Consider the following 72,089-nt stretch of genomic DNA (forward strand, 5'->3'; position numbering starts at 1 on the left):
GTGCGCTGATATGAAACTGTGTGCCCGACCGAGACTCGAACTCGAGTTCGAGTCTCGGTCGGGGCACACAGTTTTAATCTGCCAGGAAGTTTCAGGTACATGTGAAGTTCTCAGAGGCTGTTGATACTACGATAATGAAGAGCACACCATACACTTCAGTTGAAGAGGAATGGACATCCCTAAAAAGTATAGCCACAGACGTCGGAGAGAAAAACGCAAGAAAGCTCAAGATATAGATTGGAATAGGAAAAGAATGACATGGAAGGTTGGGCCCACAATTCTTGCATCATTTGTTCTTTGAATGATCACATATATTTACAGTGGAGATGATAGCACCAAATAAAATACAGTAATCCCAAATACCTCTGAGCATAAGAGAATGTTAAATGAAAAGAACCCTCGTTATATTTTAACCACAGATTAACATTTCTAAACTTTAAGTTCTCGCTACCCTAAGGGATTAGTGCCAGCAACAAATTAAAAAATTAATCATAGTAAAACCTCTCGTAAACAATAAGTAAGGTCGAGGTAACTCTTCCAAAATCTTGAACCGCCACTGTTAATAAGTTAAGAACCGGTAATTTAGAATAAACGCCCAAGCATGGCAAAACTGAAAAATTTTCTTACATCCATAGAACGGATACTATGATACATTAAGCTCAAACCAAGATAGTGAGTTACAATAAAAATGGATATCTGAGGAGATGGCAATCAAAACGGAAATTGCAATAAAATTTTCCTCAGGATACCAAGTACATTCGCAATTATTTGAACAGGAAAAGGAACTACTTCAAATTTTAACTGTACCATCGTTCACATACAGGTCTTTGGGCAGAATAATTTTTCAGAAGTTAAAGTGAGCGCATAAGAGGCTTAAGAAGGGAAACGCGAAATTTAACTTAAAGAAGGCAAGCCACCAATGTTGACAGTTCCAATGTAGCAATAGCGGACATGCCTCAAACACAGCCGGAAGGTACGTGCAGGGGCAACAGGCCCTCGAGGTCGTCAGACCACGAAATGTCGGGCTCGCGATTCACAACGCTAAGACATGCTGCTAACAAACACCTCATAGCGGACATACAAGCTACAAAAATACAAATGACACGAACAACAATCGCCAGCTTCGTAAGAAATCACGGCTATAATCCCAAAAACCTCATAAAATAAGGTAGAAAATGTAACTCCCAAAAGAGCTGCCTCAAGGAAATAGATCTTAAATCACTCGTAAAGGAGTATAAAAATATTATAATTAACGGAGGTTGCAGAGGTTTCTCGGAGATGAAGAGACATGCACAGGACAAAGTAGCATGGAGAGCTGCATCAAACCAGTCTCTGGACTGAAGACCACAACAACAACATCATGTTTGGTTGTTATATTGGCCTTAATTATTACATTATTCCTGTGATGTCGCCACATAACAGCTTCATTACTGAACTGCATGAAAAGGCCTGTTGAATGTGAGGGCAGAGTGTGTTTCCCTCTCCTCCTCTCCACAGCCTTTGCATGTGGCCAGCTGCGATGATGAAGATGGTAGCGAAGTATAACAATCATAATTACATGAGCATGGTAGGATTCCCAGAATGATAAGGATTTACTGAGGATGATGTCAGCGACGGATAACATGCTCAACTGCGTGAGCGTGCTAGGATTCTGGGTACTCTGTGGTAGCCGAACGCGCTGTCGAATTCTCCGTCTGCACATTCCACTTGTACTGGTAGTGGATCACTACTGGCAACCTCTATTGTTTCTACTTTTCCCATTTCTGCTGAACCGTGTTGAAGTTTCTTAATTTGAATACGGCTTCATTTCCGTGTTTTCATACGGAAATTTCTATTTTGTTTCATTGCCTTCAGACGTCTGTATCCAAAGTTAGGCCCAGTAACCCTTTCTATACAACCATTTTAGTGTGTTAGATTGCAATACATAAAGGGCTGTTATTAGTTATAAAATAATTATATTAATGTGATATTTTTTAAAAAAGGGATTCCCAATTGGTTTTTCCATGTATTTAGTTGTAATCCTTTGCTCTTTCTTCAGTCTGCACTGAATACCCTTGTCCCAGACCTGCATACTTTTACCCCACTGCATGAGGTAACAATATGGAAATTTGTTTTTTTAGGAAAACTGTTATTACTTCTTTTGTAATAACTAAATGACAATGAAACTTGTACAAGATGTCAGTCTAAGTTTTTCTTGCACAACTGAAAGAATATTGTTATAATTTTTCTTAAAATACGTACTGAAACCTATTATGTGCACTTTTACCCTCACCTGTCTTAATCGCCGTAACTGTTAATACATTTATCAAAATGCGGACAATGCCTTCACGGAAAGATGTTTGCGGTGGCCTGTGGAACAATGTTCGTACCCAGTCGTGTACCTCTTCGTCTGAAGCAGATCGGAACCACAAACGTCTTTCTCTTAGAGCTCTAAATATGTGGCAGTCGCATGGCATGAGATCTGAACTGTACGGAGGACGTGTAAGGTCTTCCCAGCGAAACTTCCGTAGCGTACTCGAAACAGCTTTGGAAACGTATGGGCGGGCGTTATCATGCAACTGAATGATGCGGTCCGTTAACATTCCAGGGCGTCTGGACTTAATGGTGTGCTTCAATTTTCGCAAAGTGCCCGCGTACCGTTGTGCGTTAATTGTGGCGCCGTGTTCCAGAAAGTCAATGAGCAGCGGCCCCTCTAAGTCAAAGAAAACGGTCATCATGACTCTGCCGCAGTTTTCGTGTTTGTTTTCTCGACTACGGTTCAGAAGTTCCGCTAGGACGCCTTTACACGTCCTCGATACAGTCCTGATGTCTCCGAATGCGATTACCATATTTTTGGACAGCTGAAGAGACACACTCGTGACCGTCGATTTCCTTTGGACGAAGAGATGTGCATGTATCGGTATAATCCTGGTTCTGTAGGAAGTCGCAAACATTTTTTCCACGAAAAGTTTGACCTCCTTGTCTACACAAGGGATATATCTATTAACAGTTATGGTAATTACATTTGAAATGAACCGTTTATCTAATTTTTTTCATATGTCCCGTTCTTATTTTACGACCCCTTATATCTGAAACATACAGCAAGTTGTAAGATAAATCGATGGAAAATTTGTGACACAACTAAATCAGGCATGCGAACCAGTTTATGTACCTCGAATACTGCGCACTGTGGAAGAAACTGAGCACGTATACCGTAGGACAGGCAAAATCTAATACTGTTTTCCAAGTCTTTAAGGACGGAGTAAACGACATTTTCTTAACAGCATTTAGATGCGATGTTATAACGTCTGGACATACGCGTTTTTCTTGAAACATGTTCCTACACAGATGGCATGGAAAGATATCATACGAAACTCTTCTAAGACAGATTGGTAATAGCTTCACAAATTTTCCAGGCTCTCTATTATAAGTGCTATATAATGCGTTAAGTGGAAATAAATCTTAAGTTAACCGATATCCAAGAATTATAATCGACAATCACCAGCCGTTAATTAGCTGGGCAGTATATTATCCGTAGTATCAAAAGCTTTGGAGTACATACTTTACGGATAGCTGATGCATAACCTTAAAATTTACAACCACGTCGTGTATGAATGAGGCTTTCAAACACGCCATATCCTCTAAACCGCATTAAAGTGGCTGGCAACACCAAACATGACACTGGAAGATGTGAAGCGACGATTTTAACGCTGCTTGATTTCAGCAAGGCCATTGACACTGTTGATTTCGATATATAACTTATTAAAATGAAGTAACTGAATTTCTCATTTAATTAAATATTGTGATTCGATAGCTAAATCAAAAACAAATGTCATCGAGTGGTTTGTGGATCATATGCAGTACCGCTCAAAAGTGTTATGTAGTTGAACCAATACGTTGGTAGGTGTGTTTATCTGTACTCTGACTACAAATTAAAAGATTGTTCAAACAGAAGACTGCTTGAGCTCGCAGCTCTTACGTGTATTGTTCCCTGAGTTCAGGGAAGCAAGGACTTCATCAGTAAACGGTATTTCCAAAGTGTGCGTAAGTATTTCGTATAATGGGAAGACTGCAGCCAACCTAAGTACTTAAAGGAAATCTAATTGTAATATTTTTATTTACTTATAGCAATGCCTAAAATTAACATTCAGCAGATTTCAGACGAGCTATCTTAACAGCACTGAGTCACCCGAAATATCCATCGTTGTGAAAATCTCACAACAGCCTGTGAGTGTCTGTGCCCCGTTTCAGGAAAAAGGATGGTCGGCCCCGAAAAAGCACCCCAAAGAGTCAGCACAGTCAATACGTAATGATCCACACGTAAAAGATGGATGCCTTGATAGTCAGCCGGCCGGTGTGGCCGAGCGGTTCTAGGCGCTACAGTCTGGAACCGCGCGACCGCTATGGTGGCAGGTTCGAATCCTGCCTCGGGCATGGATGTGTGTGATGTCCTTAGGTTAGTTAGGTTTAAGTAGCTCTAAGTCTAGAGGACTGATGACCTCAGAAGTTAAGTCCCATAGTGCTCAGAGCCATTTGAACCATTCTGATAGTCAAATGTCGCTTAGCAGCTAAATACCTGTTTGGTCGGTGACCTTCTCGAACACCTATGATAAGTGTGAAAAATAGAAGGCCAGACTACAGCCTACTAAGAAGTAAGCGTCATGGACCACTGAAGACTGGCCCAAAATTTTATAGTGTGCTGAAAGCAAATTTAATCTCTTCTCTTCAGACGGGATGGAGTACGTTCGAAGGCCGAAACACAGGAGGAATGACAGAAAGTACCTAGAGCCCACCATGACGCACGGGGGACGAAGTACCATAGCGTGGGACTGTTCCTTACGATGCGATTTAGAACCGATCGTCGAAATCCGCGGGGTAACGAGTGGTCTGAAGTATGCTGGAACACTTACAGACGATATGATACCTCACGGAAGCCGGAACATGCCTTGTAATTGGCAACTACAGCACGACAACGATCCGTAGCACACTTAGATCCGTGAAGACAATTATGAGACAGCAAAAACTAAAGGTATTGGAATGGACAAGCCGAAGTCCAGACTTAAGCCCCGTAGAACATCTTTGGGACGAGCTGAATCGACGTGTCCGCCAACAAAACTGCACCAACAAGGAGGCTTTTTACAAAGAATAGTGTGAGTAATGGAAGAAGAATCCTCAGGCGCGATTGGTCATACTCGTGGATTCTGTGCCATCCAGGTGTGCTGCAGTACTACAGGCATAGGGGTATGCAATCTAGTTGAGCCATTGAGGCTCTCTGGTCATCGATTCTTCAAGTAAGTGCCGGGTGTGTCCACGACGGCGTGGTAGACGGGTGTTGGCGCGGTCTGGCGGCGACTGAGGAGGAACTAAATGTTAGGCCCCTTCACAATGAGGAAGGGAGTTTGCAGTCGGCAGGGAGGGTAAGCGGATAGCTCCATGTTTGAGATAGAGAGGGAGCTGCTTGTTTGTCTTGAGTCCAGCAGGGTGGCCTGTGCGGTTGTCACAGTACGTAACTGAAGGACTGCTGCAAATTGCAATAAGATTGCTACATGTGGTGCCGCTGTCATACTGTTAGGTGATGGTGACTACTTCTGTTTCTAGTGACATATGTTCTCACCTCGAGCTTTTACAAGCGCAGTAGACTTGTTTCTAACATTATCGCAATGTTTTGTGACGTTAGCCTGTTCCCGAGCAGTGAAGCCAAGTCATTAGTACAACTATTAAATTTCTGATTGTCATATGCAGTCATTTACGTGTTATATTTCACGAATTCGTTTGTTAAAGTGTTTCTTCCTAAAGGCCTGATTTGATCTGTTGCAGTCCACCCCCGGTAGCTGAGTGATCAGCGCGACCGACTGTCGGTCCTAAGGGCCCGGTTTCGATTTCCGGCTGGGTCGGAGACATTTTCCGCTCAGGGACTGGGTGTTGTGTTGTCCTAATCATCAACATCTCATCCCCATCGACATGCAAGTCGCCGCAGTGGCGTCAAATGGAAAGACTTTCACCCGGCGAACGGTCTACTCGACGGGAGGCCCTAGTCACAAGACATTTACATTTATTTATCTGTCTGTTGCAGACTATTTCGTGTAACGGGAAGCAGGTGATATACTTGTTAATCTGTTTCTCCTGCTCAGAAGCTTAAAATATTTGACTATAGTCTCTCCTCTTGTCGACAATTATCATATGTAATGTTTAATATAACAGTTTAGATGCTGTATGTATTCAATTACTCCAAGTTCATAAATCTTGGCATCTGTGTGGCTCTGCAATAAGTCAGGATAATACTCAAAGCTGGTCATTTAAGTCTTTTCAAAGTTTAGTTTTAAATGTATAATTGTATTTTTAAATGGCTGATAATTTTTAGTACACTAGGTTAAGTAGTCCCACTTTGGGTTATTTTTAATGTTTTATTCCGTTAGCCTTAGCGCACAAGTAGACCTTGTTATTAATTATACAGGGTGATTCAAAAAGAATACCACAACTTTAAAAATGTGTATTTAATGAAAGAAACATAATATAACCTTCTGTTATACATCATTACAAAGAGTATTTAAAAAGGTTTTTTTTCACTCAAAAACAAGTTCAGAGATGTTCAATATGGCCCCCTCCAGACACTCGAGCAATATCAACCCGATACTCCAACTCGTTCCACACTCTCTGTAGCATATCAGGCGTAACAGTTTGGATAGCTGCTGTTATTTCTCGTTTCAAATCATCAATGGTGGCTGGGAGAGGTGGCCGAAACACCATATCCTTAACATACCCCCATAAGAAAAAATCACAGGGGGTAAGATCAGGGCTTCTTGGAGGCCAGTGATGAAGTGCTCTGTCACAGGCTGCCTGGCGGCCGATCCATCGCCTCGGGTAGTTGACGTTCAGGTAGACGATAAGGTTTCATAACTAACCTTTTTCGTAGGACTCTCCATACAGTTGATTGTGGAATTTGCAGCTCTCTGCTAGCTCTGCGAGTCGATTTTCCTGGGCTGCGAACAAATGCTTGCTGGATGCGTGCTACATTTTCATCACTCGTTCTCGGCCGTCCAGAACTTTTCCCTTTGCACAAACACCCATCCTCTGTAAACTGATATACACCACCTATCAGGAGGTTTAACACCATACTTCGTTCGAAATGCACGCTGAACAACTGTCGTCGATTCACTTCTGCCGTACTCAATAACACAAAAAGCTTTCTGTTGAGCGGTCGCCATCTTAGCGTCAACTGACGCTGACGCCTAGTCAACAGCGCCTCAAGCGAACAAATGTACAACTAAATGAAACTTTATAGTTCCCTTAATTCGCCGACAGATAGTGCTTAGCTCTGCCTTTTGTCGTTGCAGAGTTTTAAATTCCTAAAGTTGTGGTATTCTTTTTGAATCACCCTGTAGTATGATTCTTGGATGTTCGCGTGTATGCACATATTACTTCTCAGGTTTCGATTTGAATTTGTGATTAGATGCCAGTTGGTCATGGTAGCCGAAAGTGTTGAATCGTATGATAAATTGTCAAGTGGGTTCCTATTTGTTACATCTGATCTTTGCATGCTGTCTTTAACCTTGTTATTTCAATCCACTGATGTGTGGTTTGAATGCCATGTAGTCGCCTCCCGATTACATCAGTTCTAGCCCGGACTGGTGGTTGCACATCGCGTGAGGAGTTTTCTCTATGCATTTTCTTTCCTGTCTGGTCTTTTGTGGCTGTCCGAGCGGAATTTGACTATGGAGCGAACGTACTGTACCCGCGATAGAATTTCCTTGGTCCTGTGTTCGGGTCGTGGAACTAGGGAATTAGCCATGCCATATTGTTCGGCAGTTTCGGGATGGTTACTTCTTGGTCTTTTTCAGATATGAAACTTCCTGGCAGATTAAAACTGTGTGCCCGACCGAGACTCGAACTCGGGACCTTTGCCTTTCGCGGGCAAGTGCTCTACCAACTGAGCTACCGAAGCACGACTCACGGCCGGTACTCACAGCTTTACTTCTGCCAGTACCTCGTCTCCTACCTTCCAAACTTTACAGAAGCTCTCCTGCGAACCTTGCAGAACTAGCACTCCTGAAAGAAAGGATATTGCGGAGACATGGCTTAGCCACAGCCTGGGGGATGTTTCCAGAATGAGATTTTCACTCTGCAGCGGAGTGTGCGCTGATATGAAACTTCCTGGCAGATTAAAACTGTGTGCCCGACCGAGACTCGAACTCGGGACCTTTGCCTTTCGCGGGCAGGTGCTCTACCAACTGAGCTACCGAAGCACGACTCACGGCCGGTACTCACAGCTTTACTTCTGCCAGTACCTCGTCTCCTACCTTCCAAACTTTACAGAAGCTCTCCTGCGATATTTTCAGATATTTTGGCGTTAGCCACTAGAGTCCAAGGACCCCAAGAGTCCACTAGTCCCAATGTGTCAAGAGAGCAAGAGTGTTTATCTCTTTATTGAAGCCACTATTTACCTTGTTCTTCCTGTATGTTAAAATTCATTTTTTGAGAGCTGTACTGGCGATCCTATTATTCTATTCATTAATGGCAATGTAATATTCATGTACATTTGAGTGTTTGTAAGCCGGAAATTGTTCCGCCTCGCTGCTTATGCTATCATAACTTTAGACCAATGGGACTGAAGCCTTAAGTTCTGTTTTTAATGATAAAATTCAGTTCCAGGTTCTTACCGAAGATTAAATTAGTATTATAATCGTAGTTATTCTATTGGGTTTGTTTTCTTTGACATTCAAGTGCCTTCCTTGTTAACTGATTGTTTCCTAACTCACAGCAAGCAAAATCTCTGTTCCTATTAATTAGTACTGTAAAACAGGTGAACATTTTGCCAAAAATATTTAACACTGCGAAAATTGTTAAATTTAATGTTCAGTAAATCTGTGTCATACAAGTGAATGAAGGAATTAGCTCTTAATTTTTTTCTAAATTTACTATATCCACAAAATATTTTGAGCAATAAGGTAAGTCGCCATGGAAACATGTGCCTACTGGAGTACCCCATTGTTCAGTCTTTGGCCCATTGCTTTTCTCGCTGTATGTTACTGATAATTCATCGCAACATTACTCTTGTAATTACCACCAATACGTTGGTGATATCCAGTTGAATGTCAGTACAAGCTCTAAGAACAATGGTATTGCCGTAACAGACATGAAACCTAAGCACTGACAAATCATCCTCGTATCACAGCGAAAGGTGATCGAAAGACATTTCCGTGAAACAGCTCCCCCAGCACTTGTCAGTGGAATTCAGTTAAAGTAAAAGATCTTGGCATAGTAATGGGATGCACTTAAGTGCATTGGTATGCACTTAAATATCTCTCCTGCCTACGTGGATTCCATAGCTTGGAACAAAAGTTCCTCCAAGTAATTAAAAATTAACTGGTCCGTAGACCGTCTAAGTATTTACTACTGAATGTAGTCCAACACTGCAGAGAACTGGTTTGGCCAGAGAGTCAGGGATTATTTACAGAATGCTGTGCTGTGTGTGCTGGTTTGAGGCTTCCTGAGTGATTAGAACTCCTGTATACCTTACAGGTCTAGTACTTCTGGTGGAAAGTGCTCTGAGGAAAATCTCTGTGAAATTTTGAGGGTAGGAGAACGGAACTGGTGGAATCGAAGTTGTGAGGGCAGGTCGTGGGTCGCTCTTGGGGAGCTCAGTCGCCTGATGATTTGCCCACAAAGGCCACAGGTCCAAAGTTAGTCTCTGTCGGGCTCAAAGCTTTGCCTACCAGACTGTTATACAGGAGGTAATTCTTGGCTGCTGCAGTTGGTATATCGTCGAACAACATGTAACTTCAGATAAGGAAATGTTCTAAGCATGATTGTTTATTCACTAAAGATATTAACCTTTCATGAGGTCAAGAAACTTTAACAACCCACGAGATGATAATAAAAACTAATTATGGAGTACTTACTGGCGGCTGAAGGGTCATGCTGTTTCTCGAAGACACTGCAAATATTCCCACAGATCAGGTTCATTGCAGTTCACTCAACGTTTTTGGCTATGACAATTTTTTCCGCTTGCTGGGAGCCGCCATCCGAACGAACGCTCTAGATTGCTGAGGGCTATACTGAAGTTCTTCAATCTTTCGTAGCCCCAAATGAAACATGGGTCAACTACAACCCCAGACGAAGAACTGGTCGAAACAGTGAGTGACAAAAGCTGGCAATACACAAAAAAAGCTAAAGTAGAATTACCTTGTGGTTGCGTAGTGTTCACTAGCTATCTCAAAACGATAGAACCACCGAGGATTTACACTGAGATGACCTCATGGGATAGGGATAGGCACTTATACAAAGGGCGATACTATCCCGTACACAAGATATAAAAGGGCAGTACATTGGCGGACCTGTCATTCGTACTCAGGTGATTCGTGTGAAAAGGTTTCCCACGTGATTTTGGCTGCGCGACGGGAATTAATCCACTTTGAACGCTGAATGGTAGTTGGAGCTAGACGCATCGGCCGTTCCTTTTCGGAAATAGATCCTTAGCGTCAAGAGTATGCAGAAAATACCGAACTTCAGGTATTAGCTCTCGCAATGGACAACGCAGTGGCCTACAGCCTTACCTTAACGACCGAGACAGTGGCGTCCCCGTGTTCTACGGGGTGCTAAAAGACCCGTGCTAAAAGACAAGCAACACTGCGTAAAATAGCCGCAGAAACCAATAAGGGACGTACAACGAACGTATCGGTTAGCATAGTGTGATGAAATTCGTTGTGAATGGTCTATGGTAGCAGACGACCAATGTGAGTACCTTGATGACACACATCGCCTGTACAGCCCCTTGGCTCGTAACCACAGTGGTTGGACCATAGACGACTGAAAAACCGTAGGCTGATAGGATGAGTTCTGATTTTAGTTGATAAGAGCTGGTGATAGATGTCGAGGGTGACGCACACTCCATAAAGCCATGGGCCCAAATTGTCAACAAGACATTGAGCAAGCTGGTGGTGGCCTTATGACGGTGTGGGTTGTGTTTACATGGAAAGGACTGAGTCCTCTGGTCCATCTGAACCTATCACTTACTGGAAATGGTTGCGTTCGGCTATTTGGAAACATTCTGCAGCCATTTATTGACTTCATATTCCCAAACAACGATGTCACAGTGCCAGACTTGTTCACGATTTATTTAAAGAACATTCTGGATAATTCGTACGATTGATTTGGCCACCCAGATCGCCCAACACAAATCCAGTCGCACATTTATAGGACACAATCTAAAGGTCACTTCGTATACACTTTCAAAATTATGAATGTCTATAGACACAGCATAGCTCAATATTCCTGCAGAGCATTTCCAGTGACGTTTTGAGTCCAAGCTGAGTTTCTTCACTACGCCAGGCAAAATGAGGTCCGACACGATAATAGGATCCCATTACTTTTGTCACGTCACTATATACTGAAGCTGATTAACAGAAAGGTAGCTCCACGATGAAGGTCTGAGTACAAAGCGATACCAACTGACCACTGTATCATCCTCAGCATGGCGTCTTTCTTCAAACCATGGAACCGCTGCATCTTATTCAAGCAGCTCCTCAGTTAGCAGTCATGAACTTCAGAGGATTCCATCAACAAAAAATCCGTAGCAATGCAGAGAACTGAGTCCTCCATTGGGAATCAGTGATGCTGACCACTCAGCTACGTAGGTGGACATGTCAAAGTTCGACACCAGATAAACTGAAGAACCCTCTCAGGCTAAACGTCCCTATATATAGCACCAGAATGGCGTAGACATCTCTTGAAAGTCCTTCTAGATACACCGAATGTGATACCCAGTGGCTGCTTGTTTGTGTATCTAAGTGGAAAGAAAACCTTAATTCAGCCAACATTCAAGAATTATAACCTAAAATCACCAGGTGATTATAGGCCACTCATTGTAACATCTGCAGTATCTAACGTACTGGAGGATTCTTTACGAAAAGCTGACGCGTTACCTTAAAACTAACAACATCCATGACGTATATCAATCATATATTCGAAAACACCATAACAGAGTCACTGAAAGCGGCTGGCGACGTCAAACATACGATGGACAGACGTGAAGTGACCTTTTCAATACTCTTTGATTTCAGCAAGGCTTTTAATACTATTGATTTTGATAAACTACTAATTGAAATGAAACAGATGAACTTCTCAGATAATGAAACCTCTGACTCGAAGATTAACTCGAAAACATATGTCAGCGTGACATCTGTGAGTAAAGAAGTCACCAAAGAAACATTTGCTTCCAGAAGTACCCAATCGTTCAGTCCTTTGCAACGTAGTGTAACAAAACACGGCACAACTCGTGAAACCTCAAGACGACTTCAACCTGCTACTAATTTTTACGTAATGTGTGTGCAAAACGATTACTTCAGTCTTACGTATTCTCAGCATACATGGATGCAAACGAATAAGCGAAGTGGTTTTCACATGCTCTGCTTACTTCATCGGTTTAATCGCTCCTCACATGTCAAATTCCCACCATCATTCCACGATCTCATTACCAGTTTAGAAGCGTCCATCGTCTTAACTGTACCTTCGCCTGTCAGTGAAACCTTTCCCTACCTCCTTCTCCATTTGAGCCACGTGACTCAGGAACGAATTATCCCGTAACTTTTTATCTAACCCACTCTACGTTGAAGAGATGATTAAAGCTTTATTTGTTACCAATGGCATAGCTTCACTCCATGCAGATCCACCAGTTTCCTTTCTTACCAAAAGGAAACCAATAAACTGTCTGGGCTTTTCTCATCCACTACCATTTCTGTTTTCTTTTGTTCCACCTCACCAGTTAATTTCAAATACCTGACAAGCACGTATAATTTAATACTAATGTACCCCTACAAGGCGGAAGAATCAGTAATGAGCAAAGGTATGAGTATGCAGAAGGCAATGCAAAGCACTGCATTAAAGAAACATAATATTTACCAACAGAAAGTGTGGCTTGTAATACGAAAAAAATGTCATAACGATGTCTCCAACGGCAAACGACTCCAGTCCAGTCCCCCATTCGATCCTTGGGAGGGAACTGACAAGTGGGAGGTGACCGTGAGAGAAAGGTAGAATTCAAGAAAAGGCTAACGTTCTATGAGCAGGGGGCGTGGCATGGCAGTAGTTTGAACGTGGCAGAGAAGCTAGAAAATCTGAAAAAGGAAATGCAAAAGCTAAATATAAACACAGCAACGGGTCAAGAAACTTCCTTGCAGATTAAAACTGCGTGCCGGACCGAGACTCGAATTCGCGACTTTGACCTTTTGCGGGCAAGTGCTCTTATCATCTGAGCTACCCAAGCACGACTCACGCCCCGTCCTCAAAGCTTTACTTCAGCCCGTACCTCGCCTCCTACCTTCCAAACTTTACAGAAGCTCTCCTGCAAACCTTGCAGAACTAGCATTCCTGAAAGAAAGGATATTGCGAAGACATGGCTTAGCCACAGCTTGGGGGATGTTTCCGGAATGAGATTTTCACTCTTCAGCGGAGTGTGCGCAGATATCAAACTTCCTGGCAGATTAAAACTGTGTGCCGGACCGAGACTCGAACTCGGAACCTTTGCCTTTCGCGGGCAAGTGCTCTACTTTTTTTTCTTTTTTTTTTGCCATCTGAGCTACTGGTACAGGTGAAGCTATGAGGACGGGTCGTGAGTCGTGTTTGAGTAGCTCAGATGGTAGAGCACCTGCCCGCGAAAGGGAAAGGTCCCGAGTTCGAGTCTCGGTCCGGCACACAGTTTTAATGCACCAGGAAGTTTCATATCAGTGCACACTCCGCTGCAGAGTGAAAATCTCATTCTGGGACAGTAAGGGTCAGTGAACTGAAGTGGAAAGAAGACGAAGGTTTCTCGTCAGATGGGTATAGGGTAATATCAACAGCAGTCGAAAATGACATAACGGGAGTAGGATTATATATGAACATCAAGGTAGTGCAGAGAGTAATAGGGTAGTTCTCATCAGAATTGACAGCAAAACAACACCGACAAGAATAGTACAGGTGTACCTGCCGACGCCACAACCAAAAGATGATGATAAAGAATGTATATGAGGATATTTAACGAATATTTCAGTAATTAAAGAGGGATGAAACTCTTAACAGTCATGGGGGATCGGAATGTGATTGTAAGGGAACAGGAAGAAGAAAGAGTTAGAGGTGATTATGGGCTTGGTAGTATCAGTGACAGAGGAGAAAGACTAATTGAGTCCTGCAATAGATTTCAATTAGTAACAGCGAATACTCTTTGCAATCACAAGAGGAGTCAGCATTCTCGGAAGAGACCGAAGGATGCAGGGAGAGTCCAGTTAGATTACATGATGGTCAGAAAGGCGTACGGAGCAGATATAGACTCAGTTCATAATTTAGTGATGACGAAGAGTAGGCTGAAGTTTAAGAGATTAGTCAGCAAGAATCAGAGGGCAAAGAAGTGGGATAGGAACTACTAAGGAATAAAGTAATATGCTTGAAGTTCTCTGAGGCTGTAGAATGAATACCTCATTAGACAGCTCAGTTCGACTTCTTGAAAAGAGGTCATACAACGTACCTAAAGGACCACTGGAAACCGCAAACAAAGAGTGCATTACCTGTGAAACGAGGACCGGTAGAGCATCCGGCATCAGTTTCACAGAACTCCGCCCCGGGCGACACAGCGAAATTATACAGCATTACGGCAGTCGAAATGTTTATTTCGAACAGCCGTTAAAGCACTGTTCGGCGCGAAGCGGATTACCGTAGCGCTAAACTTTGACAGCCGAGCAGGGTTTCCACATTAATCAGTTAATTATTCCCGCGCCGCCCCAAACACGGCGACAGGCACACAAACGTCTGTGACATCGCCGCAGCCATGGACTAGTTTTCCGGCCGGACAAAAGAACGGCGGACCCGGCGCTACGGTGCGCGCTGCCTGTCCCATTAGCAGCTGTGGTAATTGTACTCGGCCGCCGCCGCAGCGGCGCGCTCTTTGCCTCTGGTGCGCCGCGTTTGACCTTTCGCGGCAACTTTATTTCGCTAATTACAGAGCGGCGCGTAATGCGACAGGTGCGGTCCCCTAATTAACAGGGCGCCGGCCGTGTTAATTTCTGCGCGCGTCACGGCGGGAGATTGACCGGCGACGCGTTAGTCCGTCTCAGCAATAATAGATGACGGCTTCCTGCCCTAGCAGGGGCCGCGTCGCTGCCGCCTCAACTCTCCCACCCGCCGACTACACTACAGGAGGCACTCGCCACTTCCTTTGTATTCGAGGTCGTGGCGGCATTTCACTCCGACCATATCAGAAAGCACTTGTACATTTTTTGCTATAGTCGACATAATCGTCCCAAGAGTTTCAGCAACTCTTTAGGTAATTTAGATAATTCTCATTTATTGTTCTCTCTCACTTGCACATGTTTTAAATACAGTACATGTTTCGATCACTGTGGATCAACTTCAGATATTATATATGGTTCTGAGTTGACGAGATGGGTTGCTGATGCAACTACTTAGATCTGAAGATAATCTAGGGCAATGGAAACACTTAATTTGTTCAAAAATATGCAACTGAGATGGAACAATAAATCATAGGTATAATCACTCAGGTTAACAGGAGGGTAGCTGAAAGGACGACCATCGATAAACGAAGCTTGCACTATCGCCCCCGTAATGTTCTACACGAGAACAGCGACTGGCCTTTGTAAAATCAAGAAGTAGCTATCCTCTAGCGTAAAACACTACGTGATAAATATGTGCCAGATACGATATGGAAGTGTGTCACTGTTACAATTGCAGGGTTACTTACAAAAACAGCCTATTTTCAAAATTTACAGAAGTTGAGATACTGACACCATCTATAGATAGGATGATGAACTGCTCGTCTATGGTACAAGCTGCGGGAAAACAAGCCCACGTTACGAAAACCAGATTCTCAAAGAGTTCCGCATTCTGTAAAAAGAGCACCTTCCCGTTCTTTTTCTACAGGAATGACCCTTTTCTAGGGCTCTTTTTGTTTGAAATTTGACTGATCTGTTAAACAAGAAGACTGTCACCGTTTCTCTTGTTATTTATTTCCACTGTTGGCTGTTATTACATTACTCTGTTGTGAATCGTATGTGCCTACACCCTTTTCAATGTGGATAATGAGGTCTATGTTGCAAGATATGTTACGAAGTACGCAGAGAATAAGGGAGAAAGTATTAGAGATGCAAAAGTAAAGGAACAAAGTCACATTAACCACGCTGAGAAGATGGTGAAAGAAAAACCATATGTTCATCTCTGCACGTAATTGTTTGTTTTGCATTTCCTTGTCAAAAGTACGCTATTTTTTAATACAACGTTTCACTATTGTGATTAACTTCACAATTAGCAAATTTCAGTAACTTTAAATAACAAATAATACTAACTTATTTTCCATGGTCCTTTTAGATGCATTCGGTACAATGAAGAAATCTTCCTGTAGTTCTACAAGTTGCCAAACAAAGATGCCCAGGACTCTTATTTAGCTGGTTTTATTATGATGAACGCTGTATAACGCAAGAGGATAATAAAAGAAAACGAAGATACATGATTTAGTCACTAGTCATTGTTCTTCTATGGAATAAGGACAATGCCACATATGAGTAGTAGGATAAAGCAGTTTCTGAGACAGTCTTCTTGGTCGGATTCCATACACTCAGGGACAAACTTGATTGATTAATGACCCCCTCCCCATAACCTATTGTTCTTGTAATTGATTTATGACCCCATGGGGATAATCTGTCCATATGAGAAACCCCATTCCCTACCCCTCCCCTCACTCTCCTCCTCCCTGATACAAGGACACTCTCAGGCCTGAGTTACTCGAATAGCACCCTCACACACCATCAGTTTCATTGACTATTTAAGTCGATAAATTGATTAAACCCTCCCCTCTGATAAGTCCCCCAGCGCTCCCCTCACCTCCGTACCTGGAGATTGGACATTGTGTGATGGAGAGGAAGAATCTCACAATAAAAAATTCATTTACACAGCAAAGGGTGTATTGTTTATCTATAAAATTCAGTTTGCAGGGGTTGGATCTCTGTTTCTCATCATTCTCTGCTGTTTAGCAAGACGCAGGTCCTGTAAAGTACTGAGTGATCAAAAAGTCAGTATAAATTTGAAAACTGAATAAATCACAGAATAATGTAGGTAGAGAGGTACAAACTGACACACATGCTTGGAATGACATGGGGTTTTATTTCAACTAAAAATATACAAAACCTCAAAAATTGACCGACAGATGGCGCTTCATCTGATCAGAATAGCAATAATTAGCATAACAAAGTAAGACAAAGCAAAGATGATGTTCTTTACAGGAAATGCTCAGTATGTCCACCATCATTCCTCAACAACAGCTGTAGTCGAGGAATAATGTTGTGAACAGCACTGTAATGCATGTCCGGAGTTATGGTGAAGCATTGGCGTCGGATGTTGTCTTTCAGCATCCCTAGAGATGTCGGTCGATCACGATACACTTCCGACTTCAGGTAACCCCAAATCCAATAATCGCACATACTGACGTCTGGGGACCTGGGAGGCCAAGCATGACGAAAGTGGCGGCTGAGCACACGATCATCACCAAACGACGCGCAAGAGATCTTTCACGCATTTAGCAATATGCGGTGGAGCGCCATCCTGCATAAACATCGTACGTTCCAGCAGGTGTTTATCAGCGTGGCTGGGGATGATGCGATTCTGTAATATATCAGCGTACCTCTCACCCGTCACGGTAGCAGTTACGAAACCAGAATCACGGATTTCCTCGAAGAAAGATGATCTGGTAAATCCAACCCATACCGTGACTTTCTCGTCGTGCAATGGAGTTTCCACGACAGTTCTTGGATTTTCGGTAGCCCAGATTCTGCAGTTGTGGGCACTGACAGACCCTCGGAGCGTGAAATGAGCTTCGTCGATCGACAACGCGTTACTCAACCAATCGTCATCTTCCGCCATCTTTTGAAACGCCCACACCGGAAATGCCCTCCGCCTCACTAAATCGCCAGGTAATAGTTCATGATGACGATGGATTTTGTACGGATAGTATCGTAGGGTACACCCAAGTGCCAACCAAACAGTAGTGTATGGAATGCCGGTGCGACGTGCGACTGCACGAGCGCTGACTTCCCCGTGCATAGACGAACCCGCTAGAGTCTCCATTTCTTCCTGAACTGTCTCAGCAGCATTAAGCCTTGTGCTCAGACGGCCACTATGGGGTCTATCGTCTGAACAACCTGTGGCTTCGAACTTCGAAATCATTCTCGCCACAGCTGCATTTGTCAACGGAACTTTACCCGTTCGAATCCCCTTCCAATGGCGATAGGATCGTAATGCTGATCTAGCATATTCCTCATTCTGATAATACAGCTTCACTAAAAGCGCCTTTTCAGGTAACGTCAACATCCTGCGACTGCTGGCCCATCTGATTCTCTCTCCCATTACAGCTCCTTTTATACATGATTGTCATGCGCAGTCACTGACGTTTTGCTATCCAGCTCCATCTGTCGGACATTTTGTCATTCCAAGCATATGTGTCAATTTTTACCTCTCTACCTACATTATTCCATGATTTATTAAGTTTTCAAATTTATACTGACTTTTTGATCACCTGGTATATCGAAAAGAAGTAATTACAACGACTGCGTTTATTCCAGTCACCCAAAGAATACCATCACTATAACTTACTACATGTAATTATAGTGTAAACAATCTTTTTTCACTGGTCACAGGGCATTGCACACTCACACCCTGACCACATCATCAGGCGAGCCACCTTCTGTATAACTAACTACACATGCAGACCCTGCCACTGCCGTTGGCTGCTGCACAGCCAGCGGGACTCATGCAGCTTCCAGACTGCGAGTTGCATTTTTCCACGAAAGCCTTCCCTCTGGGATACGAGCGCACCAAAGAATTCCTTCCAAGGCAAATGCCTTGCTGGGAAACTATCCAGAAATACTGCTGGAGTCAATAAATTGATTAACTAATTAATTTTCAGTCACATGATCATGATGTAAGGGACATGAGGCGGATGCAGTAGCCCACCAGTCCCAGTTGCAGTCATTCTCTGGAAGAAGATGAACCATGAAGTGTCAACAGCAGTAGTCAAGATCCATATCTACCTCTGCATCACAGGAGAAACTTAAAAGTAAGGACTCACTACATGTCATTGATACTATAACTGCATGTGGTGGTTAATCTTCCTCCTTTTCTTTCTCTAGTTCCCTTTCTTTGGTCAGCTCCCAGTCATTGTCTGTGAATGCTTATTGTTTCTTCTTTTCCTTCTTTCTTCAATGGCCTCTGGTGTGTCCAGACCAGCAGTGACACTGAGTGCGTCTGTACCAGCAGCAGCCACCATTGGTTTGTTGGGACCTGCAGTGAACTCCAGCTTCTCAGTACCAGCAGCAGTAGCAGCACTGTAGGATCCTGTAGCGCACCTGAGCTCTGGAGGTCGATCCATTTATCTGCAGCACTCCAAGCACTCCACCTATATAAACTTGTTCGGTCTCTGAATGGTGCTATCTCCTGTGCTGGAGAGACTGAACATTGGCCGGTCAGAGTGACGGAGCGGTTCTAGGCGCTACAGTCTGCAACCGTGCGACCGCTATGGTCGCAAGTTCGAATCCTACCTCAGGCATGGATGTGTGTGATGTCCTTAGGTTAGTTAGGTTTAAGTAGTTCTAAGTTCTAGGGGACTGATGACCACAGAAGTTAAGTCCCATAGTGCTCAGAGCCATTTTAACTGAACCTTGGGCTGCCGTAATTTCAAACTGTGTATAAAGACATCCTGAACTATCTCTGTACATATAGCACACACGCAAATGCTTTCGATCAACGCATCAATACAGTATTAAAAGAAGAACCGAAAGAAACACTCATCAGTTTGAGATAAATACATCTGGAATTTACTGCATACAAGAAACAGCTATTCGGGAAATGCTGTAAAAAATTAATCAGTTGTTCTTGTTGTTGATGTAATGCAGTCTATGTGTCATTGATGAAATGCAAATAAAGTATATATAATCGCAAATCTTTTATGTTTTTCTTATTTAACTATCCTGCCATTATATAACGTAACATGTAGCCATTTTATCTCAGTCGTAAGACGGCTGCTCTACAGTGACTACATGTATTACTATTACAAGAATTTATTTTTCTATAACAGCCCTTTGCACACCAAAATTTGAAGTAGCCGGTGTCATGGCCAGGTGGGTGATCCATCAGGACTTCATTGTAAGTGACTGGCCCTGTGGTGGTGTGAAAGAGGACTAGGAGAAGAGGAAAAAATGGGGTACTCCTTATCTGATAACATAAGAGTGATAATTGAAGATCCATCCAACTGTGGCAACAAAAACTTTCTCATGTCACTACTAACACACCCCGATAGAATCCGCTTTGAGCCTATATGTGTATTTTCAAAAATGCTGTTTCAGCCCAAGTACCAGCTACTGCAGAAGATATTGCAGGGTGTTGATGGTGTAATATACACGACATTCAGTCAAAGAAGTCAGATGCCCCCACCAGAAATAGTGAAGCCGGATGCAGTGTTCTTATTTGATGATGCTGCTGTGGAAAACTGAGATCAAATTCTACAATATTTCTGTTTTGGTTGTCATATGGGTATTGACATATTTTATTTGAGTCTGAGGTATTCCAGAATCCAAAGAAAACTGGCGAGGGATTGCAAATCTCATTATAACTTTCAGGTTAGACAATTTGAATCTGAAACACATTTACCGGGCACATGAAGGAACTGACATGTCATCTATTATTTTGAAAAGATATGTACAGATTGCCGGAATCACACGAATTATGGGTTTCTTGCTGTTGATAATCAAGATAATTGAATGATGGTAGGTATAGACGGAACGTTCAGGAGTTTCTATTTGTATAACTATGAAAAATCTTATGAGTATGCTAGTACACATCACACCATGGATAAGTTAGCACATATGTCAGGCACTCAGCCTGAGAGGATAGGTGTGCACAGATAGAGTACCCACCTCTACATAGATGGTTTCTCCAAAGTAAAGCTAAGGAGCCAGAGACGTATGCCCAGACTCTTCTGAGACTGATCAACGAATTAGATGCTAGGGTTAAGAAACTAGAGATGTACACCTGCACCATTCTGAGAAAGAAAGTAGATGACTCATCTGTAAAAAATGATGGAATTGAAAAGAAAGTGCATGACTTACTGTAAAGGTTGGATGAAACGTATTTAAGGTGAAGCTTGTGAAACAGTCTGTTTGGTATATTGGAAGATGTCAACCAAGCATAATGTCATCGTTGCAAGTGAGGCTGTTCGAGAGAAGCTATGGTTGCTGAGGTTAGGACATTTGGATCGAGAACACACACTGCGAGAAACGTTTAAACCAGTTACTGTATTTCTCGATGAACTCTCAGCCAAATTACACAACGATGCCAATGTTGCTATTGCCGGTTTCATTCACCATCACTGTGATGCTAGGACAGATAAAACATTGGTGTCAGTGATGAAAAATCATACATGTTGGGCTTGCAGCCTACAAATTTAAATGAAAAAAAAAAAAGAAACCAATACAGACAGAGAAAAGGGAACTTTATATATCAACAGGTGTACTGAACCTCATTTTCCTAAAACACTCAAAAACAGTAAAATTTTCCCCCAAAGATCTGGAGAAGAATAGCGAAAAATTACAATTGACTGTTGTACACAGGATAGCAGGAAACCAAATCAGTGAGAAATACAGTGATATTATTATTACATGGTTGGTACAGCAGTGGTGATGGCATTGACGTTCAAGATATGACTATGAATGCTCATGGCATCGTCTCCTGTACTACTCGTTCGAATGAGATCGCCTTAATAATTTCAGATATTGGAGAGAGAGTTATAATCGAATGAGTATGGAGACAGTAGAGCTGCAGAAACCAGCATGCAAAACATGCTCTGATAGGCATGTTATTATAAAGGTTTGGATGACTTATGGCAGGCTGATCTTGTAGATACGAGAGAATATTCAAATGAGAATAATGGATTCAAATAAATTTTGATGGTTACTGATAACTACTTCAAATTTGCCTGGGCCCTATCAGTTAAAACAAAAATGGGGAAAAATGTCGTGGATGTGTTTGAGCGTTTGTTGCAGACAGGGTGAATCGATGCCCAGGCCACTTCCTAACCAATCACAGTGAAGAATTTTACGATAGGTATTTCAAGACTGTGATGCAGCGGCGTGTGATACATCACCACTGAACAGCCATCCACCTGAAGACGAGTGTCGTGGAATGTCTCAACAGAAGAATAAAATGTCAAATGTGGATGCATATTAATCATCGCAGCTCATATAAATGGACAGATATCCTCCCAGAAATAGTTGTATGGTATAATTGAACTAAACATACCACAAAAAATGAGACAAAACGATGTTACTGATAACTGTCTCATGTATATGGAGGACTACAGTTGAGTGGTGTACGTAGGAATGCAGTGCGAACTACAAGGATATTATAAAACCGTTATTATTAGATTGTCGGTATAGCAGTGGTGATGATATTGATATTCGGAATGTGACTACAACTACTCATGGCATCAGCTACTGTGGGCCATACCGCTCATTCGAATGAGACAATCTCAAGAATTTCAGAGCTTAGAGAGCTTGATCCATGTTAACAGAGATTTAATGTGGGTACGTATCTGAAAGCAGAAGACAGCATTTGTGATGTCATATCTCTCAAACTGGTCAAGTGAGATATTTATAGTATCCAAAGGGCACAGGACAAATCCAGGAACTTACATCTTAAAGGATAACAGTGGCACTGAAATTTCAGTACGCTCTTACACTGAGGAAATGCACAAGAGCTCAGAACCACATGTGTGTCTCATAGAGCCTGTCTGAAAACGTCGAGGGAATAGAGCAGTAGTTAAATGTCACAGTTACCTGCAACACAAAACAGGTTGACTGATGCTGAAGATTTGTTATACAACGCGATTCACAGAGCACAACCAGCACAGCAGTATACCATGCTTAATAGGAGATACATTATAGGAGGCTGTGGTATTCTCGACAAACTTCCTGTCGAATTGCACATTCAGGGGTATAATTACTGTGAACCTGCTAGAAAGCTTCAAAATTATTTGGTTCGTGGTGATAAAGGGATTAACCTTCTTGACGAAGCGTGTTTGGAAGACGAAATTACATACGCAGAACATAAAGGTTTCCCAAGACGTCACGCTCCTGATCGAATTTTAGGTGACAAAGCCAGGGCAACAAGTGCGAGAAAGGATATTGGTATACGACAGCGGACTGTATCAATTGTGATCGATAAGACTATGCTTGTTAAAATTAAGCTGCGGTTAGGGGTGATGCATTTCAAGAAAGTTATGACTGTTGCACGTCATGCACTGAAGAAGAAGAAGGCGACAACGATCAAGAACAAGAAGGCGTGTTTAAAGAGCTGTATTCTGACAGCGAAGTGCCGTGAAGCATAACGGACCCGTCATAGCACCCTAGGTTCTGCCGGTAACTAAGACATCAGGTGGAATAACTAAAAAAAAGCTCAGCATTCCAAGATGCCGTCTTGGGTTTATGCGGTATAAATTACCAAAGACTATGTGGAATTCAGGAGAATGCATAACTGTGAATTCAGATGTTTCTGGAGGAACAGGAACCCACTGGTTGGCGTATGTTAAGAATAATACAATTAACGTCTACTAATTCGAATTATTTTGAGACTTTGAGCAGCCAGAAGACGTGTTTTCTACAATTTTCATCGCTTCCAAGACTTTAATACACACTTACGCGGGCATCTGTGCATCATATTCCTCCTAATATTTACGAAGAAGCACATATATAGGGAGGCGCATTAGGTTTCTACCCGTCAGTTGAGGATGAGATGTAATGTCCTATACTCTGACTTTAAAAGATCGATCGTCAGTATTACGCAAGAAATACTTCTAAACGACTGATTTAAGCAACGAGGAGTTGAGTACTCCGCTGATTGGACTGAAGACTTACAACAGCATTCCAAATATCACAGAGGCTAACAATAAACTTCATCTGGAAATTAATGGTCGAAAAGAAACTGTGGGACTAGAGCTTGGTACATTCGATATTGACGACTTTAAGGAAATTTTAAAACGGTCTGGAAATGGGACTGGGCTCTGTGCAAATCTGAAATAAAGACAACGACGGCAACGATTGACTTTAACCACAAAGGATCAATAGGGTGGCTACTGGGTTTCATAAAAGGAAAGATTTTGAAGAAGCGTCCTAGTAAATTCTACAGATCCGACGAGTCACTGTATATATTCCCCACGGACAACCCGTGTAGAGTGTCAATTTGTAACAATAGAGTTATTCATGTAACTTATCGATTCTTTCCATCAGTGGGAACTGGTATAAGATCGTTTAGACTCCTACCAACACTATTTACCTCCCATGAACAATTGAGGCTTTGGACTATCAGGAGCTACGAATTGTGGATCAGGGTAATTAACTTACCGATTTTCGCGGCGAGGAAATGATTGTACAGCGATATCTATGGCGGAACCAGCAATTACCGTGACCATGCTGAGCCCCATAAGCGATGGCGACAGCTTTCAACCAGCAGGCGCCAGTTGGAAGCAGAAGCGACGACCTTTAACTTACCGGAACAAAAGCATTGCCGCCAGCTCCAACCAGTCAAGGATCGCAGCAGCCCCATATTGCCTTCGAAGATAGGATCGGTAAAAAATATAAAACCAAAGCGCACAACACGCAGCGTGGCACTTCTAAAAAAAACAGCGAGTGATAACATGTGCAAACTATGAGTTTCTTGAATCAGTTGGTCTGAAGCCGCGCAATGACGAACTGAATTAAGAAACTCATAGTTAGCACCTAGTCCAATGAAATATGAGTAGTGTATTATATGCCAGGAATACTTATCGCCTAAATCTTACGCGTCAATCACATTTACCAAGAGCGGTGAAATTAGGATTGTCATCCAATACCAGAGACTTTAACCGTCCCTTGCAAGAGTTTGATATATTATGATGGATCATTTAGAGAAAAGGGATGACACTGCTACCGTGGTGACGAACCTTACACGTAATGCTTTAGTGTTCCTGTTTCATAAGATACGATATGATGTTAATGGGGTCCACACTGGCCGTACACGAATGTAAGCGGAACATCAACTCTTAAAACATATGTCTCTGCTTCCCCCTCGGATTTGAACGATTTAGAAAATGCTGTATGGTTAACTGAAGAGCCAGTGGAGAGGACAGTGGAAGAGTACAAGAGATTTACTGCATGTATATCTTTAAATTTGCTTAGGGGATACTTTGAGAACATGCAGCGAATTGCTCTGAATGCTAAACAGGAACTTATTCTTGTACAGAGTGCAACGGATAACAACTCATACACTCAAGGAGCTCAAGATCAGAACGAGATCACCATCAACAAAATAATATGGAAGATACCACACTTCACAGTATCGAATGAGTAGCGTTTGAAAATTTTAAAATTACTGTAAAGTTTTCGAGTTCCCAGTGCTATCGATTGCAAGCAGATAAACATGGTCTGTCAAAACCTCCGTTGAGCTGGAGACGCCCAGGTTCATCTACTGGTGTTTCAGACCAATTGAGGAGGGAATATGGCAAATGATGCCACCAAATTTCATAATGGCATGTTAACTAATGCCAGAGTATACCTGAGCTCCAAATTATACCCATATGGTAATTTACACCTACAGTGGGATGAAGATGTATGCAGTCAAGCATAAGAAATGTATGCGAAGTTCCGAGCTTCATACTGTGAAGAGGATAGAAGTCTGTTCAGTCGACGGAAGTTCAAGGATCTGGCGTCAATCATCGTAACAGACTGCTCAAAACAGAACGAGATAGTAAAATCCGGACCTATAGATGTACGAATTGAATTTGAATCTACGGCAGATTTCCCTGAAAACACTGCTGTTTATACTCTAATTTTACACGATCGTATGATTAACTACTGCCCGCTCACTGGTGTTGTGCAACGAGCTGTATAATTGAACAGGTTCTGTGCCATACCTAGAGCATTCCACAATGGTATCTCAAGGTGTGAACATCATTGTAGACACTCAGGTCTTCTACGATGATGTTGCATTCGTAGCGTAGACAGAAGATGCCGGAGTAATGGAGACATTCTCAGCAAACTTGCATCAACGAGATCTCAAGGATATGAAGTGTGCTAATACATGGAAGAGTGAAAGTGGTTAATACATTTCTACTATGGAAGTCACTGGGATGATCCTGGCATAAACTATAATGATACGGTGGTATCACTTCCAGTATTCGACCACATACATACCATTGTCTACGTGAAGGGGAAGAAGAAGGTACCATGGATGCATCGATTCTTCAAGTTTGCTGCTATTCAAGACCTGGAGTTCTGCAGGTGTCCTCCTCTGCATCGACTCAAGAAGAAGACGTGTGAAAATAGTGTTGCTGTATCTGCTTATAAAAATTTAAAACTTTGAAGTTGAATGAGAAACAAATTAACTTTTCGCTTCACAACCTGTTTATGATTTCAACCGGTTCCCAAGTTGACAGTTCTGTCAAGATACCATGTCTGAAGGTTTTCTTCGAACGTAGGAGATATAATATTAGACATGTTTGCTACATGTCTTTGGAAGTGAACGTGGTCATGTGCCTCCTGCTCCCACAAGCCAATTCGTGTTGCACGATAGCTGTAATCCCACGCAACCTTTCTATATGTTTTGTTATCTTCCATCTCAAACGTCACCTCCTTGATAGCACTAACCTTCGGAAAAACTGACGTCATTGGCATCATGCACGTTCTTTATACACACAATGAAATAGGGGATAGGTTGTTTGTAAATAACAACAACGAAGACGTATGGTAAAGATTTTTTTCGTTTATTCATTTGACAGAGATACAATTCGATTTTTGAGATACAGTTTCGTTATTGAGATACAATTCAGCTCTGGAGTTAGAGATCTTTTCTTGAGATACGGTTTGACTCCAGTATTCCAGTGAAGAAATGCTTTTAACTTACACGCTATTACTAATAACTAGGAGAAAAAAAAGAACCCCCAGCAATGAGACTGGTTCAGAATATTGTTACAGTTTTATGCCAGTAGCGCTGGTTGAGAATATTATTTCAATTTTTCTTACCTTTACACTGGAGGAGAATATGGACAATTATTTTAAATCTACGCTGAAAACTAATGGGGAGATTCTCTTTTACTACAACTAAATTCCACTGTCCGAATAGGTTGAACAGTAATTCTGATAGACTGAGAGCTATATACACTTAAAAGCTAATCAGTCTCGAACAGCTAGAGGCAGGTGAAACTTAAAAGGTTATTCTATTAACATGACGCACATGGTGTGTAGATATATATTTACACGTTACACACATGCTGTGTGTAAATTAATAAATATATAGGTGATAGATAATGTTTTACAGTTCTTAAACTTTTTTACATTTTTACCTTTTTCTACACTTTTTTCACAGCACACAGGCACACAATTGTGGAGCACCGCATACAGCACACTAAATGTCCAGGCAGATCTAGTATGCATAAATAAATGTAAATAAATATTTACTCGGCACATACAAACACGTAAGTACACACAATTAGTTAAAATTCAAAAAAATGGTTCAAATGGCTCTGAGCACTATGGGACTCAACTGCTGAGGTCATTAGTCCCCTATAACTTAAACTAGTTAAACCTAACTAACCTAAGGACATCACAAACATCCATGCCCGAGGCAGGATTGGAACCTGCGACCGTAGCGGTCTCGCGGTTCCAGACTGCAGCGCCTTTAACCGCACGGCCACTTCGGCCGGCCACAATTAGTTACAACGTGATGAAAGGGTCATACGATTCTGCAGGCTCTCTCTCTCTCTCTCACTCGATCAGACTCCCCCACTCCTTCTCTGGCTACAAGTGAATAGTGTGAGTACAAGAGAGTTTCAGTACTGTCATCACAAATGAACCTCTTATCGTCATGAGGCGACGGGCCAATTTAAACTGCAGCACTGAGTGCATCTCGTGTCCTGTCGATCGAATATTAGTTTGCCGTACCATATGCAGCGGCTGCACTGCAGCACAACGAACGCCGATATATAGGCACCGCAAATAGTCTTTGACGAAGAGGGCTCTTAATGCCACATGACGTGCACTATTAGTCAACATCCGGGCGGCACTTTCCAATGTGCGAGAAGTAAACATTTTGGGTTCCAGAGCCCCAAACTCCACTATCGGTAATCCATTCATTTAGTCTTTCATAAGGTCGATAACCTTCTTGTTCTGTGGAAGAATACCATAAGGATTTTCAGCTGTATATGAGGACGTGTCCAATTCATTACCGTGGCAAGTCATTACTTCATGTGGATCGCAGTTCTTCACCCAATAGATGAAGCTATCTGTGTCCACATAAAGTAATTTAGGATCTGCAAAATGAGTTTTCGCAAACTCACTGTGGAATCAGTACATGTGGAGTTTGGATCCCCATTTTAATAGGTTTCGTAAACTCTACTGCGGTCTTCGCCATCTCCACAGCAACAAATTCCTTATTGAATATGGTGATGCACTTAACATTTGGTATGGGAATGTATTTTCTTACGCCCCAAAGCCCATTCAATTTGGTTCTAATCAGAATTTCACGGCTTTCCCTTAAATTCTCCATTGTCTTGCCGTAAATTAAATTATTCGTTAATTTATAAAAATCTTTCTCAAACTCGCATGTCATGGAAGCACTCAGTGTCGTACTCAAATCAATATACTCCTTCAACCAGGATAACTGTTCTAAGGAGATATCCCAGGTCTTTCTACCTAGCTCCATCCCCAAGTTGAGACACTGCTGGAGATTTCGATAAAGAATAATGTATCTCTGCTTATTCACCAGCGTTGTCATCAGTTTTGGGGTGGAGCCACCTCGCAGAACTAGTTGCTCTGGACACAGCGGCAAATTGGCGTGTGCATCATGCGAACTAATAGGATATGTGAGTTCTGCTTCCACCACACACCCCACGTCATAATCAGCCACCATACCCCCCTAGATTCTTACACTTAATTCCTTGCATTCGTCTTCAGGCACCCATCGAAACTTCTCAATCGGTAGTGATTGTTGTATGAAGTGCCTATATGAGTTATTTACATCCAGGTACACGATGTAACTCTCACCAAGAAATGCGTTGAACCTGTCGCCAGTCTGTGGGTTATTTGCCTTGGCCTGCCCATGGACACACTGGCAAACTCCCCCAGGGATCCCTCGCTCATATGGGTGTGAAACGGGGGTTACTCTAATTTCAACTACCGAGTTTCAGCTAGTTTTCCAGGTCACTGGACTTCCTGCATTGTGCTGTTTTGCACTACAACCATGCAAACCACACTTATAGTTTATCATAAAAGGAGAGATTTAAGGATTTTTGACAAGGCAAAGTGTTCTTAAAAGCAGTTGGTAGTTGGGTGACCTGGAAAAGTATTTGAAAGCATAGTAAACCACCTTTCGCTCTAATTTGAGGCTGTAGGGTCACCTTAGCAGCAGGTGACAGGAACAAGGAGGCACTGAAACTTGAGGTGAGCATTTTTAAACATTAAGAATCTGTTTTCCTCAGTAGGCATAATAAGATGTACCAGGTCCTTGGAAGTCCAATCTACTAGATGCTTTGGTAACTACTCGCTTGTATAAATAGCAGGTACTCTGTTTATGTTCATGTTTACTCATTTGGGAGGGGAGAAGGTGTGACATGCCAAACACAATGATAATTACTTTCGTCCTTATTTTTCTCAGTGGAGAGTAAGATTAAGAGCATGTTTACATCTTGTGTTTACTGGAAAATTTTGAAAAATGAAGGGGCCATAAACTTGAACCGGTTTTCCGTTATTGTCCACCTCCAATTTAGGATGTCCTGGATCTTGATTGGGAACTCAATACCATCAAAGTTACAACACTCATGAATGTGAAGGTATCTACTGCATCAAGATGTGCGCTCTGGATATAACTTATAATTCCTTTCGCAGTTTCTTTCTTTCTTTAGACATGCAAATGAAAGCTGATCAATTTCATTTTTGATATTAATGCATATCTTTGGGAAGCGTCACATAGTTAGACTCACCATATACTGGTCACTGAAATCCGCATTGATGTCTAGGTGTAGTACTCGGCTGAGTGCTTTAGCTGACCACCTTACTTCCATCTCAGAAAACCGGACCAGCATAGCTCTCAAGGCGGACTCAAAAAACCACTCAGCGATCGATGTGCTCTGTCTTACCGTACTATTATCCCCCCCCCCCCCCAAAGATAATGGAAACCTGTCTCTTCAGCGCTAGAGGCCACTTTGGGAATAGTAGCAGCTCAATTCACAGCACTGTGCTACATTTAATGGTAGCACACCGCAGATCGTTAACGACCTTGAGAAGCTCCAGGACAGGAAGACACAATCTTAAAAACCCAACAGATTCTCGATTCTATTGAGTGAGATTCGCTTCCCAAATTCATTCGTAGTCACCGAGTATTCTAACGGCTGTGTGGTGTTCAAATGGTTCAAATGGCTCTGAGCACTATGGGACTCAACTGCTGAGGTCATTAGTCCCCTAAAACTTAGAACTAGTTAAACATAACTAACCGAAGGACATCACAAACATCCATGCCCGAGGCAGGATTCGAACCTGCGACCGTAGCGGTCTTGCGGTTCCAGACTGCAGCGCCTTTAACCGCACGGCCACTTCGGCCGGCGGCTGTGTGGTGTCACGGACCTGATGTCCTTCACTAAAAACAAAGGAAAGGGAACTGGCATTAGGCACAAGATTGTTGCTATTACTAATACTACAACTACAATTAGATGAAGCTGCTTGAGGTGTTGAGGGGTATGGGCTGTCCCTCGCGAGATCGGTGGGGACAAGATGACAGAAGGAGGAGTAGATGCTGCAGTATCGGGCCATTGCAAAGAGTCTGCTTGCTGCTACAGCTGCACCCTGACGCTCTTTCCAGGGGGAAGGTAGCCCATGGAAACCAAAGCAGATGTGGTATGGGGGCGGCAACTGTGAGCGAGCAGTGGCAGCTACAGCAGTGGCAGCAGGGCAGTGACAGCAACAGTGGCAGCGGCAGTTTCACCAGCTTTTCGTGTGGCGACTAGTGGCACACTTGCCAGCAAGGCTTGATTGAACAGGTCTCACTCTGACGAAGCAGGCCTCGCAGCACCTGGTATCCGCATCACAGCATGTGAATGTTGGTGCTGTGAGAAGGAATAACAAACACATTTAAGTACAATGTTCCAGACATCGCCAGCTCCTGCTGCTGCTGCTGCTGCTACTGCTGCAAGGAAAGAAAGAACAATGATTATTAGTAAGCAGAATGAGTATATCTATATAAATCATCTATTTTGCTATGGCCCCTTGCCGTCTTCCTCATCTCGTCCTTACCTGAACTGCAGAAGAGCCATCTGTTCAATCATGATGTCAACCAAATCCACATATTATTTTGTCATATAATAAAAACATATACACATGCAAAAAACTGTGAGAACTTTTTTTCTTGGAATATGCACTTACAGGAGACTCCTGCTTGTCCTCAACAGATACCCCTCACTGTTCACCTTCATCTTCCAGGAAACTGTCTACAACAACAGCAAAAAATATGCACCATATTATCTATACGACGAAATTTTTCTCAAACATGAAGACGGAAAATATATACAATACTTGCAACGCTGATGCTGCTGCTGCTGTTGCTGGCTTTCAGCAGTCAACTCAGAATTATATGTTCTCCATGTACTGAAACAGTAAGATGACATGTATGTGTTACTACCAAATTCTTAGTGAAAAAGTTTCAGTTACCAATTTTAATTTTGGAAATCATCTCAACAACAAACACTCACTGACTGACCACTAAAAAACACCAGCGTATTAAGTACATGAACAAAAATGTACATACTACTTTCGATATGGTTCTTGCTCCTGCTGCTGATGCATCTCAGCATCCATTTCATCCACAGTTTGGTGGATGTACGCTAGAACAACAAGACAAAATTTATGTAATACCACTATTACGAAATTCTCAGTCAAAGAAAAAGTTCAGTTGCCGATTTGAGTATTAACTTACGAGGTAATTACTATTGCCTCAGGCATTGGTTGCCACTGGCATTGCTGCGCAGGGTAGCCGCGCAGTCTGAGGCGCCTTGTCATAGTCTATGTGGTTCCCCCCATTGGAGGTTTGAGTCCTCCCTTGGGCAGTGGTGTGTGGGTTGTCCATAGCGTAAGTTGGTGTAAGTTAGATTACGTAATGTGTAGGTTTAGGGACCGATGACGTCAGCAGTTTGGTCTCATAAAACCTTACCACAAATTTCCAAATTTTCACTGGCAGTTTCCGCTGCTGCTTGATGACGCTGCTCACTCCGTTTTGTTTCCAAATAAATCGGTAACACACACAAACAGACACACACCCATACACACAAACACACACACACACACACACACATACTAGCAAGAAGATGACCAAAGACGCTAGTGAACGATGGCAGAATGAATCTAGCAGTGTGTGTGTGTGTGTGTGTGTGTGTGTGTGTGTGTGTGTGTGTGTGGTAGGGGGGGGGGGGTTAGCATTTATACAGACCCAAACTCTGCCTCCAAATTTGGCAGAAACCAATCAGAATACAGTATTCTGAGGAGGAATAGATACCTCCAGTTGTGTGTTTGGACAAATTGGTTCATGTATAAATAGGAACCTGAAAGAGAGTCGAGATGGTTTTCCAGGTATCAAATATCAAAGGGTTGCCACCACAGGAAGCTTTTCTTCAGGGGATTAGTGCGACTTCCAGTCTGCATGCCACATAAGTCAGCTGGCTGTGCGGCATCTAACAGACGTTATGGGCCCTCCACATGCAGAAAAACGTGAGGTGGCTGCCCAGGTAAAGCAGTAGGGGTTTGGACTTGCAATGCCCTGTGGTCAATGCAAAAGATTTTTAACAGAGTAATTACGTGCAGTGAGGTATGTTGATGTTATTCCTTGCATGATTGGAAAAAGTAATCGATTTAATTACTTCTTTCCTATGCATTTTACAATAACTGCATACTCCAGAATCACTAAGAATGGTGAGCAAAAGAATTCCAACCCCTGAAAAAAGTCAAATTTTGTAAGTAAAGAAAACCCTCTTCTGTGTAACCGAATGTATCATGAGATCATTCCTCTCCACCACAGACCCACTTCTATCCAGAATGGGGAGGGCAGGGGAGTGCTGGGAGGATTTACCAGAGGGGGAGGGGTTAGTTGATTTATCGAGTCAATCAATTAGACAATCAAATTTACAGAGTGGGAGGGGGCTATTCGAATAACTCATGCCTGGAAGTGTAAATGTATCAGTGAGGGTGTGTATGAGGGTTGGGGTTGGTTTCTCAGAAGGACAGGTTATCCCCAGGGGGTCATACATCAATTAGGAGAGCAATAGATTAATGGGAGGGTTTCATAACTCAATCAAGTTTGCCTCTGAATATATGCAACCCGCACTGACAAATCGTTTCAGGAACGGCTTTAGCACACTACTCACATTCCCCATGTATCAAAATGCCTTTTTAGCTTTTCAGGGGATTACATGCTTACATTTGAGCAGCATCCGATTTTCTCTAGTGTCTCGTAATCCGTCACCTTAGGGTACAAAAGGAAAAAATGGTGGCACACCAAGAAAGTGTCCTGAGGGGTAGAGAACATCGTTGTTGAATGCTTTAAGTCATTTAAACCAAGAATGTCTCATTACTAATCATAAATAATTCAAACCAGAAATACTAACCAGAAACACTGAATATAAATACAGTGTATACAGTATTCTTTGAGTTGTATCAGGTAAATTTTCTGTGCAAGTGTTATTGAACCATTTTTTCTGAAAAGTTTAATACCACATTCAGAATACCTGTGTCTGGCGTTTGTACGCTTTGCAACATTTTAAACATTAAAAGTCGGTCATTATCTGCTAACAAAGCCACTAGAGAAAGGGAGAAGGTGTTGCATCTCGGAAATAATTCGGGAAACTGAAATAGCATACTCGCAACAGAAAATCCTCAGTATATTATATGCAGAATTTGCCTGTAACACACCTTCGCAAAAACCAGATGTTTTATGGTCGACTGTTATTGCATTTTGTTTTGGTATGCACAGTTTCCACGACGACAGCTGATCTCCATACATCTATCTTCACAGGACTGGGAAGAGTAGTCAAAACCAGGTTCAAAAATGGCTCTGAACACTATGGGACTTAACATCTGTGGTCATCAGTCCCCTAGAACTTAGAACTACTTAAACCTAACTAACCTAAGGACATCACACACATCCATGCCCGAGGCAGGATTCGAACCTGCGACCGTAACAGTCGCGCGACTCCGGACTGAGCACCTAGAACCGCTAGACCACCGCGGCCGGCCAAAACCAGGTAATATGAATCTTTAACATTACATTAGGAATATGGGAAACAAGAGAGATAATGTTGTTTTGGTGTCTGATGGGTGTCCTGGTCAGAATAAGTACAATATCATTATTAAGTTCCTGTAAATATTTAATACAGTCACTCACATGTTTCTGGTGAAGGACCTTTCGTACGTTCCCTCTGATCAGGGCTTGCCACTCATCTGTAAAACAAAACAAAAAAATTCCTGGAAACTCTGGATCATGGAGGACATACATCAGACAGATGCCTTCAGACCTCCATTTTACCTGTCTGCATATGGGACCAGTTCCTTTCAATGACGCAAAACTGAATGATTTGCAAAGTCTGTATTTCGTATTGACAGAAAAGGAAATTACATGCACTGTGCTTATAGTGATAAGTCACATAGTAGCAGCTGAGAAGAGTCGTGATCAATAAATGGGGAAATGGTATAGAAGGAAAAATTTTCTTCTTTTAGTATTGCTTGGTTATGATGTACAATTAAAAATTAACACAAAGAAATTATTAAATTATTCAATTATGTTGTAAAATTAAAAATGAATACAAATAAATATGAAATGATAATGAAATCGACACCCTAGCTGCAAACAGGCCTTGATGTATATCACTGTGGACATGTTGAAAATGTGTGCACCAACTGGGAATCGAACCCTGGATCTCCCACTTACAAGGCAAATGATCTATCTATCTGAACCACCGAAGTCACATAGGATAGTGCGTCTGCAGGGACTTATCCCTTGCACGCTTCCCGTGAGACCCACATTCCCAACATGTCCACACCACGACATTCGTAGTGCGCCTAATAGATGTTTGCCCATAACACTCATTGCTCGTGACAGATTAATCTACCAAGTCCCGTACGAGTTGCTGCATAACGTGTGCGTTCTCACAAGAAGGTCAATGGCCGGGTAGCCATATTTTGACTATGTAGTGAAGGTAGTATGTGTTCCTAAAAGAACAGATACCATTGACTGAACGTAGTTGTGTGGACATGTTGGGAATGCGGGTCTCACGGGGAGCGTGCAAGGGATAAGGCCCTGCAGAGGCGCCATCCTCTGTACCGTCGGTGGCTCAGATTAATGGAGCGTCAGTCATGTAGGCCGGAGATCCCGTGTTCGAGCCTCAGTCGGGCCACACATTTTCAAGATGTCCCCAATAAAGTATATTAACGCCTATTTGCAATTAGGGTGTCGATTTAATTATTATTTCATTCTAGAGAAGCTGCACAGTCATCAATGGTATCTGTTCTTTCGGAAACAGATACTACCTTCATATATAAACAAATAAAGGTATTTCTTCCCTCATTCAAGAAATTACTTCTGTTCCATGGTTTTCTTACAAAAACAGATCATGTCTATCCATAGTGTTTACTTCAGCAATGCTGTAGTGTTACACCAGTTCAGTCATTTAACAGGACTAAATTCAAGAAAAACTGATCCAGATTAGTTGTAGAAAAACTGATGACGTCATTACAAAGAGGAAAATAAGACAGGTGTGCGCCTGAAAATGTGCTCTCGAAAGCAGTAATTGGAAAGTATATCATTATACGAAGGGGTGAGAATATAATAGGGCACAAAAGAAGTGCTACGAAAATTAGTAACTGATGACGACAGAAGAAAATTTTACAAAAACAGAATACTAGAGATTATTACAAAACATTCAAGAACAGTAAGTCTGAGACATTCTGCAGTTGATATGCTTCAAGAAAGAAATGAAGAAAGCTGTAACATACTGCTATTTCGAAAAGCTATTGAAATATGCAAAACTGACCAGACTACTGGAATTCCACGTTTATATTCCAAATGAAAATTTAAAACCAACAAGCATCGATTCGATTAAAAGTTACATCGAACAAGTAAACCTCATAAATCCCAGGTAAAGGTGGCCTCACCGCAGAGATTCTAAAAGGTAGTGGTGATATAGGTGTCAAAATTAAAGAAGAATTACGTATGTTGTGGCATATAATACAGTTCCCTAAAACTGGAAGCCTGCATTAATTAACCCAATTAAAAAAAATAATAATTAGCCCTAGCATACGGAATATTACAGAACGCTCTTCTGGAGTTGTTAAATCCTTAATTTATTAAACGAACTAGAAAGTATCAAGATGGATTTTGGAGTAACAGAGTATGTCTATAAAGAATTCTAAAGCTTAAATAAATTATTAGGTATTGCTATCTCAAAATGTCAAATAGTGGTAATCCAGAATGAAATAGTCACTCTACAGCTAAGTGAGCGCAGATACCAATCTTCCAGGTAGATTTAAACTATCTGCCATACCGAGACTCGAACTCGGGACCTTTGCCTTTCGAGAGCATACGATTTAAGAGATTGATACTCCCTGCTCAAAACAATGAAGGAATTTGTAGTAGATGCGAAACCTCTGCAAATAATTAAACGAACTCTTACAAACACAGTATCTGAAGTTAAATTTCTAGGAATGACGTTTGGACCCCTCGAGATTGTGTCAGGAACCAAACAATAAACTGGTTAGTCACCGAATGGGCTTTAGACGGCCTATAGTACTGAGGTTATTGCCCAGAGGTGCAATAATATTGGCTGTCTACAAGTGAGATTGATAGGCTTCCCAGTGATATTAAGAACAACAAAAACTTTGGAACTATATTAAGCTTTCTGGAAACATTAAGCGGACTGTGGGCAGTAATAAAGATATCCTCGATAGTCTCTCACAGTGCTACACGGACCAAGGAGGTAAATTAGTTCAGGATTTTTGTAGTTCATGCGTGGGAAATGACAAAGACGAAAGAACATTATTGTTTCAGCGTATGGAAATGTAGAAATCATTGCCGGAATTGTGGGATTTTAGGGTGGATGAGTGCAAAAACATAAGTGGTAAAAATGACGAATTGTATGATGTGTTTCTCGGAAAAGACAGGAAACGGCAGCAGAGGAAGTACGAATAATTGCATATCTATATATTTATTTCTGTATACACGTTACGTACCTGAATATATTCCTTCAGTGCACGCAATATTGCATGACACGTTTCCATAGCTATGTCTCAAATAGATGAAATCACACTTGTAAATTTCAAGTCTTCCAAGGAATTGCAAGTATCAACGTCTCTTAGCGCAACAGATGAACTCAGACTTAGTGGAACTGCGCGTCTCTTAGCATTATTTTGCTTTTTGATGATGGGGACATGGTCGTATGGAGAAATCCAGGGGCAGCAGACGGGCAGTGTGGCGCTCGCCTCAGTACGAGGATACAAATGAATGGGGAGATTTCCAGTAATGTATCAGTTGTCTGAACTTGAACGTACTAAAGGTTATGTTAATCGCTTTTGTTTTGCTCAATTTCAATCTCCTCAACCTCAGTCTCGTAACTAGCTTTCGTGCGTGAACTTTGACGATCCTTGTACCAATTTTTAATTCACCTTTTTTCTGAAGCTTTCAACAAAGTCGAGCAGTCCAGAATGAGATTTTCACTCTGCAGCGGAGTGTGCGCTGATATGAAACTTCCTGGCAGATTAAAACTGTGTGCCGGACCGAGACTCGAACTCGGGACCTTTGCTTTTCGCGGGCAAGTGCTCTACCATCTGAGCTACCCAAGCACGACTCACACCCCGTCCTCACAGCTTTACTTCTGCCAGTACCTCGTCTCCTACTTTCCAAACTTCACAGAAGCTCTCCAGCGAACCTTTCAGAGCTAGCACTCCTGGAAGAAAGGATATTGCGGAGACATGGCTTAGGGTTTGTTTTTCCTATTCATGGGCGTTAACTCAAATTTTTCTGTTTTCAGAGCTAGCTGCCATTCAGAACACCAACTAGATATTTATTCTAAGTCATCTTTTATCCTCCTACAGTCAGCCAACGATGTCACCATCCGTACACCATCCGCAAACTACCGCAGATTGATGCCGATTCTGTTTGCCAGATTATTTATGTTTATAGAACAACATAGCGGTCCTATCACACTTCCCTAGGACACTCCTGACGAACGTTGTCCAAGTAGAAGAGTAGCCGTCGAAGACAAGATACTGGGTTTTCGAGGCACTCACATATCTGGAAACCTATTTCATATCCTCATACGTCTGTCAGCAGGCTGCATTGGGGCGACGTGTCATATGCTTCTCTGAAAACTAGAAGTATATGAGCCACGTTGAAAATCCAGTGAGTGAACATAACGAGCATCACCCACACTATTTTGCTCTCCGTATTTTCGAACCGTATTGTTCTAATATTTTTAAAACACCGTCTTTTTAAACTATTCCAAATAAAACATTATAGGGTTTTTTGAGATCCAAGTAAACTGCTGTAACTCTTTTCTTAGAAATAATACCCTCTTGATTTTATTTCGTCTTAAACGATAAGTTTTATTGGGTGAACAACGGTAAAACAAACCAGTTTTTCTCGGTTTCGAGAAACATCGAAGGCAACGTAGACTGTAACAGGTCGTCTCTGTCGATTTAGCTTGGTTAGCTTGCCCTAATATTTTTGTAACACTTCCCTTCCTTTTCTTGAAACATTTTAACCAGCCTAGCTCTGCACAAAATTCAATATGTATTTGTTTTCCGAGTTCACCAGTCTTTCCAGCAAAAATTGTCATGACATGTGACAGTCAAGATCTAGCTTGTTCGAGCAAACCCAGAAAAGCAGTCACTATCTCTTCGTATCACTTCGTTTTCATACGTTCTTTCTCTGACTTGAAATCCTGTGTTTAACCATTGAGAAATCTTACGTCTCTTTTTAATTGGCGTCTACAATATATAATTACGAAACATACACTCCTTACAGATTTCCGTTTCCTGCATCTATTTATTGTCAACTTCCTCAACCGGCTCCAGCCTCAGTACAAATAGCTGTTTCTTTTCGTCCCCGTTTCACCGTCATTGAGCGTAAAATGTTTACAGTATTTATGTTTGGAACGTCGTGTGGCATGGATAGCTGGGAAACCCCAAAACGCAGCTTCACCTACTAAAGTAGAAAGCTTTCTCCAATCCATAGCGCCCGCAGCACCTTTCTTTCACGAAGTATGGGATCTGCCTGCCTAAGTGTATCTGTTACGTGTGTGTGTGTGTATGTAGTGTACTGTCTTGTTCGTGTTGGATATGAGAAGGCAGGGTGTGAAACCCGGTGCTGTCACATAGCCTTCTCCTCTCGGAGAGCACCAAGGGCCCCGCCGAGCGTAACGTCCTCATCCTAAGGACGGATCAACATCTTGAGACACTGCGGAGAGATGTGGAATGCAGTTCAGGACATTGGCACAAAGACTGTTGGTCGCGGACTTAACGTCACGACCTGCCCTCTTTCCTTTTGTCGTAAAGGAAAGCAAAAATTGTCAACAGCACGCGGCTTACCCGGACGGTCACCCATCCAAGCACTGGCTACGCCTGACAGTGCTTAAATTCGGTTATCTGATAGGGACCAATGTATCCACCTGCTGACGGCCGTTGGCAAAACAACAATGACGAAACGATTTTGCTACAAAATACACGAATCAGTGACTTTCACTGAAATGGAAAACTGAAGATGCATAGCAACAGTACCCACTGCTTGCTTACATCATTCGAAAGATAAAGAATAAGTATATTCAAGAAGATAAATTCCTTCATGTGTAACGAATTTCGTTTTTTTAAGGGAAAAGTATGAAATTACACAGTATTTCATCGGAATGGAAGTTTTATTGAATGATGGTAGATATTTCGTGTTATGTCCCTTAGATGTTCAATGACTTTCGTATTAAAAGTATCCATATTATTTCTGAAAGCGAATACTTTATACACTGAAGCACCAAAGAAACTGATATAGACATGCATATTCAAATACAGGTACATGAAACAGGCAGAATACGGCGCTGGGTTCGGCAACGCCTATATAAGACAATAAGTGTCTGGCGCAGTTGTGAGATCGGTCATCGTTGCTACAATGGCAGGTTATCAATTATTAGTGAGTTAGAATGTGGTGTTATAGTCGGCGCACGAGCGATGGGACACAGCATCTCCATATTAGCGATAAAATGGGGATTTTCGCGAACGACCATTTCACGACTATACCGTGGATGTTAGGAATCCGGTAAAACATCAAATGTCTGACATCGCTGCTGCCGGGAAAAGATCCTGCAAGAACGGGACCAACGATGACTGAAGACAATCGGTCAAAGTGAGACAAGTAGAATCGTTCCGCAAATTGCTGCAGATTTCAGTGCTGGGCCATCAACAAGTGTCAGTGTGCGAACAGTTCAACGAAACATTATCGATATGGTCATTCGAAGCCGAAGGCCCACTCATGTACCCTTGATGACTGCACGACACAAAGCTTTGCACCTTGCCGGGGCCCGTCAACACCGACACTGGTCTGTTGATGACCGAAAACATGTCGCCTGGTCGGATGACTCTTGTTTCAAATTGTACCGAGTGATGGACGTGTACGGGTATGGAGACAACCTCATGAATTCATGGGCTCTACATGTTGGCTGGGGACTGTTCAAGCTGGTGAAGTTTCAGTAATGGTGTGGGGTGTGTGCAGCTGGAGTGATATGGGACCACTGATACGTCCAGACAATGCTTAAACAGGTGGCACGTATATTAGGATCCTGCTAAATTAGATTGGATTCAATTTTCGTTCCACAGACCTACAAAATAAGATGATTCTCGTTGGTGGAACATGTCAGATCACCTGCATCCATTCATGTGATTTGTGCATTCCGACGGACTTTGGCAATTCCAGCAGGACAATGCGACACCCCACACGTCCAAAATTCCTACAGTGTGGCTCCAGGAACACTTCTGAGTTTAAACCCTTCCACTGACCACCAAAGTCCCCAGACATGAACATTATTGAGCATATTTGGACTGCCTTGCAACGTGCTGTTCAGAAGAAATCTCCACCCCCTCGTACTCTTATGGTTTTAGGGAAAGCCCTGCGGGATTAATGGTGTCAATTTTCTCCAGCACTATTTCAGACATTAGTCGAGGCCATGCCACATCGTGTTGCGGCACTTCTGCATGCTCGAGTGGTCCGTACACGATATTAGGCAGGTGTACCAGTTTCTTTGGCTCTTCAGTGTAACATACAACGACTGTGAATTCAAGATTGACTTATCGCTCTAGCACTTTTATCCATTCGATGTGCACCAGACGTAAACAATGATACATCATCAACGAAACGATGGTGCTTTGTATGTGCATCATTTACATTTTTTTTAAGTTTTTGCTTATGATTGTACTCCTTTTTGGGTTCTATAATTTTTCATTCAGAAATTGCAAGTGGTCATTGGTGCTACATACACTTCTTACCATAACTTGTTCCTTTACCCTATTAGAAATATGTTTTTCTCCATGGTTTTTAATAATTTTAGAGATTACTCGGTACACTACGGAGAGGCGGTTGATAGCTTCACAATTTAATTGTTAATTTTTGCAGCCATTCTGCCTCACGTGCTACATCAGTAACGTTTGTCATGTAGATAACAGTAAATGGATAATGGCTCTGAGCACAATGGGACTTAACATCTATGGTCATCAGTCCCCTAGAACTTAGAACTACTTAAACCTAACTAACCTATGGACATCACACAACACCCAGTCACCACGAGGCAGAGAAAATCCCTGACCCCGCCGGGAATCGAACCCGGGAACCCGGGCGCGGGAAGCGAGAACGCTACCGCACGACCACGAGCTGCGGACTAACAGTAAATATTTCCTGTCTCTTGGAACTGAATGTTCCACCTACTCGTATAAGGTGACACCAGTGGTCTATAAAAAATAAAAGAGATATTTGTTTAAATACACATATTAAAGTACGAGATACGTAGTGTTTCTCTTGCAGTACGTTTGGGTTATATGACTCTTTACAGTAATTATAATTGCAGGACTGTGGTATATTAGCTACATTCATGCAATTCGCGTGCCCATTGGCTAGTGTGTTACCACCAGCAGAACGCAATAAATTTTATGTCACAATTAGGAATTTCACTGGGCATATCCCTAATTGCTGTAGGCTACACTTGACAGTGCGTCTCAGGTTAACCATGGGAAATGTAGCAGTGCAATGGGATTTTGAGGTGAGGGTAGACGATGGACGGGTATTACTGTAATAAAAGTACTATATTTGTTTGTGTGTGTGTGGATATATTATTTCTTTTTAAACACACAGACATATACAAACACACTTGCACGCACGCTCTCTGTCACTCTCTCTCTCTCTCACACACACACACAAATTCCCTCTGCAGCTCCTAGGTCCCTCTATTAACCCAGCAGAAAGGTCAGGTGCAGTGGACAGCGGGCGAGGTTTCGTACAGTGACATAAGGATAACTAGTATCTTATATTTAATTCACTTAGTGCGTAAAAGACAGCTAATGGGAGCGCGAAATGGATAGTAGACGTGTGAGTTAGCGAGAAATCACAATTTTATGACTGCCTTCTTTCTTTTCCTTAGCACCTATCCCGATTAGTACGTATCCCGATTTTTAAGGATTTGGCTATTTTATGAATTTCATTACTTATTTTGTTGCCAGGTTTCATTCATGACGTTACTGTCGCCAAGGTAATCTGAGGGAAGTCGTGTGCAGTATTTGTAAGTGGAAAGTGCAAGTGTTCTTCTGAGTGATATTCTACATTAATTGTGTGTCGTTTTCTCTGAGGCGGAGCATTCGTCGAAAGGTGCATGGCAAACCGCTTAAAAGCCACGTTCGAGCTTACCAGTATACCAGTACATGTTCGTTACCGGCCGCGCAGAATGACGAGAACCTGGCTGACCTCTCTGTCTCGCAAGCTATCACACTGCGCGTTACGCTGTACGACGTCAGATGACAGTGTACATAGTGTACAAACTAAAATAAATTTTCTACCAGCGAAATACTACGTGTCAAATAACAAAATGAGTGCAGTTAAAGAAAAAGGATTGGGGGAAACGTTTTTTCTAAGAACAACAATAAACATTCAGTTGCAAAAGACGGATAATATTTAATCTTATATATTTGATAAAAATGATAGGAGTATAGTTCCTTTCGTATTGTCGGTGTCCTAACCTAACAACTCATTTATGGTGTGATATAGGCTTGCTAAATGCAAAAAAATGTTATGTGGTACAAAACATTGGATAAATGGTACTTCCACATTTACTACGTCATCCAACTGCTTTTGAACGTCACTAAAGACTATAGTAATAACAACAGAAACTTTTCACAGGCGCTGCGTTATATTATCACCAGTATAGAAAGAGTTGACAAATATCTAGTGGACAACGTGTTGGTAGGATCCAGCCTCATTCACACCTGGTAAATAATGGACGGGTGCTGTGCTGCGTTAAAAGTCATGTTTCGTGCTAGGATCTGTGCGCTGAAATATTTCACACCATGCTGAATACCAGGGCGTCAGTAGCTCATGATTTAACCGTGGTCGTACGCAGACAAAATCAAATATTGAAGTGGGGCAGCCTGCGTTGCAGTGCAGTATCCACAATGGGAAATTCTCTAGTGGATCACAGAGCGACGATCAAAGGAGTGTGGGTTTTTCGTGACAAAATGGCGTTCCTGGCGCGTTTCAGAGGTCTCGGCAGCTAGAATACAAATGTACTATTTTCTGTTCTATTTTTAGAAAAAAGAAGTGCTTTGCTTGATGTGGTACATCATAAATGTCTACGAATTGGCTTTGTTTCTTGTGTGACGTATTTCAGTAGAATATTGTTAACATTTTGGGTAAGGTGAACGTAATAAGTCACAATAGCACTAATATTTCAAAATTCATTGGAAGTTCTGCATCTCCTACTATACATACCTTTATGCTCTGGAATGCGTTGGAAATTGCGTGGCAGTGTGTGATTCATACCAACATCGCGTTCTTTACGCGCAGTGCCCGAAGGAAAAATGATTGTATATCTCCATACTTATCCAAAATTCTCTTATTGCATTCCCATGACCGCTACGCGAGACATTTGTCGTGTTATCTGAACTGCACCACAGTCTTGCTCGAATACTGATTTTTTAAATTTATCCCACTGTGTATCGAGGGACGAATGTCACCTATTTTCTAATGCTTCCCATTCAAAACCATATTAGAGTATGACGTGTCATCTTCGAGGGTAGTAAGAAATTTGATGAAGATCTATATTTACCTGAAAGTTCCCTTCGGGAACGTACCTTAATCGATTTGTTAAACATTAACTGATGGATAACCTAAACTGCCACGAATGGTACATAGTTGCATGGCAGTAAGGTTTCAACATATTTAGGCCGTCCTTCGAGAAGCACTGTTTTTCCTTTTTGAGTCATTTATATTCTGGATAGTTTGATATGGCCAGTCACAAATTACTGTTTGTGGTAACGTCTTCATCTGATATTACCTCTTGCACTCTACGTCTTTAATATTTGCTGGATATATTTTTATTTTCTCCTACCACGATTTTATCATCCTATCATTTCTTCTTCTCGACCATGTGTTCCTTTCTTCTCCGGTTCTGTGGAGAACGTCTTCATTTTTTTACTCGATCTTTAGCACCGTACCTCAAACTCCTTGGTTCTGTTCTTTTCTGGTTTTCCACAGTTCATGTTTCAGTACCACACAACGCTGTGCTCCAAACGAACATTCACAAACTTTTCTTCCTAAAATTGAAAACGATATTCGATACACATCTCATCGTTTCTCAATACTTCGGTCCAACTTCTTTCCACAGTGATATCTCCAGCCAGATATTTCGGTGTATTCTATATCATTACTAAATTGTGACTTAAATCTATATCCTCTCCTGTGTAGACTTCCCCTCCAACATCTGATTTCGGAAGATGTGTCTGACCATGATGTATTCCAACTAGAATCTTCCTATATCTCTAGGCTTTATTCAAGTACACTTCCATTTTTTCTGTTTTGAATCAGTTTATTCACTACAGCTAACTGCAGTTAACTGAGAAGAATTTATCTTTCTCCTCTTTCATTCCTAATAGAGAGCCGAAGTTCTCCCAATTCTCTGTCCTCTCTTCCTACCACTATCACTGCGTTCCAGTCCTTAATGATTATTTGATTATCATCTGCCTTTACATCCTGAAATACCAGTTCGGTGCCCTTATTTACTTTCTCTCTCTCTTCGTCTTCTGAAATGTGCTAGTTTCCGTCGATCTGATGCGAACGTTTCCCATAAACTCCTTCTTTGCGCTACCTTCCTATTCATAACGAATTCTACTCCCTTTATACCCCTTTATGCTGTTGTTGATATTACCTTATATTCACCTGAGCGAAAATACTTATCATCTTTTCAGTTCACATCTATGAATCCCACTATATGTAGACTTAGCATTTGCCTTGCATTTTTTAGAATATCTACATTCCCCACATTTTAAACATCTGGCATTCTATGCTCAGACACGTACACTGTTACTCTTTCGATGGTTGTTCAATATTTTTCTCATTGTAGCCTCCCTCTTGGCAGCCCCTTTCGAAGATCCGAGTAGTAAACTAGTCCAGAGTGTTTTCGAGAGTGAACCGATCATCATCATCATCATCATCATCATCATCATCATCTATAGGCGCCATCACTTGTGAATATATTTCAAGTGACTGTAATACAATGGTTTCCACTACCTTCTACTTCCTCGTGGTGTTGATCATTAACGTTTCTTCCACCTTTTAGAGTTAAGTACGGCAAGAGGTTCTTCTGAAACCCTGTCCGCTCTTAGGGACTTTTACAATGCCGGACTTGAGTTGTCGGTTACTATTGATGAAGATTATTATAAAAACGATATAGTGCCGTTGTTCGACCCGGAACGTTTTGATTACCACTCAAGAACGTTACTCCTAGACTATAGGTGTCTGGATCACCAAGCGTTCAGTATAGAGTTTAGTGCTGAAGAAAATACGTGTAGTGATGTGTGTTTATTCAACTTTTCGTAGCAGCTTTTCATTGCGAGAATGCGGACAATTCGTAGCAGCCATTTTTAATTACGTAGAAACAAAGATGTTAACTCTTTTCTCAGAAGTTGAATGTTAATACCGGTATAATTATTCCTTTTGCAACATGACGTTAAGTACAACAAAGTCCCTGGGGATTACTTGGAGAAGACAAAAGTCACACCGCATCGAAATATTGTGCGAGAACGACGCGAACAGTCGGCAGAAGACTCCTTATTCAACATGTCGACATATCGGCCAGGAAAGCCTGAAGAGTTAGAAAAACTCACTTTTTGGAGTGATCTCTACTTCAGTTTCAGATCATCAGCATAATTTTAATAATCCGTCTAGCCGTCGAACTTCCCTTGGAAAGTTACTCGTAACTGGTACATGACAATCTTAAAGCACTTTGTATTCTCAACAGCTTTTGATTACATATCGTAAGGTCAAATGTATGTGCGACGATAAAGTTTAGCTGCAAGCATTTGTTTTGCTCTCGGACGTCAGTTCTACCTTAAAGACATTGTAGACCTTCAGGAAATTGTAGATATGCGTAGATGAGTATGGCCCACTGTGGGCTATCGCTACAATTTACATAGAGCTGAACATGGGTCATGGTTCAATTTTTCTGGATAGTAAAAACGATAATGTGACGGGAAAAGCCGCGTGCGTAGTTAAAGTGAAGGGAGTAACAGTTTTCATGTGGAGGAAGAAAATATCTGACTCGACTGTATCCTTGTAAACCCTACGTGTGTCACAAACAACACCTAAAGTTATTCTTCGTTTCCTGTGTAACGCCTATGTTGAAACAGATTCCTGACACTTCCATACTAACGTAGAACATCAGCTGCTAAGAACATCACAAAAAAAAGCTTGATAAATTTTTTTTCGTGTTTTCCATATCTTCTGACACTCCACTCCTTTTCACAGTCGAGAGACATCAGCAAGAACACCCTATGAGTGCGTTAGAGTCACTAGAATAAAGTACTGAATTGGTTTAATTTCTGTATTTTTGTCAATGAAGCACACTGGTTTTCATAGATTGTGAGATGACAGTTTCAGGACCATTGTCAAGATAACTTATTACATCCTGAATATCAGAAATAACACTGAACACAACAATATCAAATTTAAGTAGAAGGTACTCTACAAGTTTCTTCTTACATCTAGTGAAGCCCTGTCTGAGTTGGCCAGTATTACGTGAAACCATTCGATTCCGGTTCTAAGTTTGATACTGTTTAGGATGCCAATCAAGTCTACAGAGAATGGTTAGTTTTTGTGAGAAGATATGCAATGGATTACTCTAGGCTGCTCACGTTCTCAGGGAACAAAAGCTGAAGACCCAATACTTTTAGGCCTCTGCTAATGGCATTTACCTTTAGCTACGACATTTGTCGGCTGCATGGCTGCTCTCGCCTCTTAAAATCCTATAAAAAGCTAGTCAAAACTCCTTCCGAGTTTATTTCAGCCAATCGTATATTTTGTGCCCGCTCCTGACGCCTAAAAGTTATATGCGTACATCATGAGAGCACAATGGATCTTCACGTGATCAGTAAATACGACTCTTTTAACTGCGTCTCAGGTCTGTTTGCATCCGTCTGGAAATTCCACAACGCAATTTTCTAAAGAATTTCTCCACTGCAGGCAGCCCTGGGCCGCCATCTGCTCTCTCCGATGTATCGCCTGGTGCTTTCGCTGTCTCCCTTGCCACGGGTCACCCCTGTTAAAAGCCTTTCATTGTTTGCGGTCCCCGGCTATGCAACTTGAGTCTGTCCAAACTAAAGCATCTTTTCCAGCAGCTTTCTTCACCTTTTGCTCACTGACATTTAGAATTAGGATTTGGTGTGTTAACACCATCGAATGGAGTGTCATACCTTTTTCATTACATATCGTGCATTCTGACAGACAAATCTGCTCACTATCACCGAAGTATGTCATGTGACATATCCATCTACTCATTACGACGTGTAAAATCTGATGTACAGTGCAAAATTAACATTCATTCAAGATCCCACCTTACATATCCGCTTCCTCCCGTGTTCAGTTTTGCACTGGGTCAATCAATGGTTGAGAAATTGATTGAAGTCAATGCAAAACTGTTCGCAACTGCTGAATTTAGCAGTTGTTACATATTTATATTGACCAATTCTCTATTTGAATTTGGTATGGTGAAAACAGGTGATCTGGCGCACTTACACACATTATTTCCATATCTTATCAAGATCTCCAGTTTGTCCTTTATGCGATGATACAAGTACGTCTGCCATTTCTGACTATGTAACTGACCTCTGTCTTTCACGGTTTGCGCTTGCCTGAGCTGTAGTCACCATGAAGTTTACGACCTGGCACGTCTTCAAAATATCATACAAAGTCTCTTGTGCCATTAACGCATCATTATCAACGCAGTTCACAGCTTTTGGATACTCATACCAACTCAACAACACCGTGAATAACTTCGCGCACCAGAAAGGTCACGCACAAGCTCCTTTTACTCAAAAACACAAAAAAATTTATTCACTCATGGATACAACTGTTTTTACTCTGTGGATCACACATTTACAGTAATCTGACCAATATGCAGATACATACATTTTGTTTTCAAAAAAATTTTTTCTGGTTTCTTAACACTAATTCTTTAATTATACTTCATAATTTGAGTAATTGCAATCCTGGCAGACCAGTCGCCATCCTGGAAGGGTCGCGATCTATCTGACACTCCACTCCTCTTCACATTCATCAGACTTCAGCAAAAACACCCTATGAGTGCTTTAGTATCACTAGAATAAACTACTGGGGGTAGGAATGGACTCTTATTCTACGACAGAGCACATCCGTGTTAAGCTGTACAAAATTGGTTTATTTTCTGTATTGTTGTCCATGAAGCACCCTGTGTGTGATTGTGACATGAAAATTTCAGGCCAGTTGTCAATATAACATATTACATCCTGATTAGCGGAAATAACACTGACCACAACAATATCAGATTTAAGTAGAAGTTTCTCCACAAGTTTTTTCTTACTTCTAGACTGTGAAGCCCTGTCTGAGTTGGCCAATACTACGTGAAATCATCAGATTCCGGTTCTAAGTTAGGGTACTATTTAGGATGACAATGAAGTCCACAGAGGATGGTTAGTTTTGTGACAAGATATGCAACAGATTACTCAAGGTTGCTCGTGGTCAGGGTCAACACAAGCTGGTGACCCAATAATTTTATGCCTCTTCCTGCGGCATTGACCTTTGGCTGCGACATGTTGTCGGCTGAATGGTTGCTCTCGCCCTCTGAAAACCCTATGAGAAGTTAATAAAAACCTTTACTTATTTTTATCAGCTGAAACTGCCCTATACTTCTCGTTAGGTAGTATAGGGCAGTTTCAGCTGTATACGTGTATATCGCCATATTTCCCTAGTATGGAAAATATGGCGATATACACGTATACAGATGAAGCAGTGTTTACACTCCAACGCCCTCTCAGTTCTCGCATGAACAATTAACTACGTGGCAGTTTTGTTTCTCTACTAACGGAGCTCAGTGACTCTTCAGCTAATTTCTAGCTGAATGTCAGCCGAAGTGCATGCAGTGTTCACACAAAATTTCACTTTTGGTGTTGTGCAGAGCGTGACGCGCCCTGTTCTATACTTGACGCTATTTCAGAGGAGAGTCCTTAAAGTTTTCGGTATTCTGACTTTCGTACCCCCACTTGCATCCTTTCGTGCTTCGTATCCCGGCCTTTTCAGACCAATGGGAGCGTTCCTTTCATCTCGTGGGAACTACCCCCACCAATCGCAAAGGGCGTACCTTCAAATTTCGCTGTAAACTCGCCACTTCTACTCCTTCCGAGTTTATTTCAGCCAACCTGACATTTTGTGCCCTCTCCTGACGCCTAAAAGATACATGCGTACATCACAAGAGCAGCACGGACCTTTCACTTGTTCAGTAAATGTGGCTGTCTTTTAATTGCGTCTCAGGCCTGTTTGTATCCATCTGGAAGATCCACAACGCAATTTTCTGAAGAATTTCTCCGTAGCAGTCTGTACTGGGCCGCTACTTGCTCCCTTCAATGTATCGCTTGGTGCGTTCGTTGTCTCCGTCGCCACAGGTCACCTGTTTTAGAAGCCTTTCATTGTGTGCGGTCCCCAGCTGCGCAACTCAAGTCAGTCTCAGACTAAAGCATATCATCCAGCGGGTTTCTTCACCTTTTCCTCATTGACATGCAGGATTTGAGTTTGGTGTGTTAATGCCATCAAATCAAGTATCACACCTTTTTCATTCAATACCCTACATTTTGATAAGCAAATCTGTTCACAAACTCCAAAGTATGTCACGTGACATATCCATCTACTCGTTATTACATATAAAACCTGATGTAAGATACGAAATTAAAATTCGTTCAAGCTGCCACGTTACAATCTTCATCCCCAAAGTTGTTTCTTTTTCTGCAATTTGCATATTGTCGATTTCTGTGCAATGTGGTTCCATCTTCAGGCATAAGCATACAGAAATCGCCATACGTCCGCAACAAATGCCATGTGACTAAGAGCTCTGGTCATGCCTGTATGAAAAAGTATGAATAGTATACATCATCTATACGATATTAAATTTATTAGTTCTATTTGAAGCACACCCTTTCTATATCACTAACGGCCTTGCCGCAGTGGTAACACCGATTCCCGTCAGTATCATCGAAATTAAGTGCGTCGGGCTTGGCTAACAGGTGACCTTCGGATCTGCCAAGCGCTGTTGGCCAGTGGAGTGCGCTCAGAGTTTGTGAGGCCACTTGAGAAGATACTTATCTGAAAAGTCTGCTCTGGTCATGAAAACACAGCAGTCTATCGGAACTGTTGGGCTTTTTGAGGCCTGTTTGGACAGAGTTTCTTTTTATTCCAGTGCTGTTTTCCAAATGTCTCTCTCTTTATACATGTTACTGTATTCTCGCATTTAAGCGTAATTTTCAAGATTTTACTCGTACAGAGGTGCCGTTTGATTCGCTTTCTTCACCCTCTGTCTGGCATCTTCACCAGTCTTGCTCCTGTTTGAAGTACAACAGCTTCTCATATGCAGCAACCTTATGGGCGTACGAGTACAACATGATTTGCGTTGAGTACACAGGTTTTTGTTAAACATTGTGGTAGGTGGCTGTGCAGAAACGTTATTTCTCTTGTATATAGCTGACATTACTAAGTTTTGAGCTACTTACGGAATACCTTTAGAATAATAACAACTGTTGATCACTTGGGAAAGGTATAGGGGCCAAAACTGCTTGCAACAACAAAAACGTTTGCCTAAAACTACAGCAGATATATAACGAAATTTACGAATTACAAGATCACAGGGGCCAATTTTTGAAGAGTCACATTTCCATACTCATGCTTCGTAGAAAAGGACCAGATTAAGAGCAAGAGACTTATTTGTGTAGTAACTGCATGTTCACCGACAATAATAACACCCTAAACTTATAACTTTCCATGGAAAACTTTTGGTGTGTCTGATGCTCGTAGTCCTCATCAGTTTACATAATACATCAAAATCACGCCTAATGTATTTTGGTTGACGTTCAGAATATAGCACTGAATGCCAATCCAATTCTCCTTTCAGGGGCCTTCATTCCCTTTTCCCTCGCTGCCTTGCAGACTTACCGTTCCACGCATTGTTTACCTAAGAGTGTGACGGCAACATTCCAGGTCGTAGATAAATAGCATTAACTTCTTCTTTTAGTGTTCAAGCCTGAGGCTGGTTTGAAGCAGAGCGCCATTCCTCTTTTATGTCTGCCTTCCTCTTCATTTACACATATGTATACGTCCAACGTCATTCATGATCTGTTGCATGTATGATCTCCTTGGTCGCCCCCGCCGATTCCTTCCCTCGGTAGTTCCTTGTGCTATTGTTCCAATGACGTTGTTGTGTCGTTTGATGTGCCGTACAAGTTTGTCTCTTCATGTTTGGATGTGCCTCCACAGATATATGGTTTCCTGTACTCTTCTAAGCACCTCTTTATTTGTTACTTTGTCTCTCCAACTGATCTTCATCATCTTTCTATAGCACCACATCTCCAGGGCCTCTAGCCGTCTTTTCTCTTCTCTTCCAATTGTCCATGTTTCACATCCATAAAGGGCCACACTTCAAACGAAACCTTTCATGATACGTTTCCTTATTTTCAGACTGATGTTGTTACTGGTAAATTAGTTCCTTCTCCGATTAAATACAATTTGGGCCTTTTGTATTCTGCTTGAAATTTCTTTCCGGCTTCTACCATCCCTTGTGATTTTGCTTCCCAGGTAAATGAATTCCTCTGTCACTTCCAGGTCCTCTCTTCCAATTCTCGCTCTCAGAGCTTCATATTCTGCTCCTGTACTGCATAGCTTCACTTTAGTCTTTTTCATGTTTAATCTCATTCCATACTGATTGCATAGATTTTTTCCATTGTTCTGAGGCCTTCCTCTAGATCTTCATCTGTCTCCACGACTATAGCAATATCATCTGCATAACGTGCCATGTCTATCTTCTGCCCATTAATTTTGATCCTCACCTCAGTAGTATCTCGAACTTGGTCTATAGCTTCCTGGGTGTAAGCGTTGAATATAAGAGGAGAGAGAGCACATCCTTGTCTTACCCCTTTTCTAATATTTGCTTCTTGTTCCTGGTGACAGTTCCTAATCACTGCCACCTCATTCTTACAGAAACTATCACAAGGGTGTCTTTGTATTTTATTCCACTTTTCCTCAGCACTCTGAACATCTCTTGCCAGATAACCATACCAAATACCCTTTCCATGTCTACAAAGGCAATACGAGTTGGTTTATTTTTCTGTAACTGCTTTTTGATAACGAGTCTCAGGGGCAGAATCGCCTCTCTTGTTCCCAATCCCCCTCAGAAACCTAACTGATCTTCACTCAGCATATCCTCAACCTTTTCTTCAGGACTATTTTTATGAGAATTTTTGATGCATGTGATATTAGGCTTCGAGTTCGGTACTGTTCACATTTTGTAGCTGCTAGCTTCTTTGGTATAGGAACAACGATACATTACTGGAAATCTGTCGGTATCTCTCCTGTGTTATAGATGGACCTAATAAGTTTAAGCAGCACCATTTTCATGCTGTCACCAGCATTCTTTATTAGTTCAGCAGGGATGTCATCAATACCCGTTGCTTTGTTGCCCCATACTTCTTCCAGAGCTGTGTCGAATTCTTCTTGCAGAATGTCATCTCCCTTGTCATCTTTGTCTATCTGCTCTTTTCTTCCTATTACTTCCTCCGAAAGAGGTGTTCCGGCATACAACTCCTCTATGTATTCTTTCCATCTCTTCACCATGTCTTTACCAAACAGCATTAACTTTCGTAGTAAAAATCGATAAAATTGATTTCTCCCTCTTTCTTTGTTCAGACTGCGAGTAACACGCATTACTATTGAATACTGTTTACCGGAACTAATCTGACTATGCATGATATCTGATTTTCTGTCTGATAATAATTGAAAACTACTAGACTGCGTAGATTACCCGTTTGAAATTAAATATTTTAGAAATCCTTGGCTGCCGTAGTTTATCACACTATTGCGTCGAACAGTTTGAATCATGTTCAGCAAATAGGACTTCGTGATCATTCGACGAAACCCGCGCGTCCAACATGTCCAACATGTCCAACATGGTGATCACTGTTGAGGCTCATTCATTACAAAAAAAAAAATTGTTAAACCCACATCACGTATAAATTATTTACCTCAAACAAAACAACGAGGAGCGAGCATTTTTAAAGATAATTCAGTATCACGTACAAGTGAAAGCGTACTGCGTTCTACGTAATATGCAACACTGCACGTGACCAGATAAATTACATCATCTTCATCATCATCATCATCATCATCATCATCATCATCATCATCACTATATTCCTTTCTAGAATTAGGGTGTCACCTGTACCAGAGTCACAAATTCATTCCCATTTTTTTCGAGGTCTTTCAGTATTTCTTTTCCCATTCGACTTGTAGTTGAGCATCCTCTGAGGAATTCTGTGATCTGGTATTCTCATGAACTGTTGTCAGCCATCTCCACGATATTTATCAGTCTTTTCATTCATGATGAAAATATTTAATTCTGTTCTAATATATTCGTTTCCAACCGTATCCCTTCTTGTGGAGCCCTTCGTCGTTCTTAGGAACCTCATCTCTGCTATTTGAATTTTATTGTCTTGTAGTAACCCAGCTTTCACTTCCATAGGTAACACTTAATAGAATTTCGTGATGGTTTCTTTTTGTACATTATGGCCCAGTGTTCTACTGGAATGCCAATCGCCGTACATCATTCACTGTAATGTAATAACACCACTTTTCCATTTTAAAACGTAATTACGAATTCCTGGTTCTTAGTCTGCACTGAAAACTGTCGTTAAGGTACCCATAAACTTTTTTACTGCAACTCCATCTTTGTTTTTCCGTAGATCTCTTCGTTTTAGCGTATTACGTGGAGTATTCAATTGTTTTGATGCTGCTCAAAAAACCATATCATTCTTTATTGCTTAAACTGTCTTTTTCTTCCCATCAGGGTCCCATATTTTTTTCTCTGTTTTCCGGCTGTATTTTCTCTATTGAAGCTCCTGCAAACCCTTGCAGAAGAACAGATTGACGGATATTAGTTTTGTGAATAAAATGGTTTGTAGTGTTTTAATTTCAGTTGTTACACTACGTGTGAAGTAAGGAATTAGCTAATTCCCATTGGGATAGAAAGATTGTAATGTACTGTTGGGAACAGAGGCCACCCGTCGGGGAAAGTGGCTACCTCGGCCAATTTTCCCTCTCGGAAGCCATTGGGGGGGGGGGGGGGGGATTGGGGGTTGTTTGGGGGGAAGAGACCAAACAGCGAGGTCATCGGTCTCATCGAATTAGGGAAGGATGGGGAAGGAAGTCAGCCGTGCCCTTTCAAAGGAACCATCCCAGCATTTGCCTGGAGCGATTTAGGGAAATCACGGAAAACCTAAATCTGGATGGCCGGACGCGGGATTGAACCGTCGGCTTCCCGAATGCGAGTCCAGTGTGCTACCACTGCGCCACCTCGCTCGGTCGGATGCCATGTTTGTATCATTGGTTCACAAGCGAAGAATAAAACCGAAGGAAACGACAGTGAGTTATATTTGTAAGCCAAAAGGCATTGGAGCAACAACGATATCGCAAAAAACCTATTGCTCTGCATGAAAATGAAGCAGCTTAAGTAATAAGAGTGAATTACTTTACATCAAACGATCGAGAAACCTAAACGTTTCTACTGAAAGATAAAGGGGCAATCTTCCTTTGCCAATGTCACTGACTACACTAGTGGTGCCTATTACACATAGTTTGGCCACTTCTCGACGGGAAAACGTGAAATAAGCAGTGGCCACTTTTACAGATCTGACCACTTTACCCTTCTGTCCCCTACAGCTTCTTTCGCCTCTGCTTCACTCAATTTAAGGAAATTTTGCTTTCAAATGAGTGCCCGAATTCCTTTATCCTTAGCTTTTGGAAAGTTCTTCGTAAGGCCCAACTTGTGATGATTTGGAGACAAAATGATTTTATAGAGCTCAACCAATGGAGTATTTTTCACGTTATGCAGGCAATATGAAGTGAAATTTTTGTCTCCTGATCTTTCGAAGTAAACCATTGATTGATTTTCTTCGAGATTTTAGGATGAATTTCCCGCACATATAGCAATAGTTTTCAGAATAGTTATGCCAACAACAACGGCTGCGAGTTGCCATTTTTACCAACTGTAAGTTTTAACCACCACTCTGTCACCCTGTGTCTGACACGAAACACTCGCTGAGCTAACAGAATGTAGCAGTACACTGTTGGCCCGAGGTAAGCGTGATGAGAATTGCACCACCCATGTTTCCACATGCACTACATCGTAAAATCTCTTTCGTAATATGGATTCTCTTGCCATCACGTGAGCACTAATCATAATCTTTATCAAACTCGGCATCTTGTGACGATTTGTAAATCTTCCAGCACTGCTGTAACACAGAACAAGAATTAAACACACTAGACCTCTTAAGCGAAAGCGGGAAGTAGCAAACAAACAATAAAAGATACCGAAGAACTTATAAATCTTACGTGGTAGAACATTTTAAAAGTTAGATTCAGATACTACGCATGGCTAACTATCATTTAAACACACATTATAACAGCAAAAAAATTGAAACTGCCCTGTCTGTAGCCTAACTAGTGTATTAAGGGTCGTGTTGATGAACTGTCTCCTTTAGACGACGCTTTTTCTTTGATTAATGGAACTAGTGACCTTAAAATCAGATTCTGTTTATTTGACAGGAGGAAATGTATATTAGTCTCCTGACAACCTGACATCAAAGTGATCTAAATATATATTTTCTTCTTCCTCCATGTCTTTCCTGTACTAGAGGGTCGTTGCGAAGAACCTGTGACAACGTTTTGCCCATCATTCTTTATTCTAATTATTGTGCAATGGGACACGAAAATGAATGCTGCAAATCTCTCTCGCAGACTTTTAATTGGACTCTGGTGCTAGCATGTGTAGTTGTCCAACATTTTGAATTAAATCGGTTTTATACTGAATCTGTATACATTCATCGATTCTCAATGAATTAGAGTGTTGCCCCACAGCTCGTAGTCATTTATAAAAGTGTCATTGTCTGAACACCATGAGCTGATAATAAACACGTCTTTTTAGTTTTAATCTCAGTCTTCATGTTAGGAACGAGGGAGAGAAACGTGAAATACATTTCATATTTAACTGGCAATACAAAGCGACGTAGTGTACGTGATCGAGAAATCTCTCATTATACGGGATGATTCAGATTCCCTTGCCGATGTCGCTTTATAGAGCCCGCAGTGTTAGATGTGACCTTCGGGCACCACACCATCGATATTCGTATTCTCTCGCTCGCTAATCGCAAACCATTTGTCATGACCCCTACAGATATAATGAACGGGACCCTTTTTGTAGGAAATTTAATAGAGATAAATTCTGTACTGGGATAAACTTTCGCTGGAGGACATGATGTTCGAGCTATTCAATAAAAACCTAAAATGGTGGCCTTCGAACGGACGCTCACCCCCAGAGTCAGCCTCCACTGATAAGGATTTCTACTATGTTGTTCGTAGCACTCCCTCCTACACCTGTGCAAAAATTTGCGACGGCACAAAATATTTCCCACATGCATTTTTTTCTGGTCTTCATTACTACTCCAACGGGTTAGTTGAGCACTTAAAAATTGTAAAACTGATGTTTGTGTAAATGTTACGTAACAGTTTTCTGAATTTTAACAACAGAAAATAAACAATTACGTAGCTGTATTTGTCAGGCCTTCTAACTAAGAAACTACTCTATTGGCCCGCAGCTCGTGGTCGTGCGGTAGCGTTCTCGCTTCCCACGCTCGGGTTCCCGGGTTCGATTCCCGGCGGGGTCAGGGATTTTCTCTGCCTCGTGATGGCTGGGTGTTGTGTGCCGTCCTTAGGTTAGTTAGGTTTAAGTAGTTCTAAGTTCTAGGGGACTGATGACCATAGCTGTTAAGTCCCATAGTGCTCAGAGCCATTTGAACCATTTGAAACTACTCTATTGGTAAGGGTAAGTTTATATCGAATTAATCATCTTGTGGTGCAGTTCTTCTTGTTCTGTCCGTGAGTTCTACGAAAATGGGATGAGAAGTTCCGCCTTATGCAAGACACCTTTTTTCTGTTTTGTTTCACCCATACACGTTTCAGCACTTTTGTGATATCGTCAGTGGGTTCAGTTTTTATTTTTAACTGTAACATTGTTGTTACATATTAAGATTTGTGTTGATGACAACGTCACAGAATTAGTAAGTGACCAAACAAACCGATACCAAAGTAAGTTACAGGAAACCCTGAAAAACATAGAAACAATTTTCACAGAAACACAGATTAAAAGAATGATACAGAAAAGTCCCAAGGCCCCCACCCAAAAATCATTGCCTAAAGTCCACAAACCCGGAATACCTATACGTCCATTGATAAACTTCACCAAAGCACCATCATACCACCTAGCCGAACACACATACACTATGCTACAGACAATATACAAATACACTGAAAACAGAAGTCTAAAGAACTCAAGTGAATTAACAGAAAAAATAAGAAATGAAAGCATAAAAACACCGCAACATTGGTTTAATTTGACATAATTTAAATGTACACACATATCCCAACAGAAGAAACCATCAGCATTATAGAAAGAAACCTCCAACTGCAAGAAAACATACCCACAACAAACTTACAAAAAATATCGGCCATACTCAGGCTCATCACAGAGCTAAACTACTTCACAACCAACAACAGATTTTACTCTTAACAAGAGGGACTACCCATGGGATCCCCAATCCTACCTGACATTTTCCTCAGTCAGATAGAAAAACAAATATTTGACAAAATAGTAATACCAAATCAGTACAAAATAATATATTGGAACAGATATGTGGATGATATAATTTGCTTAATACACTCCTGGAAATTGACATAAGAACACCGTGAATTCATTGTCCCAGGAAGGGGAAACTTTATTGACACATTCCTGGGGTCAGATACATCACATGATCACACTGACAGAACCACAGGCACATAGACACAGGCAACAGAGCATGCACAATGTCGGCACTAGTACAGCGTATCTCCACCTTTCGCAGCAATGCAGGCTGCTATTCTCCCATGGAGACGATCGTAGAGATGCTGGATGTAGTCCTGTGGAACGGCTTGCCATGCCATTTCCACCTGGCGCCTCAGTTGGACCAGCGTTCGTGCTGGACGTGCAGACCGCGTGAGACGACGCTTCATCCAGTCCCAAACATGCTCAATGGGGGACAGATCCGGAGATCTTGCTGGCCAGGGTAGTTGACTTACACCTTCTAGAGCACGTTGGGTAGCACGGGATACATGCGGACGTGCATTGTCCTGTTGGAACAGCAAGTTCCCTTGCCGGTCTAGGAATGGTAGAACGATGGGTTCGATGACGGTTTGGATGTACCGTGCACTATTCAGTGTCCCCTCGACGATCACCAGTGGTGTACGGCCAGTGTAGGAGATCGCTCCCCACACCATGATGCCGGGTGTTGGCCCTGTGTGCCTCGGTCGTATGCAGTCCTGATTGTGGCGCTCACCTGCACGGCGCCAAACACGCATACGACCATCATTGGCACCAAGGCAGAAGCGACTCTCATCGCTGAAGACGACACGTCTCCATTCGTCCCTCCATTCACGCCTGTCGCGACACCACTGGAGGCGGGCTGCACGATGTTGGGGCGTGAGCGGAAGACGGCCTAACGGTGTGCGGGACCGTAGCCCAGCTTCATGGAGACGGTTGCGAATGGTCCTCGCCGATACCCCAGGAGCAACAGTGTCCCTAATTTGCTGGGAAGTGGCGGTGCGGTCCCCTACGGCACTGCGTAGGATCCTACGGTCTTGGCGTGCATCCGTGCGTCGCTGCGGTCCGGTCCCAGGTCGACGGGCACGTGCAACTTCCGCCGACCACTGGCGACAACATCGATGTACTGTGGAGACCTCACGCCCCACGTGTTGAGCAATTCGGCGATACGTCCACCCGGCCTCCCGCATGCCCACTATACGCCCTCGCTCAAAGTCCGTCAACTGCACATGCGGTTCACGTCCACGCTGTCGCGGCATGCTACCAGTGTTAAAGACTGCGATGGAGCTCCGTATGCCACGGCAAACTGGCTGACACTGACGGCGGCGGTGCACAAATGCTGCGCAGCTAGCGCCATTCGACGGCCAACACCGCGGTTCCTGGTGTGTCCGCTGTGCCGTGCGTGTGATCATTGCTTGTACAGCCCTCTCGCAGTGTCCGGAGCAAGTATGGTGGGTCTGACACACCGGTGTCAATGTGTTCTTTTTTCCATTTCCAGGAGTGTAGATGAACCAGAGACTCGCATAAAAGAACTTCATGACAACATAAACTCCATCCACCCACAAATACAATTCACCATTGAAACTCAAACAGATGAAAAACTTAATTTCTTAGATCTCACCATACACAAGAGAAACAACAAACATGAATTCACAATCTACAGAAAACCCAAAATCACCAGCACCATGATTCATAACCAATCTAATCACCCTATTACTCACAAAGAAGCTAGCTTCAGACTGAACAAAATACCCATGAACAAACATGATTACACACAAGAACTGAACACAATAAAGCAAATTGCACAGGAGAATGGATATGATGCAAAGAGAGTATACGAAATAAACCACAAAATACAAAAACAAACAACACATAAGCGTGAAACACACACACACAAACAAACACAACACTCAACAAATCAGCAGATAGTAAGCAACAAATGGCACATAATGACTTACAACAACAAAGTCACACACAGAATGGGTAATAAACTAAAGAAACAAGGACTCAGCATCGCATACAGAACCAACAACACAATACAAAGCACACTTGGCAGAAATACCACCAACACTGACAAATACAGCCAGTCTGGTATTTACCAACTTACATGCACCTGCAGTCATGTGGGCCAAACATGTAGGAGTTTCAGAACCAGGTATAAAGAACACCTCAGAGCACTGAAAATCTGCAGCTCACACGCAACACTTACAGACCACCTGATAGCACACAATCGCCACCCAACAAACATTGAAACTTACTTACACATCCTAAAAACTAGTAGCAGCCTATACCAAAAATTAACTATAGAAGAAACTATATAATAGCCCAAGGAAAGAAAGTACTCAACGAATACACATCATTGTGCAACAAAACTCTTTTCGCCACAATAGAAGAACTATATCTCTCCGCCCCAGTACCCAACTCTCACACGCAAACCCACACAAACCATACACCACTGACGCCAAATACAATTCAAACTCGCGTGCCTCACCCAGAAAAAGACGCTACGAAACAAATGAACCCCACACAGCCAGAACAACACGTAATGGCAGCGAAAACTCCGCCCATGTTTTGAGAATTCGAAAAAGTGCAGTGCCAAACGACCATTGGTTAAGAAGTAAGCCTATTTACTTCGCCAGAAACACAGGAGAACGCACCACAACTTCAAAACTGTACGTTACACACAAAAAACGTGATACAGATTCATTTCCGTTCGTAAATGCATAACAAACAGAAAAATTAATTACGTTTTGCTGTTTGCAGACGTTAAGTTGTATATCGTGTAGCAGAATAGCTACCAAAATAAATGGACAGTAAGATCGTGTAAGGTATGTTAACTAATGCTTACGTCCACTTTTCGCCAATTAAGCTACAAATGGAACTTTTACATAATGTTGTAAACAACACAAGCGTTAACATGTAACGACAATTTTACAGTTAAAAATAAAAAATTGAACCCACTTACGATAGCCCAAAAGTGCTGAAACATGTATGGGTGAAACAGAACAGAAAGAAGGTGTCTTGCATAAGGCGGAACTTCTCATCCCACTTTTGTATCGAACTGTCTACACAATTAGTTTTAGAGTAACTTTTACAAAAATTGTTTCTCCTGCACGAACGTGACTGGCACATTTAAATTAATAATTTTAGCAAAATAGCCGAATGTGCTGGTTGCGTATTAGCCGAATCAATAGAGACCGAAAAGGGGTCGAATATTGGCAATAGCTCAAGCAGTGAGAAATTTTTGTGTAGTGGGAAGAGGAGTACCACGAATAACATATTATAAAACTGACTGAAAGGGGGACTGGGGTTGAGTGTGGAACTGTGGACGCTTTCGAAGGTCTCATTTCTACGTTTATCTTGAAAGACTCGACACTACGGCCGCCAGTGGAAACCTATCCCAGCAAAAAATTTAAGTACATTAAATTTCCTACAAACAGGTTTTGTTCTTTTCTTCTGTAGGACTAATGATTAATGGTTCAAATGGTTTAAATGGCTCTGAGCACTATGGGACTTAACATCTGAGGTCATCAGTCCCCTAGAACTTAGAACTACTTAAACATAACTAACATAAGGACATCACACACATCCATGCCCGAGGCAGGATTCGAACTTGCGACCGTAGCTGTCGCGCGGTTCGAGACTGAAGGGCCTAGAACCGCTCGGTCACACCGGCCGGCAACTAATGATTAATAGTTTGCTCGTAGCGATCAAGAAAATACAAAATATTTCGCTCGTGCTTTTCGAAAACCGGATATAGCATTTCGGGTTGCATAAAACTACATCGGTAGGGGCAGTTGAATAACCTTGTATTAAAATACAGTATCTCAGTTTCTATCTCCTTTCCGGGGAAAGGGAAGGGGGGGGGGGAGCTCTCTGGCGCGCCACAGTCTACTTACGACAGTTTTCGTGACAGGCCCGCGTCAGATGACGGACCACGCTCAGCTGAGGGGCGTGCATTATATGTCAGCCCATCCATTACAACAAGAAGTAAACGCTTGTCATGCTGGTAAGCGGAATGACTAACGCAACTTCTCCTGATGCGGCTTCAGCTAGCTGAGCGGCAGAGGCGATGGTTCCTCGTCGTCCACGCCGCAGGAGACGCAGACTCCGGTCCCAATACAGGTGCCCGGAGGCGGACCGGGGGCGGCACGTGGCGGCCAAGCCTGATTAGCGTGAGTGGCTGGTGGTCGCGCCGCGCCGCCCCCGGGGGCTGGCGTGCACGCCGCCTCCGATAAATCCACTTAGGCGCCGGAGGCCTTACATCACCTGATTGTCCGTCCATCGGCCGCCGCAGCCGCCGCCAGACGTGCGTGCCGCGTGTCGCGTGCCCACTGCCTCCTAGCTGTTCGCCTGCCGCCTCGATGCTGCTCTCAATTTGCCTCGGGCATTTCCCTACACCCCACTCAGGCAACGAAACCCTCTTCGGTGTGGACTGTGGGATCCGTAATGGTTTACCGTCACATCAGTGTGGCTGTACACAGAGAATGTGGTGTGCGTACGAGGGGAAAGAGTCCGCTGCATCTTACTCTTCATACGACTTCTGTCTCTCAAAGCCTTCGGAGCACCGAATGTTTGTCGTAGATGAAAGAACACGATGCTAGACAAGAATGTGAATGTAAGCTTTCCTGGTGTATACTACTGACAAAAAGGTCTCTGGTTTCCAACCGGGTGGCAGAGTTAAATATCACGACGTTTCGAACAGTGTCACATCATCAGCATCGAGATAATTATTGGTATGACTCTCTTCGGAACGTCGCGGTGCCGTGCTCTAACACTGCCACACTGCTGGAAAATCGACAATTTCTCACGAAGATTAACTGTTAAAGGCTTTCTGGAACTAAATTTTAGTTTTGTTTTTAATCCAACTTATTTCTACATCATAATCTACTATGTCTACTCAGCAAACCACTTTATGGTATGTAGTGGAGGGTACTTTGTGCGCAATGTCAATTTTTTCCGCTTTTCTGGTGTTAGAAAACAGAGAAACAGGAGTGTGGTCCGCGTCTCTGTAAGACGCGTCTCCAATTTAACATTCGTGGTCTTTTGCGACATATTCATTGGTGTGCAAAGCTAATGGACGAAAGTAACTTTCGCATGTAATTTTCCTGGAAAGTATCATAGAGCGGTCTAATTTGGACGCTATACAGTGTGTCCCAGCCGGAATGGTCACTATTCAATAAAAAGGTGGTAACGATCATTTGAAGCGAAATACTCTAGTAAACATGGGCTCTGAAATACCTTAAGATCTAACAGCACTTGTTCACCTCCGCTGCTGTGAAATACATCTCGTCTGGAGCAATTTTATCAGCTGTGAACAGTTACGAAATTTAACATGAAGTTCAAGCAGTTACATGAATATTTTTAAGAAAACTATGTTAGCTATGACTGCCGCCGCCTTTAGTTGGCGCCGCACCTGGATCAGGTTTCAGAACACTTGCGTGAGGGAAGGTGGTAATCAAAGTAGCTACTAACAGCGATAGTAATAACTACACCTCAACAGGCAGACAGTGAGAGTTGTCATCCATAAATAAGAAATGTATACCTGAAAAGGTGCCCAAGGGTGGTAGTAAAGAGTGACAATTACGTTGACCGGTGAGTGGTTCGTATTCGAAGTTTTGGAAGTTAGTAAGCCCATGAAAACATTATGCTTCCTCACATCATAACAAATGCACCACCGAAACTATCACGTTCAACAATGTTTCTGGGAGGATAACGTATTTCAAATCTCATCGTATAAGTGTAGGTTATGCATTCAGGAACTTGATCGTTTTGTTGGGAAACATAATGCTGCATTTGCGTACTGACCTCCAAATTTTCGAAAACCGTACATTCATGGGTCAGCATTAACGTAAACCTGCATTCCTTCCCCATTTGCGTCTTTCCAGGCTCGCATTTGGTCCTGACGCCATTTTTATGGATGACAATGAGCGACCGCATAGAAGTGCCTAGGTGGAGGAGCTCCTCAAACCAGATGCTATTCGGGAAATGAACTGACCTTCCCGTTCCTCCTCCTTAAATCCCCTGGAGCCCGTATGCGGTACGTTAGGTAGACATACTTTAGCAAGTTCACATGCTCCAACGACGATCCAGCAAGTTCCAAACGTGCTGGTGGAAGAATACAACGCCTTACCAGGACAACTAATCACTAACTTAGTGGCCATCGTCAGAACACTATCAGAGCATGCACTGCCATCCAAGGAGATTGTAACCTCCCCACAAAAATGATATATAAAAATTAAATGTTAATGGAGCTAAGTGTAACCTCCCCGTGAAAATATGAAAATGAAAAGAATTGAATAGAATTGCAAATAGTGACAGATGTTAGCTTCCCACAGCAATAAAACTCAATGATAATAAAAATGTGCAAAAATGTTAAGTCCCCACAAAATTAACGTTATGATCAACCTGATAAAGTTTATAAGGGCAGCTGCGCTGACCTTAGGCCCTGTGCAATAATTAATCTGATAAATTGATTCTGGGAGGAAAAGCATAGGAAATATTGTTTCAATTGGAATGATTCTTTTCTTAAAAACGATTGCTTTGAAAACAAAATTATTATTGGGGCAATTCTTGAACAAATTAATTATAATTAACATACATTACATTATCAGATGTGCGCAATGCTGCTTCATTACCTTATTTAACAATATACAGTACCTCGTCCCGAACCTTGACCAGAGACCCATGTCGACGCCCGCCGACTCCTCACACACAACTTCCGACTGAGTACAACTCGCAACACCCTACTCGCAACTGATCCTGCCGACTCGCTACACGCAACTGTACTGTCGCGCAGTCAAGCGCAGACCAGCAACGATAAACAACTCTCTGGTCAGAGATTCTGTCATGCCTCGCCATCGCTGGTACTGAATACATACGCGTTTCATAAGCCTCCACTGGGGGGGGGGCAAAAATTTGGCAGCGATGGTGAGTCATTTGGACTTGCCATGAGCAACAAATTTTTTTTTTACTAATTAACTTTACGATCACAGAATATACAGATGTAGAACATTAAGTAAATGTGGTGCACATGCACTGAGTACAAAACATATTAGACAATAACAAAATGTGAGTACAAAACATATTAACAAATGACATAAGTGCACACGCACTGTAGTTCAGAATATATCGAAAAAATGTATAGGCCATGAATATAAATGATGTTAGCAAAAAAATGATTTTCACTATGTTACAAGAATTAGGTTGCACGCAGCTGCACTGAAAGTCCATATCTTTCCACAGAAGTACAACACCAAGTGAGACAATCTGAAGTTCTTTACCCAGAAGTAATATTCCATGTTATCATTTTGGCAGTACATCAGGTACACCAAACAGTGGGACCATAATGTCTCCATCGCTTATGGTGGTGGACAGCATGTCGTGTCAACACCACGCTCTTACAAGGCACACCAACGTAGAATTAGTGCAAAAACCAAATATAGTGCTCCATGATCAAGAGGATATACAGGACAAATGGATATTGCAGTAATTCAGGGTAGTTAGGTCAGAAGGTGAAGGACATTAAGTCACATACTAGTCTTCATTGGGAATTACATTAGTAGTTTGCGGCATTCATAGCCTAGTTATTGAACATTTCTGTACCATGTATGTAGTATTACAGAAAAATGTTCATTAATTGTTTTACAAAGAACATTGAAATTCATTGCCTAATTACAAATCATCAGAAGTCATTCGTTTTACAGAGAACATTGAAATTCATTGCCTAATTACAAATCATCAGAAGTCATTCGTGTTAAAGAGAACATTTTACAGAGAACATTGGCATTCATTCTCTAGTTACAAATCAGAAGTTATTACTTAAAACAGGAGGTACTCAATAACATAGTATTACAGAATAATGCAGATAATTAATCATTGGTCATCCCAATACAGTAATCAGTAGCATTAGCATTCATTTCTCAGTAAAAATGCATTATTAATTTTCATTGGTCATCTCAATACAGTAATCAGTATCATTCATTTCCCAGTTACAAAGCAACATTAATTAATCATTGGTCATCTCAATACAGTAATTAGTAGCATTCATCTCCCAGTTACAAAACATTATTAATTTATCAGTAGCATTCATTTCCCAGTTACAAAGCATTATTAATTAATCATTGGTCATCTCAATACAGTAATCAGTAGCATTCATTATTCAAGTGACATACTATTCAGAGCTAATCAGTATTACCCAGAACTCTCTTAAACTGGTATCATTATTTGGGACTGGTAATACATTTTTTTTTGTTAGCAATGCATTGCTTTGGGTAATTATAGGGGAAAGCAAGAAGAGAAAAAAGGAAAAAAAATTTGCTTCTGGGTTGTTCCTGTAAATGAAAATGTGTAACGTCATTCGTCATGAATCAGCCGTAGCAAGGTTATGACACAAGTAGAGTATATGTAATCACATTCATAAATGACATAGATTTAATGAACAACTGCTTATAGCACATTAATTTCATAAATAATTTCTCCTGCAAAAATATATAAAAAAATGTATTATTAAGCTGAAAGAAGAAACGCATTTTATGCTGAAAAGTAGTGAACTTCGAATTAACAGGTATTGAAATGTGTATAAAAAATGTGTTCCAGAGCTGTCCTTTCCAAATCCTTCGGTCATTATACTATGCAATATAACACCTGGTGTCAAAGCGAACTGCAACAAATACTTAAATAACTACATAGCATGAATACAGAACTTCCACATTATCCTCACCTGTAAAGAAAAACTTCACTATCCATAGTAACATATACTTCATCATTATTCATCAGCATTCATTATCATCTGCAAAAAATCACTTCATTACTCATTATACAACTATTCCTTATTTCTATCATATTTCATCAGTAAAACTAAGATGTGTAGTTCTGTCTGACAGCCTGCATCAATCGCCTCGTATTCTGAAAGAAAAAATTAGTTAAGACTGCTATTCTACGATGTATATAGTATATTCTTGTTAATGCTTGTTAATTCTGATCCATTTACTCTTCATCACGAAGTATTGCATTCTCTTTCGTTCATTCCGAAGGTGAAATTCCCATTTTGTTTAATTTCTTTCTTTCACGCATCATTTCTTTCTGAAATTGATGAACAAAGATTAATATCTTGCATTTACACCTTATATTCACTAAATACTGACTGGTTTATGATAACATAATTAAGCATACAGCATAACATGACAAAAGAACGTAATATGTGAAAAAACATAGATAGTGTTCAGAGGCAAAAATGTACCCAGTGTATGACAATGTAGCAGTAAAGTAGTCACGATGTTGAGATATCATAAGGCAAAATGTCAAAGTCAACTGATGTTTGCTATATTTTACTATTTCATAGTGCATACAAACAAAACATGGAACAATCGTATATACCTAAGAAAGACAAAAAATGTGATGTTCGTTGTGTTCAGCTTGTATGTTGTGTAGTTAATAGAGGCGAGAATTAAAGACTTTAATGGAGAGAAAATTTGATAAAATTTATATATCACTAGATAGAATTGCATAATAATTCGTAACATAAGTAATTTTTTTCTGGAAAATGTGCACTGCCTAATGTGTAACGACAAGAAAAGCGACCTGCTAACCTTACCTTGCCGGGCACTTGCCAAGAAAAAAAAAAAAAAACGATAATCATTGGTAATTAGTCATGTGAATATAATTGCATAAGTGATCATAAAATTAGCAAAATGGCATTATAGCATGTTAAATCATAAAGTGTCTACATTCAATAAAAGGTTTGATGTTTGACCAGTGGTGAGTGCCTTTGGATTTTCTGGTTCTCAAAGTTTCGACGTGTACAACATTGGGGTGAGGAATGCTGCGAATCCGATATGGACCTGCGTATAGAAGTTCAAATTTACTGCACCTACCTTTTCCTTTATTGGATAAATAGTGTGTACGTACTAATATTTTCTGTCCAATGTGAAAGTCACGGCGTGTACAAACCTGTTTTTGCTATCTTCTCCGGCGCTCTGCAGCGCAATGTCAATTATTTCATGGTGTCGTAGTCGACGAGATGTAGGAAAGTTTACTAATTCTTTAATTTTGTTAGGTGGTTAAGCATTTTTCAGTATAACAAACGGAGATAGCATAGTAGATTCATTTGGAATGGAATTAATTACATCTTGGAATGAGAATATGTGTGTGTCCCAATCAATATGTCTTTTGTGGCAGTATATTCTACACAGTTTACCAATTTCTTTCATTAATCGTTCACAAGGGTTCGAAGAAGAATGGTACCTGGATATATATATCGGAGAAATGTTTCTAGCTCGTAACATACGTGTCTATATAGCAGATCGAAATTGTGATCCATTGTCGGAAATTACTTTCATCACATGCCCTACATGAAATAAAAAATGTTTCACAAATGCTTTCGAAACAGTTTTAGCAGTAGCTTTGCGTAACGGAGTGAAGGTAACAAATTTTGAAGTGAGTTCAACAGCGACAAAAATGTAGCAAAAACCTCTATTAGTTCTGGGAATCGGACCAAAAATGTCTACAGCGGCCATATGTCTTAATTTAACAGGTACAATGGGATATAATGGAGGAATATGTCAAGTTGTGTCTGACTTAGCTTTCTGGCAGATTTTGCATGACGCTAAATCTCGTCGTATACGTTTCTCCATGTTGGTAAAATAACAGTTCTGTCTCAGTATAAGAAAACATTTTCTGGCTCCGTAATGTGCATAACGTAAATGAATATACCAGATTAATTTGTTATCAAGCTCGTCAGGAATGCATAATAACCAATTGTTGCTGTCAGGATGAGAGCGGCAAAATAGAATGTCATTGCGTACATTGTAATGGTTTCTAATCGTAACATTATTCCTATCTTGCCAGAGGTGTTTAATCTCTTTCCACACGTTGTCTTTATTTTGCTCTGGTGCTATGTCCTGTAATGACGACGAAATAAAATTTTCAAATGCAACTTGCTGAATGTACATGACGCTGAAATTTGCTTTGCAGAAGTTGGTTGCGATGTCTTGCTGATTGTTGTTGAGAGAACGAGATAGTGCGTCTGCTATAACATTTTGTGTGCCGGGAATGTGAACTACTGTAAAATTAAATTCCTGTAAATAAAGCTTCCATCTGCTTAATCTGTCGTGAGTAAATTTAGCTGAAAGTAAAAATTGTATAGCTCTATGGTCTGTGTAAACGGTGGTGTGTCTTCCATAAAGAAAGTGCCGAAATCTCGTAAAAGCCCATACAACACAATGTTTCCAGTTCTGTAACGGAATAATTTCGATCAGCAGGTGACAGAGTGCGACTTGCAAACGCGATGTTTTTAATTATTGTAGAACCATCTTCTTCAATTTCCTGAAAAATAGGTACGCCTAAAGTGGTGTTAGAACTGTCGGTGGCAATGGAAAAATTTCTGCTAAGATCTGTGTGCGATAAAAGTGGTGCATTCAACAAGGCGTGATTCAAATAACATTCTCGTGAACAAGATTCTGCGTGTCAAAATTATTGCTTGCGTTACTAGAATTTACAACCTGTACTGTATTTAATCAAATTCTTTCTGACGTGTTATTATTTTCGGGAGGATGCTGTGGCATTTCCACTATTTGTACTGTTCTATGTTTCTTCCTAACTTATTACGTTCTGGATGATATCTACTGTCTGGTACATTCATGATTATTTGTTGTGGCGGATGTTCTTGCTGCTGATAAGATAGACTGTTATTAAATGTACGCTGAAAATTGTGCTCATTAATTTTACGTCTGTCGTGATAGTCATTTCTATACGGTGCATTGCGATAGGAATTGAAATATTGTGTTTTCTGTACGTAGTTATTTCCTTGCTGCCGTGCGTTACTATTTGTTGGAGCTGAGACTATACGTGCACGCGGCGAAACATTAAAGTTTGGTTGACCTTGTAGACTGCATTGTTGATTGGGTATGCTAACCGGCTGTTTTTGATGTTGTTGCGGTGAAAAATGTCTATTGTTACTAAAATGTGGTTCCTGTTGCTGATAATTTTGACGACTGCTGAAAATGCTATACATACTTATGATTACAATTTTCTCTGATATTAAAGTCCTCGTGGTTGTCATTTTTGGAGTGTCTAATGATAAATTGTCACTTTCGGTAAAAACTTGTCTTATCGGGTTTTCATTACACATTCTTAATACTAGATAGAGCAATAGTTGAAGAGCCGTTTTGATAGATATAAAGGATAGTAGAAGAGAAGGCAGCAGTGCAGAAAACTAAAGATAAAACAGCACTACTACAGCTCGGAGCCCTATGCACGCTACGGCACATATTCATTAAAGCGTAATGAATCCCCTGAGGTCAATTACACGCTACAAATAAATTTCAGCTTTTGCGTTACAGGCAATGGTGGTAAAAATTCACAAACAAATTGCTGTATCCATGCTAATTCAAGTTTCATCATTACAGGCAATGCTATTGAAAGTACAAAAACAAATTGACGTATACGGTTCAAATCGTGTATCTGTGCTCTGTCATTATTAAATTCCTTACATTTTTTTACAGATACAAATTGCTTATAATCAACGTTCTCGTCACTGAATTCGATAACACGTTCAGGTTTGTGTGAGAATCTGTTTGTCTGTCTCATTTCGGATTTCAAGTTGCGTAGCTTTTCAGATTTTAAGTCGCGTAGCTTTTCGGATTTTAAGTCGCATAGTCTCTGTAAATTACCCAAATTATACGCGCTGCGTGAGTCTGACAAATGTTCACTAAGTGGCGTCTGCTGTGATGTGTTAAACCCTGAAACATTTTTTATCTCTGTTACCTCTTGCTGTAAACATGACATTTTTCTACGTAAGGTGTTATTAGATGAATCGATCTCATTGATTGACTGCTGTAAATTTTGGAATTCAGGTGTTTGGTTAAACAAAATCGGTGCAGTATCGTCTGATTTGCTGTCATTATTACTTTCAATAATATCAATACGACTGGCCAATTCAACACATTTTTCAGTCAGTATTTTCACCTGATCATCGGTTTTAGTGTCAGAGGCATTAATCTGTTTTTGAATTTTACGTGTGGTTTCGTTCAGTTTTTTAACGTCAGCTTTGATGTCATCGGAATGCTGTCTTAGTTCTAATTGTTCGAGTCTGTCGGTCACTGTCTGAAAGTCTGTTGAGTATGTGTGTGTTTTCGATTTAAGATCGGAAATTTCGTCACGTTATTCTGTGTTCGTCTGTTTGATGGTATTAATTTCATCGGACACTGAAGCAATATTGTTGTCAACGTACGTTTTTGCTTTCGCGAACAATTTACGTTTGTCTTCTTGTCTCTGTGCTGTGATTGTTTCCATTACTTGTCGTTTTACTTTATTATGATCCTGTATAAATTTACGGAAACGCGTATCACTGTTTTGTAGGTGAAGATTAAAACGTTCGTCAATCTTAGTGTTCTGTTGGTCGAATTTCGCGTCTATCTTTGCATCCATTGTGCGCGAAAATTCTGCTGTCATTAGTTTAAACGCGTCGCGTAATTGTGTAGCCTTTTCAGAGCATTGTTTACCGACTGTACTAATTTCGTCTCTGAGTGATTCT

This window comes from Schistocerca nitens, chromosome 5 (assembly GCF_023898315.1).
Source record: "Schistocerca nitens isolate TAMUIC-IGC-003100 chromosome 5, iqSchNite1.1, whole genome shotgun sequence".
NCBI lineage: Eukaryota > Metazoa > Arthropoda > Insecta > Orthoptera > Acrididae > Schistocerca > Schistocerca nitens.